The sequence below is a fragment of the Monodon monoceros genome, unplaced genomic scaffold, assembly GCF_005190385.1.
Source record: "Monodon monoceros isolate NGI ecotype Baffin Bay Population unplaced genomic scaffold, NGI_Narwhal_1 Super_Scaffold_18, whole genome shotgun sequence".
NCBI classification, from domain to species: Eukaryota; Metazoa; Chordata; class Mammalia; order Artiodactyla; family Monodontidae; genus Monodon; species Monodon monoceros.
This window is the reverse complement of record NW_021703774.1, coordinates 79,778,347-79,850,435: the sequence shown is the minus strand read 5'-3', so window position 1 is coordinate 79,850,435 and position 72,089 is coordinate 79,778,347. Positions and strand designations below refer to the sequence as shown.

At 42.5% G+C, this 72,089-nt stretch overlaps 1 protein-coding gene across 1 annotated transcript; it reads left to right on the top strand.

The window, feature by feature from the left end:
* Positions 1–29,755: 29,755 nt before the first annotated feature.
* LOC114897905 (40S ribosomal protein SA-like) lies at positions 29,756–71,641 on the top strand. The gene is given in 5 exon segments (XM_029226963.1): positions 29,756–29,923; positions 35,750–35,886; positions 70,878–71,185; positions 71,188–71,265; positions 71,268–71,641. Coding segments are annotated over 5 exon segments (1,065 nt in total).
* The last annotated feature ends 448 nt before the right edge of the window (positions 71,642–72,089 follow it).

The following is a 72,089-nucleotide window of genomic DNA, read 5'->3' as shown; positions in this document are numbered from 1 at the left end:
GACCTGGCTATTGTAAATAGTGCTGCAATGAATATTGGCGTGCATGTGCCTTTTTCAATTATGGTTTTCTCTGGGTATATGCCCAGTAGTGGGATTGCTGGATCATATGGTAATTCTATTTTTAGTTTTTTAAGGAACCTACATACTGTTTTCCATAGTGGCTGTATCACTTTACATTCCCACCAACAGAGCAAGAGGGTTCCCTTTTCTCCACATCCTCTCCAGCATTTGTTGTTTGTATATTTTCTGATGATGCCCATTCTAACTGGTGTGAAGTGATACCTCATTGTAGTTTTGATTTGCATTTCTCTAATAATTAGTGATGTTGAGCAACTTTTCATGTGCCTCTTGGCCATCTGTATATCTTCTTTGGAGAAATGTCTATTTAGGTCTTCTGCCCATTTTGGGATTGGGTTATTTGTTTTCTTAATATTGAGCTGCATGAGCTGTTTATATATTTCAGAGATTAATCCTTTGTCCGTTGATTCATTTGCAAATATTTTCTCCCATTCTGAGGGTTGTCTTTTCGCCTTGCTTACTGTTTCCTTTGCTGTGAAAAAGCTTAGACGTTTCATTAGGTCCTATTTGTTTATTTTTCTTTTTATTTCCATTACTCTAGGAGGTGGGTCCAAAAAGATATTACTGTGATTTATGTCAAAGTGTGTTCTTCCTATGTTTTCCTCTAAGAGTTTTGTACTGTCCAGTCTTACATTTAGGTCTCTAATCCATTTTGAGTTTATTTTTGTGTGTGGTGTTAGGGAGTGTTCTAAGTTCATTCTTTTACATGTAGATGTCCAGTTTTCCCAGAACCACTTATTGAAGAGACAGTCTTTTCTTCATTGTATATCCTTGCCTCCTTTGTCATAGATTAGTCGACCATAGGTGCGTGGGTTTATCTCTGGGCTTTCTATCTTGTTCCATTTATCTATGTTTCCGTTTCTGTGCCAGTACCATATTGTCTTGATTACTGTAGCTTTGTAGTATAGTCTGAAGTCAGGGAGTCTGATTCCTCCAGCTCCATTTTTTTCCCTCAAGACTGCTTTGGCTATTTGGGGTCTTTTGTGTCCCCATACAAATTTTAAGATTTTTTGTTCTAGTTCCATAAAAAATGCCGTTGGTAATTTGATTGGGATTGCATTGAATCTGTAGATTGCTTTGGGTAGTATAGTCATTTTCACAGTATTGATTCTTCCAATCCAGGAACATGGTATACCTCTCCATCTATTGGTATCATCTTTCATTTCTTTCATCAGTGTCATATAGTTTTCTGCAAACAGGTCTTTTGTCTCCCTGGGTAGGTTTATTCCTAGGTATTTTATTCTTTCTTGTTGCAATGGTAAATGGGAGTGTTTCCTTAATTTCTCTTTCAGATTTTTCATCATTAGTGTATAGGAATGCAAGAGATTACTGTGCATTAATTTTGTATCCTGCAACTATACCAAATTAATTGATTAGCTCTAGTAGTTTTCTGGTGGCATCTTTAGGATTCTCTATGTATAGTATCACATCATCTGCAAGCAGTGACAGATTTTCTTCTTCTTTTCCAATTTGTATTCCTTTTATTGCTTTTTCTTCTCTGATCGCCATGGCTAGGATTTCCAAAACTATGTTGAATAATAGTGGTGAGAGTGGACATCCTTGTCTTGTTCCTGATCTTAGAGGAAATGCTTTCAGTTTTTCACCATTGAGAATGATGTTTGCTGTGGGTTTGTCGTACATGGCCTTTATTACGTTGAGGTAGGTTCCCTATATGCCCACTTTCTGGAGAGTTTTTATCATAAATTGGTGTTAAATTTTGGCAAAAGCCTTTTCTGCATCTATTGAGATGATCTTATGGTTTTTCTTCTTCAATTTGTTAATATGGTGTATCACATTGATTGATTTGTGTATATTGAAGAATCCTTGCATCCCTGGGATAAATCCCACTTTATCATGGTGTATGATCCTTTAAATGTGTTGTTTGAGTCTGTTTGCTAGTATTTTGTTGAGTATTTTTGCATCTATATTCATCAGTGATATTGTTCTGTAATTTTATTTTTTTGTGGTGTCTCTGTCTAGTTTTGGTATCAGGGTGATGGTGGCCTTGTAGAATGAGTTTGGGCATGTTCCTTCCTCTGCAATATTTTGAAAGAATTTGAGAAGGATGGGTGTTAGCTCTTCTCTAAATGTTTGATAGAATTCACCTGTGAAGCCATCTGGTCCTGGACTTTTGTTTGTTGGAATGTTTTTAATCACAGTTTCAATTTCATTACTTGTGATTGGTCTCTTCATATTTTCTATTTCTTCCTGGTTCAGTCTTGGAAGGTTAAAACTTTCTAAGAATTTGTCCATTCCTTCCAGGTTGTCCATTTTATTGGCATAGCGTTGCTAGTAGTAGTCTCTTAGGATGCTTTGTATTTCTGCAGTGTCTGTTGTAACTTCTCCTTTTTCATTTCTAATTTTATTGATTTGAGTCCTCTCCCTCTTTTTCTTGATGAGTATTGCTAATGGTTTATCAATTTTGTTTCTCTTCTCAAAGAATCAGGTTTAGTTTTATTGATCTTTGCTATTGTTTTCTTTGTTTCTATTTCATTTATTTCTGCTCTGATCTTTATGACTTCTTTCCTTCTGCTAACTTTGGGTTTTGTTTGTTCTTCTTTCTCTAGTTCCTTTAGGCGTAAGGTTAGATTGTTTATTTGAGATTTTTCTTGTTTATTGAGGTAGGCTTGTGTAGCTATAAACTTCCCTCTTAGAACTGCTTTTGCTGCATCCCATAGGTTTTGGATCATCGTGTTTTCATTGTCATTTGTCTCTAGGTATTTTTTGATTTTCTCTTTGATTTCTTCAATGATCTCTTGGTTATTTAGTAACGTATTGTATAGCCTCCATGTGTTTGTGGTTTTTATGTTTTTTTCCCTGTAGTTGATTTCTAATCTCATAGCATTGTGGTCAGAAAAGATACTTGATATAATTCCAATTTTCTTAAATTTACTGAGGCTTGATTTGTGACCCAAGGCGTGATCTATCCTGGAGAATGTTCCATGCGCACTTGAGAAGAGAGTATAATCTCCTGTTTTTGGATGGAATGTCCTATAAATATCAATTAAATCTATCTGGTCTATTGTGTCATTTAAAGCTTCTCTTTCCTTATTTATTTTCATTTTGGATTATCTGTCCATTGGTGTAAGTGAGATGTTAAAATCCCCCACTATTATTGTGTTACTGTTGATTTCCTCTATTATAGCTGTTAGCTGTTGTCATATGTATTGAGGTGCTCCTATGTTGGGTGCATATATATTTATAATTGTTATATCTTCTTCTTAGATTGATCCCCTGATCATTATGTAGTGTCCTTCCTTGTCTCTAATTGTTATATCTTCTTCTTAGATTGATCCTCTGATCATTATGTAGTGTCCTTCCTTGCCTCTTGTAACATTCTTTTTTTTTTTTTTTTTTTTTGTGGTACGTGGGCCTCTCACTGTTGTGGCCTCTCCCGTTGTGGAGCACAGGCTCCAGACGTGCAGGCTCAGCAGCCATGGCTCACGGGCCTAGCCGCTCCGCGGCATGTGGGATCTTCCCAAACCGGGGCATGAACCCATGTCCCCTGCATCAGCAGGCAGACTCTCAACAACTGCACCACCAGGGAAGCCTATATTCTTTATTTTAAAGTCTATTTTATCTGATATTAGTATTGCTACTCCAGTTTTCTTTTGCTTTCCCTTTGCATGGAATATCTTTTTCCATCCTCTCACTTTCAGTCTGAATGTTTCCCTAGGTCTGAAGTGGGTCTCTTATAGACAGCATATATATGGGTCTTGTTTTTGTATCCATTCAGCAAGTCTGTGTCTTTTTGTTGGGGCATTTAATGCATTCACGTTTAAGGTAATTATCGATATGTGTGTTCCTATGACCATTTTCTTAATTGTTCTGGGGTTTTTTTTGCAGGTCCTTTCCTTCCCTTGTGTTTCCCACTTAGAGAAGTTCCTTTAGCATTTGTTGTAGAGTTGGTTTGGTGGTGCTGTATTCTCTTAGCTTTTGCTTGTCTGTAAAGCTTTTGATTTCTCCATTGAATCTGAATGAGATCCTTGCTGGGTAGAGTAATCTTGGTTGTAGGTTCTTGCCTTTCATCACTTTAAGTATATCATGCCACTCCCTTCTGGCTTGTAGAGTTTCTGCTGAGAAATCAGCTGTTAACCTTATGGGAGTTCCCTTGTATGTTGTCATTTTTCCCATGCTGCTTTCAATAATTTTTCTTTGTCTTTAATTTTTGCCAATTTGATTACTATGTGTCTTGGTGTGTTTCTCCTTGCGTTTATCCTGTATGGGACTCTCTGCAATTCCTGGACTTGGGTGGGTATTTCCTTTCCCATGTTAGGGAAGTTTTCGACTCTGATTTCTTCAAATATTTTCTCTGGTCCTTTCTCTCTCTCTTCTCCTTCTCAGACCCCTATAATGAGAATGTTGTTGCATTTAATGTTTTCCCAGAGGTCTCTTAGGCTGTCTTTATTTATTTTCATTCTCTTCTCTTTATTCTGTTCTGCAGCAGTGAATTCCACCATTCTGTCTTTCAGGTCACTTATCCATTTTTCTGCCTCAGTTATTCTGCTATTGATTCCTTCTAGTGTATTTTTCATTTCAGTTATTGTATTGTTCATCTCTGTTTGTTTGTTCTTTAATTCTTCTAGGTCTTTGTTAAACATTTCTTGCATCTTCTCAATCTTTGCCTCCATTCTTTTTCTGAGGTCCTGGATCATCTTCACTATCATTATTCTGAATTCTTTTTCTGGACGGTTGCCTCTCTCCACTTCTTTTAGTGTTTTTCTGGGGTTTTATCTTGTTCCTTCATCTGGTACCTAGCCCTCTGCCTTTTTATCTCGTCTGTGTTTCTGTGAATGTGTTTTTTGTTCTACGGGCTGCAGGATTGTATTTCTTCTTGCTTCTGCTCTCTGCCCTCTCCCTCATTTATTGTCTGTAGGAAATAGGCTTCTTTCAGCCTCTGTGACCTTCCCTGAGTTCCAAAGGGCAGATTCAAACAGTTGCTAATCAGAAAAGTGAGGGAATGCTGAAACAAAGGAGGAGCAATCAAGAAAGTGTGGTGCAGCAATAAAGCAGGATCCTGGTTCCTCCTCAAAGGATATACATAACAACACCTTTGGTCTTGAGAACTAAGGCCACCACCCAGGTGAAGGATGGTAACTTCAGGCTGAGCACAAGAGTCCTGGAGTACCACCCTGTTACCTCACCACCAGCCAGTCAGAAGAAAGTCTGCACACAGTGGAAGATAATGAAATTTCTGAACCCCTCCCCAAAGGATTAACTGCAATTAACTTCCCCTTTCTCCCTTTAAAAACTTTTATAGTCAAGCAAAACCTTCAGAGTTGGTTCTTGGACGTGAGTCTGCCTTCTCCTCAGGTTTCCAGCCTCCTGAATGAGGCAACCTTTCATTTCCAACCAACACTTGTGTCACGAGTATTGGCTTTCAAGAGGTGAGCAGCCGAACCTGAGTTCAGTAACAGCATTTTATACAATCCAGGCTTCAGGTGTCTCACCAAAGGCATGGAAAAAAATAGCTTGTTTTGTTCACATTACAGAATACTGGATCACATCCTGGGGTATGACACGTAAGTGTAGGTTGCTTTCATGTAGCTTCTATATCATATGTACTGATATATTTCACATAATTAAGTCTATTGTGTCTGCAGCACTACATTTGAAGACTTGAAGCATTCCTGCAGACTGCCTTCTTGTCTGAGGAACCCATTTCCTGGTCTTCATGTTGCAAACATAAGCTTCTTTGCCTGAACCTTGCTTCTTAGGCTGTGCTTTCCTCAGCTCTTGGGTCTAAGCCTATCTGTCTCCCCTTCCATTCTGTCTCATTTTCATCTCTTTGCTTCTGCTCTTTTGTTTGAGTAGACAAATAAACCCAGAAAGCAATGTTTGAGGCAAAATTCTAAAAACAACCAACCAAACAAAAATCCAGCTGCTACAGTTTAAAGCTCATTAATGCTTGGAGGGAAAATTGCTGAGTGTAAAATATATTTCAGTAACATTTTTGGAGGGGAATTTGGCAATATCTATCAACATTTAAAATTTGTACACTCTTTGATGTTTTGATTCCACTTTTTGGAATTTATTCTATAGATAAACTTTCACAAATGTGCAAGTGTGTGTCTGTCTGTGTGTGTGTGCACATAGACACATCATTGTACCAACTTACAATAGATGTTGTAGCAGCATTAGAAGAGCAGGAAGTTGATAACAACATAAATGTCCATCAATAGGCCTGTTTAAATAAAGTAAGACATTCATATACTAGATTACCACATAATCATTAAAATAATGAAATAGAGCTTCCCTGGTGGCACAGTGGTTGAGAGTCCACCTGCCGATGCAGACGACACGGGTTCGTGCCCCGGTCCGGGAAGATCCCACATGCCGCGGAGAGGCTAGGCCCATGAGCCGTGGCCGCTGAGCCTGCGCGTCCGGAGCCTGCGCGTCCAGAGCCTGTGCTCCGCAACGGGAGAGGCCACAACAGTGAGAGGCCCGCGTACCGCAAAATAATAATAATAATAATAATTAATTAATTTAATTTAATTAAATAATGAAATAGATCTATATGTACTGATTTTTAGAAGACATCTAGGAATCTAGAAAAATGGTACAGATGAACCAGTTTGCAAGGCAGAAATAGGGACACAGATGTAGAGAACAAACATATGGACACCAAGGGGGAAAAGTGGGGATGGGGCGGGGTGGGATGAACTGGGAGATTGGGATTGATGTATATACACTAATATGTATAAAATAGATAACTAATAAGAACCTGCTGTATAAAAAATAAATAAATAAAATAGTATTCAAAATTTCAAAAAAAAAGATATCTAGGGATTTCCCTGGTGTTCCAGTGGTTAAGACTCCATGCTCCCAATGCAGGGGTCCCAGGTTCGATCTCTGTTCGGGGAAATAAGATCCTGCATACTGCAACTAAGCCCGCACACCACAACTACTGAGGCTGGGTGCTCTAGAGCCTGCATGCAGCCACCAGAGAAGCCCGCATGCCACAACGAAGAGTCTGCGCACAGCAACGGAGACTCAGAGCAGCTAAAATGAATAAATAAATAAATTAATTAATTTTTAAAAATAAAAAGACATCTAAAATATACTGTCAAGTAAAAAAATAATCAAGCTACAGAAGAGTATATTAAGCTCCTTTTGAGTTTTAAAAATGTAGGGTGTGTGTGTGTGTGTGTGTGTGTGTGTGTATACACCAATATTTTCTGAATGAACCCCAAAATTGCTAGGGGTTATTGACCCTTGGAGTCAGACTGGATGTTGTGAGATGGGTGGGAAGTGTGGTGGAGACTTATTTTTCACTTCATGCCCACCTGAACTTTTAGAAAATTTTCCCCCGTGGACACAATTTATATTTATAATTTAAAATAAATTTAAATAGGAAATATATAATTAATTCAGCAAAGTTGTATAAATCATCTTCCATGTCCCAAGTCATTTGTATCATTCAGGGTGTTAAGTTACTCGTAGTCAATCCACTCCTGTCAGTTTGAATAGCAAGGAGTTTATTACGAGATACTGGATAACTCACAGAATTGTTGGGAGGCCTGGAGCATTGGGTTCTAGGCCAGACTCCTAAGAATGATTCCTACAGCCACAGACTTGTGATGAGGGAGCTTCCACCACCCTCACCATCCAGGCCCAGGCTGGTACCCACGCCCAACCTCATGGAACTCACTCCAAACCCCATCTCACTCGGGCAGCCATGACCTATGGGATCTCAGTCACATGTTTGTCCTCTGGCAAGGAGGTAGGAAATACAGGGATGAAAAAGAAAAATCTTCCTTAGGAAGGCAGAACTCACAATGTGGGAAATACCAAAATGTGGAGAGGTTCAGTTTAAAAGACAAGGGCAATTAAAGGCGATAGATATCCACTACGTGGTTCTACAGGTTACTGCCTCTGGGATCCTACTAACTAAACATATTTTATCAGAGAAAAAAATGTTTTCCAAAATTGTGCTGTGTCACATTGAAAATGAATGATAGCAGTGACTTGGACTATCCTTTAGTTAACCATTTGTCAATTACATGTGGGAAGCTTTTCTGGCAGAAATAAACAGAACTTCAAAGTCTGGTGAAATCCAAATAAATCCTGGATTTAGATGGTTTTCTCTGAGTTCTAGAAGAGTAAATGATAGCTACCATTTAATTAATGCTCATTATATGTTAGGTACCATTCCAGGGTCTTTACACATGAAAAAGGGGAAAATTGTCTTAAAGAATATTACCATGGCCACCAACCCTACAACCTATTGTATCAGTCAGGGTTCAGCCAGAGAAACAACCAGCAGGAAATATATATTAAGAGAGTTATTATAAGGAACTGGCTTATGCAATTGTGGGGTCTGATGAGGCAAGTCTGAAATCAGGATGCATGCCTTCAGGAGGGGCAGGCTGGAACTCTTGGGCATGGGCTGAAGCTGCTGTCACAGGTAGAATTTTACCTTCTTCAAAGAAGCCTCAGCTCTGCTCTTAAACCTTTTAAATTATTGAGTCATGCCCACCCAGAATAGCTAAGCGATAGTCTCCCTTACAAAATCAACTGACTGTGCACCTTAATCACATCTTCAAAATACCTTCACAACAACACCTACACTGGTGTTTGAATCACTGGGGATTGTAGCCAAGATAAACTGATATGTAAAAACTGACTGACCATCACACCTACCTACTGTTAACCATAGCAGACATTTTATTCTGCCAAGATTGTTCATGGATTCTTTAGTTATGCAAAATAGCCCATTTGGTGCTAAACTAGAATGGGACTCATTGGGAGAAAAATGATTTGTACTCACTAATTCACTCAATTCATTGGACAAGTCGTGAATGCCTTACTACAAGTTATTGTTTTTGGTGCTTGGGATACATCAGGAAATAAAACAGCCCCAGTTTCCTGCCTCCATGGAATTTATATTCTTTCTGTAATGGAATGCTGACAATTGTGAGTTTTCTTCTTTTTTTTTTTTGTGAGTTTTCTTTTGGCATTTGCAAGAGATTGAAGTTTAGAGGCCCAGCATCCAAGAAGACAGCTAAGGAAGACAGATTTTAGGAAAGAATGTGTTCCAACATAGTAGTAGGTTGGAATCGAGGAAATGCTGATCAGTGGGAAATCCTTTTGTGCTGACAGCTGACCATTAAGAAAAATGATTTCCAGTAGTCCAGTTGTCTGCTCTGCTGTATTTTCCTCCATTATCCCCAATGTTTCTGTTAAAGTTATTGACACACCCTGCCTCAGTGAAGTTTGTTAGTGTCCATGCATTGAGCAAACCGGTGCAGAGTGAGGACGGCAGCCACAGGGAGCAAGAGGGCTGACGAGGGAAACAGAACTAGTAGCTAAACATATATATATAGAGAGAGAGAAATATAAATACATATATTGAAATACGTTTCAATATACATTGAATTCTCAATATATATTGAAATATATTTCAATATATATTGAGAATTCAATATATATTGAAAATTGAAATATATATATATACACATATATATATAATTTATATAAATAAATTTTCAAGAAATTGGCTTATGTGATTGTGGGAGCTGTCAGGTCCACAATCTATGGACAGACCAACAGACTGGAAACCGAGACAGATTTCCTTCTTCCTTGGGGAAACTTCAGTTGTGTTCTTAAGGCTTTTCATCTGATTGGATCAGACCCACTCACATTACCGACATAAAGTCACAAAGTCAACTGATTGTGGATGTTAACTACATCTGCAAAATACCTGCAGAGCAACCCCTAGTTTCACGTTCAATTGAATAATCGAGTATCATAATCTGGCCAGCTTCACACATAGAGCTACCCACCACAGGCAGGAAATCGAAGTGACCAGAAGAATCTAAGACCCCAGGAATCCTCGGAAAATTGAGAATGGAATTGTTCTTTTGTGGGATAGAGCTTGAGACAGTTTGTCTGTTAAAGTAGTAAGGAGAAAAAGATCAACAATTTGGAAATAGGCAATAGGATGACTGCATGTCCTGTGAGTGTCATCCTGAAGCACCACCAGCTCCATCCAAGGATTATCTCATCCTCTGGAGGCATGTAAGTGTTTTACTCAAGATTTATAATTTTTTTTAATTTATTTATTTTAATTTATTTATTTTTGGCAGCGTTGGGTCTTCGTTGCTGCACGTGGGCTTTCTCTAGTTGGGGCGAGTGGGGGTTACTCTTTGTTGTGGTGCATGGGCTTCTCACTCTGGTGGCTTCTCTTGTTGCAGAGCACGGGCTCTAGGCACGTGGGCTTCAGTAGTTCTGGCACGTGGGCTCAGTAGTTGTGGCTCGTGGGCTCTAGAGCGCAGGCTCAGTAGTTGTGGTGCACAGGCTTAGTTGCTCTGCAGCATGTGGGATCTTCCCGGACCAGGGCTCAAACCCTGCATTGGCAGGCGGATTCTTAACCACTGAACCACCAGGGCCCATGGTTTACTATTGATTAGGGTGCTTTACAAATCTGGAAGGGTGGTGGTTAACTTGCTGAAGATGATTCTTATTTGACTGCAATGCAAACATCTTTTGGCTGATATAAGGAGTACAAAGTCACAAAGTCAATTGATTGTGGATGTTAACCACATTTGCAAAATACCTTCATAGCAACCCCTAGATTCATGTTAGATTGAATAGTCGAGCACCATAATCTGGCCAGGTTCACACACAGAGCTAGATGCTACTTCAAAGTATGTCTAGAGGGACTTCACTGGTGGTGCAGTGGTTAAGAATCCACCTGCCAATGCAGGGGACACAGGTTTGAACCCTGGTCCAGGAAGATCCCACATTCTGCAGAGCAACTAAGCCCGTGCGCCACAACTACTGAGCCTGTGCTCCTAGGGCACATGCTTTGCAACAGGAAAAGCCACCGCAAGGAGAAGCCTGTGTGCCACAACGAAGACCCAACACAGCCAAAAATAAATAAATAATAAATAAATTTATATTTTAAAAATCTATGTAGAAAATGTGTCTCTTTAAAAACACACACACACACACACACAAAACAAAGTATGTCTAGAAGAAGATGCTACTCCAAAGTACGTCTCTTCGACAAACGGATTATTTTGAGCTATAGACCACTGAGAACCAGCAGATGAAAGAAAAATTCTAAAAGCAGGGCACAAGTTTTCCTTTTGTAAAGGAAGTTAACACTTATAAAGGAAATTTTAGTTTGCAAAAAGTATCTCCCTACCAGATCAGGAAGAGGTAGAAAACAACTTTATGAAATGACCCTTACTTACCATGCTTTTCTTGGTCACCTTCCCATTACTTGCTTCCTCCCCTCCCGACCCCCGAACCACCCAGAAGCCCCAAACCCCTTTTCCTTTGTTTTACCCTAACATGATATATAAACCCAAGTTCTAATCACCCCTCTGAATTACTCATCTCTGGGTACTCCCATGTGTAAGCACGATTCACAGGCTAATAAACTTCTGTTTGTTTTTCTCTTGTTAATCTCTCTTTGGCCAGTCTCATTTACAAGGCTTCAGCTGGATAATCTAAGACGGGTGGAGGAAAAGAATTTTTCCTCCCCTACACATAGAAATGAAAATTATTTCCAACCAGAGAAAAGACACTCCGCAAAGGTTACTGTTTTGTTGCCCTGTGGATCATTAACCAGTTTTGTCACAAATCAAGCAATCTTAGTCTTCGGTCTTTCTTTAAGTGACTGTAAATATTTCTGTCTCTACTATACGCCTTTGAAATAGCTTTGCCATTCTGGTGCTTCCTCATCAATGAGTTACATAAGTCTTTGATGATGTGTGTACATTTTATATCTGTATGAGAGACCTGTTTTTAACTTTTGAAAGTTATACCTGGACAAAAGGAAAGGGTGAAGGACCCAGAGGCTGAATGACTTGGGAGTATTTGGGTGATGCTTGCCTTATCCTATTTAATTGTCACAAAAATCACAGTGGTTTAATATTAGTATTGCTATTTTAACATATGAAGAAGTAGATACTCTCCAAGGTTAAAAAACTTACCCAGAACTACGTAAATAACATGCGGCGGAGCTAGGGTCCAAGCCCTGGTCTTTACTTGCCCTTCTCTATGCTGTGCTATCCACAACTGAAGAGCAGGCAGAAGGGATTCTACAAGTCTAAATCATCACACTCTGCCCGAATCCCCTCTGTAAGGTCCTTGATAAGTAGTTACTCTTTTCCATCGGACAGGAGCATAGTATTCACTTTCCTACAGTTTATCTTCTTTTCTGGCACATCCTCTGTGTTCTGACCCATTCCTCAAAATGTCACAGACTTCAGATCTGTAACTTCCTAGATACTGGCCCTTCATCAGCTATCTGTGACTATCACTCCTCAGACATAGCATTCTGAATTGCATATCATAACAGTGTACATGGAGCTGATAAATGAAAAGTAGAAAACCATCAATCATCTTCCTTATTGTATTCTTTCATTATTCTGCCTAAGATTGAGTTAGCTTTCTTGGTAGTCTCAATAACTGATAGCGACATTAATCTTGTAGGCAAACAAAAAAATAATGTCCTTTGCATCTCAGCATTATTTATTTCACTACTTCTTGTTTTCTCCTGTCTTTCACTGAAATGAAACAGAAATGTGTGGCCCAGATCTAAGAAATCCATGAGAGGAGGGGAACAGCTCAAACAGTTTCTGTATGTATTTTAATCAAAAGAAAAAAGAATATCATTTTTTTTAAAAGTAACTAAGCTGAAACAGCCAGCTGCAGAAATTCCTAGAGGACAAAAATATATAAAAAAACAGAAACCAAGATTTGACTGACATAGTCTAGGAAATATTTTAATGCAGACAAGAGTCATTTGAAAGTTTTAAAGTGAATTTCTCAACCATCAAAATAAAATGTTGCAATGACACAAAAAATAAAGCTGTATTTTTCAAAACAAACAAAACTGAATTTTGAAAATAAGTCATTCGTGTTTGGTTTCACAAGGAGTTGAATTACATGGAGAACTACTTGTTTTAGCATCTGCATGCTAACGATTGCATGAGGACAATGATTAACTCATGAAAATGCAAGAAAATCATCTTTTTAGATCACGAACAGCATTAACCTCATCTGAAATTACCGAGTCTGGAGCATCAAGCTGAGTGAATTAGGTCTCTTCGGATGACAGAAACCTATTCAAATTTTCTCAGAGACAGAGGTTTCATGTGCTGCAGGAAGGACCCAAGGAGACACATCAAGCCCTCTCTGATTCTGCTTCTCTTCAAGTTGGTGTCCATCTCTCCTGTTGAGAACATCTCCTTCTGCACCGTGGGCAGTGTGGTCAGTCCACAGGCTCAAATCTCCACTCCCACAGATCTGAGACTCTCCAAGTAACCCCAGCAAAAGGCTCTCATTGACTCATCTTAGACTTGGTTCATGTCTAGATCTGAATAAACAGTTGTGGCCAAGAAAGAGGGGTGATATGATTGGTCTGGCTTAGGTTAGATACTGACTTCTGAAGCAATCACTATGGCCAGTGGGGTGGAATCTAAAAGAAAATGGCAAATCCTGTTCAAATCATATGGTTTATGTCCAGGAGTAGGTAGAAAGCTACTCTTTTGGGCATTCTGAATAACAGATATTCAATAAACAGGGACAATTAATATTTGGAATTTGGTTTTTTACCTGAAAAAAAAAACCAAACTATTTTTACATTAGAGTTAAAGCATTCCACTTCAAATGATTGTTCCATATATTCTGTGTGTAAAATTGAGAGGCGTTAGCATCTTGTCTGTAGGGGCCTGCAGGAATAGAAAGGTCTTGCTGCCACTTATGAATGCAGCTCACCATTTCATACCTCCAAGAGCTACTGCTTCTTGGCAAGCCTCCATTAAGACTTTGATTAAGTTCAAGGCGATGAGACTATTATTTACATTAGTCATACTCTGGTAGACTCATTTCGCCCCCCCTCCATTCCTTTAATCATTGATTTATTCACTTGCTCAACAAATATTTAACGTGACATTTGTCTAGATATAGAAAGATATATAGAGAGAAATAAGTATGGTCCCTGCCCTCAAGTGCTACATCAAAGAGGAGACATCAAACAAGTAAACAGATTATTACAATACAGTATGATAAGTGCTGTGATTGCCCTATTCTGTTTTCCACTAGCCTCTAAGGTCACAGTGAACAACCTGTTTCTTTGCACCTCAAAATACTTATTCATCCTACCTACTGATGTCTGCCTCTTTTCAAGCAGGAATTAACTTTCATTTACAAATACAGAGAAGTATTAAAGTGCAAATGCTCACGAGAACTATTTTAAATTCACACTGGCGATTGGTTCAAGATGGCAGAGTAGACTTGAGGATGTGGGGAGGGGGAAGGGTAGGCTGTGACAAAGTGAGAGAGTGGCATGGACATATATACACTACCAAATGTAGAAAAGACAGCTGGTGGGAAGCAGCCACATAGCACAGGGAGATCAGCTCGGTGCTTTGTGATCACCTGGGGGGGTGGGATGGGGAGGGTGGGAGGGAGGCAGATGCAAGAGGGAGGAGATGTGGGAACATGTGTGTATGTATGACTGATTCACTTTGTTATAAAGCAGAAACTAACACACCATTGTGAAGCAATTATACTCCAATAAAGATGTTTAAAAAATAAATAAATAATAAAATAAAATACTATGTATATATTATGAAAAGTCTGGACTATCAAGTAGAAGGAAGAAAATTTTAAATGACTCATAATTCCAATACTCAAAGAAAATCACTATTAACATATCCTTATTCATTTGGTCATTCATTTATACTTTCAACAAATATCACTAAGGGCTTACTATGTGCTCCATATGCTGGCTTTCCGGAGGTCTTCCTTGCATAAATAAACATTAAAACCCAAATATCTTTCACAAAACCAGGATCATGTTACGCTATTAAATAAGTTTGTATTTTCACTTGTTGATATGTAGTGAATATTTTCAGATATCATTAAACATTTTTGTTACATTTATCAAGAAAAAAAAAAAGATGGCAGAGTAGAAGGATGTGCGCTCACTCCCTCTTACGAGAGCACCAGAATCACAACTAACTGCTGGGCAATCATCGACAGGAAGACACTGGAACTCACCAGGAAAGATACCCCACATCCAAGACAAAGGAAAAGCTTCAATGAGATGGTAGGAGGGGCACAATCAAAATAAATCAAATCCCGTGACCGCTGGGTGGGTGACTCACAAACTGGAGAACACTTATACCACAAGGGTCCACCTACTGGAGTGAAGGTTCTGAGCCCCACATCAGGCTTCCCAACCTGGGGGTCCGGCAACGGGAGGGTGAACCCCAGAGAATCGGACTTTGAAGACTGGAGCGATTTGACTGCAGGACTTCGATGGGACTGGGGGAAATGGAGACTCCACTCTTGGAGGGCACACACAGAGTGGTGTGCATTGGGACCCAGGGGGAAGGAGCAGTGACCCCTTAGGAGGCTGAACCAGACCTATCTGCTAGTGTTGAAGGGTCTTCGTCAGAGGTGGGGGGTGGCTGTGGGTCACCACAAGGACAAGGACACTGGCAACAGAAGTTCTGGGAAGTACTACTTGGCATGAGCCCTCCCAGAGTCTGCCATTAGCTCCACCAAAGAGCCTGTAGCTTCCGTGCTGCATTACCTCAGGTGAAACAACCAGCAGGGAGGGAACCCAGCCCCACCCATCAACAGACAAGCAGATTAAAGTTTTACTGAGCTCTGCCCACCAGAGCAACACCCAGCTCTACCCACCACCAGTCCCTCCCATCAGGAAGCTTGCATAAGCCTCTTAGATAGCCTCATCCACCAGAGGGCAGACAGCAGAAGCAAGAAGAACTACAATCCTGCAGCCTTTGGAACAAAAACCACATTCACAGAAAGACAGACAAAATGAAAAGGCAGAGGACTATGTACCAGATGAAGGAACAAGACAAAACCCCAGAAAAACAACTAAATGAAGTGGAGATAGGCAACCTTCCAGAAAAAAAATTTGGAATAATGATAGTGAAGATGATCCAGGACCTCGGAAAAAGAATGGAGGCAAAGATCAAGAAGATGCAAGAAATGTTTAACAAAGATCTACAAGAGGGACTTCCCTGGTGGCGCAGTTGTTAAGATTACCCCTGCCAATGCAGGGGACACAGGTTTGAGCCCTGGTATGGGAAGATCTCACATCTGCGGAGCAAATAAGACTGTGCATCACAACTACTGAGCCTGCGCTCTACAGCCCGCGAGCCACAACTACTGAGGCCCACGTGCCTAGAGCCTGTGCTCTGCAACAAGACAAGCCACCACAATAAGAAGCCTGTGCACTGCAATGAAGAGTAGCCCCCGCTCGCCACAACTAGAGAAAGCCCACGCACAGCAATGAAGACCCAACAGCCAAAAATAAATAAATAAAAATAAATAAATTTATGATAAAAAAAGATCTAGAGGAATTAAAGAACAAACACCCAGAAGAATTTTTTAAAAAACCAAACAGAGATGAACAATACAATAACTGAAATGAAAAATACACTAGAAGGAATCAATAGCAGAATAACTGAGGCAGAAGAACGGAGACAGAATGGTGGAATTCACTGCCACAGAGCAGAATAAAGAAAAAAGAATGAAAAGAAATGAAGACAGCCTAAGAGACCTCGGGAACAACATTAAATGCACTAACATTATCATTATAGGGGTGTCAGTAGGAGAAGAGAGAGAGAAAGTGCCCAAGAAAATATTTGAAGAGATTATAGTCAAAAACTTCCCCAACATGGGAAAGGAAATAGCCACCCAAGTCTAGGAAGCACAGAGAGTACCATTCTGGATAAACCCAAGGAAAAACATGCCAAGATACATAGTAAACAAATTGACAAAAACAAAGAAAAATTATTAAAAGCAACAAGGAAAAAAATGACAAATAACATACAAGGGAACTCCCATAAGGTTAACAGCTGATTTCTCAGCAGAAACTCTACAAGCCAGGAGAGAGTGGCACAATATACTTAAAGTGATGAAAGGGAAGAACCTACAAACAAGATTACTCTATCCAGCTAGGATCTCACTCAGATTCGATGGAGAAACCAAAAGTTTTACAGACAAGCAAAAGCTAAGAGAATTCAGCACCACCAAACCAGCTCTATAACAAATGCTAAAGGAACTTCTCTAAGTGGGAAATACAAGAGAAGGAAAGCACCTATAAAAACAAACCCAAAACAATTAAGGAAATGGTAATAGGAACATACATATCGATAATTACCTTAAATGTGAATGGATGAAATGCTCCAACCAAAAGACACAGCCTCGTTGAATGGATACAAAAACAAGACCCATATATATATGCTGTCTATAAGAGACCCACTTCAGACCTAGGGACACATACAGACTGAAAGCGAGGGGATGGAAAAAGATATTCCATGTAAATAGAAATCAAAAGAAAGCTGGAGTAGCAATACTCATATCCCATAATATAGACTTTAAAATAAAGACTGTTACAAGAGACACAGAAGGACACTACATATGATCAAGGGATCAATCCAAGAAGAAGATATAACAATTATAAATATATATGCACCCAACATAGGAACACCTCAATACCTAAGGCAAATGCTAACACCTATAAAAGAGGAAATCAACAGTAACATAATAATAGTGAGGTATTTAACACCTCACTTACATCAATGGAGAGATAATCCAGATAGAAAATTAATAAGGAGAAACAAGCTTTAAACAACACAATAGACCAGATAGATTTAATGGATATTTATAGGACATTCCACCTGAAAACAGCAGATTACACTTTTTTCTCAAGTGCACATGGAACATTCTCCAGGATACATCACATCTGGGGTCACAAATCAAGCCTCGGTAAATTTAAGAAAATAGAAATCGTATCAAGTATCTTTTCTGATTACAACGCTATGAGATTAGAAATCAATTACAGGGAAAAAAACATAAAAAACACAGGCACATGGAGGCTAAACAATGTTACTAAATAACCAAGAGATCACTAAAGAAATCAAAGAGGAAATCAAAAAATACCTAGAGACACATGACAACGAAAACACGATGATCCAAAACCTTTGGGATGCAGCAAAAGCAGTTCTAAGAGGGAAGTTTATAGCTACACAAGCCTACCTCAATAAACAAGAAAAATCTCAAATAAACAAACTAACCTTACACCTAAAAGAAGTAGAGAAAGAAGAACAAACAAAACCCAAAGTTAGTAGAAGGAAAGAAATCATAAAGATCAGAGCAGAAATAAATGAAATAGAAACAAAACAATAGCAAAGATCAATAAAACTAAAAGCTGATTCTTTGAGAAGATAAATAAAATTGATAAACCTTTAGCCAGACTCATCAAGAAAAAGAGGGAGAGGACTCAAATCAATAAAATTAGAAATGAAAAAGGAGAAGTTACAATGGACACCACAGAAATACAAAGCATCCTAAGAGACTACTACAAGCCACTCTATGCCAATAAAATGGACAACCTGGAAGAAATGGACAAATTCTTAGAAAGTTTTAACCTTCCAAGACTGAACCAGGAAAAAATAGAAAATATGAAGAGACCAATCACAAGTAATGAAATTGAAACTGTGATTAAAAACATTCCAACAAACAAAAGTCCAGGACCAGATGGCTTCACAGGTGAATTCTATCAAACATTTAGAGAAGAGCTAACACCCATCCTTCTCAAACTCTTCCAAAAAATGGCAGAGGAAGGAACACGCCCAAACTCATTCTACGAGGCCACCATCACCCTGATACCAAGCCAGACAGAGACACCACAAAAAAATAAAATTACAGAACAATATCACTGATGAATATAGATGCAAAAATCCTCAACAAAATACTAGCAAACAGAATCCAACAACACGTTAAAAGAGTTATACACCATGATAAAGTGGGATTTATCCCAGGGATGCAAGGATTCTTCAATATACACAAATCAATCAATGTGATACACCATATTAACAAATTGAAGAAGAAAAACCATAAGATCATCTCAATAGATGCAGAAAAAGCTTTTGATAAAATTCAACACCCAGGGCTTCCCGGTGATGCAGTGTTTAAGAATCTGCCTGTGAATGCAGGGGACATGGGTTCGAGCCCTGATCCAGGAAGATCCCACATGCAGAGGAGCAACTAAGCCCGTGTGCCACAACTGCTGAGCCTGCGCTCTATAGCCCGCGAACCACTACTGAAGCCTGCGTGCCACAACCACTGAAGCCTGTGTGCATAGAACCTGTGCTCTGCAACAAGAGAAGCCAGCACGATGAGAAGTCCATGCACTGCAATGAACAGTAGCCCCCACTTGCTGCAACTAGAGAACGCCCGTGCACAGCAACAAAGACCCAACTCAGCCAAAAATAAATACATTGATTAATTAATTTTAAAAAATTCAACACCCATTTATGATAAAAACTCTCCAGAAAGTGGGCATAGAGGGAACCTACCTCAACATAATAAAGACCATATGCAACAAAACCACAGCAAACATTCTCAATGGTGAAAAACTGAAAGCATTTCCTCTAAGATCACAAACAAGACAAGGATGTCCACTCTTGCCACTATTACTCAACATAGTTTTGTAAGTCCTAGCCCCGGAATTCACATTGGAAAAGAAAAGGTAAAACTGTCACTGTTTGCAGATGACATGATACTATATACAGAGAATCCTAAAGATGCCACCAGAAAACTACTAGAGGTAGTCAATTAATTTGGTAGTCACAGGATACAAAATTAATGCACAAAAACCTCTTGCATTCCTATACACTAACAACAAAAAATCAGAAAGAGAAATTAAGTAAACAATCCCATTACGATTGCAACAAAAAGAATAAAATACCTAGGAATAAACCTACCTAAGGAGGTAAAAGACCTGTACTCAGAAAACTATAAGACACTGATGAAAGAAATCAAAGATGACACAAACAGATATAGAGATATATAGCATGTTCTTGGATAGGAAGGATCAATATTGTGAAAATGACTATACTACCCAAAGCAATCTACAGATTCAATGCAATCCCTATCAAATTACCAATGGCATTTTTTACAGAACTAGAACAAAAATTCTTAAAATTTGTATGGAGACACAAAAGGCCCCAAATAGCCAAAGCAATCTTGAGGGAAGAAAACGGAGCTGGAAGAATCAGACTCCCTGACTTCAGCCTATACTACAAAGCTACAGTAATCAAGACAATATGGTACTGGCACAAAAACAGAAACATAGATCAATAGAACAGGATAGAAAGCCCAGAGATAAACCCACGCACCTATGGTCAACTAATCCATGACAAAGGAGGCAAGGATATACAATGGAGAAAAGACAGTCTCTTCAGAAAGTGGTGCTGGGAAAACTGGACAGCTACATGTAAAAGAATGAAATTAGAACACTCCCTAACACCATACACAAAAATAAACTCAAAATGGATTAAAGTCCTAAATATAAGAGTGGACAGTATAAAACTCTTAGAGGACAACATAGGAAGAACAGTCTTTGACATAAATCACAGTAATATCTTTTTGGACCCACCTCCTAAAGCAATGGAAATAAAAGCAGAAGTAAACAAATGAGACCTAATGAAACTTAAAAGCTTTTGCACAGCAAAACTATAAACAAGACGAAAAGACAACTCTCAGAATGGGAGAAAATATTTGCAAACGAATCAACAGGCAAAGGATTAATCTCCAAAATATATAAACAGCACATACAGCTCAATATTAAAAAAGCAAACAACCCAATCCAAAAATGGGCAGAAGACCTAAATAGACATTTCTCCAAAGAAGACATGCAGATGGCCAAGAAGTACATGAAAAGCTGCTCAACATCACTAATTATTAGAGAAATGCAAATCAAAACTACAATGAGGTATCACCTCACAACAGTTAGAATGGGCATCATCAGAAAATCTACAAACAACAAATGCTGGAGAGGGTGTGGAGAAAAGGGAATTCTCTTGCACTGTTGGTGGGAATGTAAATTGATACAGCCACTATGGAAAACAGTATGGAGGTTCCTTAAAAAACTAAAAATAGAATTACCATATGATCCAGCAATCCCACCACTGGGCATATACCCAGAGAAAAACATAATTCAAAAAGACACATGCACCCCAATGTTCATTGCAGCACTATTTACAATAGCCAGGTCATGGAAGCAACCTAAATGCCCATCAATAGAGAAATGGATAAAGAAGATGTGGTACATATATACAATGGAATATTACTCAGCCATAAAAAGGAATGAAATTGGGTCATTTGTAGAGACGTGGATGCCTCTAGAGACTGTCATACAGAGTGAAGTAAGTCAGAAGGAGAAAAACAAATATCGTATATTAACGCACATATGTGGAACCTAGAAAAATGGTACAGATGAACCAGTTTGCGGGGCAGAAATTGAGATTCAGATGTTGAGAACAAACCAAGGGGGGGCACCAAGGGAGGAAAGCCGTGGGGGGGGAATTGTGATGAATTGGGCGATTGGGATTGACATGTATACACTGATGTGTATAAAATTGATGACTAATAAGAACCTGCTGTATAAAAAAATAAATTTAATTTAATTTAAAAATTAAAAAAAAGAGAGCTTGGAGGAGGGGAGTATGAAGAGAAGAATATGGAAGACAGGGTCCAAAGATCAAATCTCCCTGCTTCACATTGTCTCCAGTAGGCAACAATGGAATCAGGAGGATGTTCCTAGGAAAGGAGAAGTCTGGTTTAACTTGGCCCCATTTTCAAGATCACCTGTTGGTGTGAGTAGTTGAGTTGCTGAGATGAAGATAGACAGCCAGGGCAGTGGGTGATTTAGAAGTCATCCATGTAAGGAGGATTGTAAGCCAGCCTCAGTCACTAACAGCTAGACTCTGTCTTCATGAAATCTGGTGGAGAGCAGTATGGAAGAGGCTGTGAGCTTCTCAGAATGGGCCCAGCCTCACACTCTGGGCAGCCCCCCTGCTAGGGATGGAGGCCAAAAATGGAGGGAGAGATGAGGGCTTCCAGCCCTCGGGAGAGGCAGGGAAGTGGGAGCAAAAGAGGAGCTCTGCAGACGAAGCTCACTTATTTCCCAATTTTGTCCAAAGTGAGAAGTCCAGAGAAGAAACAGTAGGGCCGAGGTGCGGGAGTGGAAGGGGTGATGGAGAATTAATTGGCAGTGCAAAGAACAGGTGAGAGAGTCTTAAGTAGAAACTTTATGCCTTTATGAAACTCCACAATATTCTGCTCCCTAGCAGTTAAGGGATCAGTGCTTTTTTTCTGTCTAGCAAGTGAGAACTTGTAGGTAGCGTCCCCGAAGCTTCTGAATAAAGTGAGTACACTGGTCAGCATGGAAGCTCCTTTGAGATCCTGGGAACTCCTTACAGACGGTCCCTTTGTGGAGCAGTGACGAGTTTTTATTCAGGAAGGTAAATTATGGGAAGCAAGCTCTACTGAATGCAACTGAACTATGTAATGTCACAGGGGTTTATTCCTTACAGACCTTGCCACTGATTGTGACATTCTGTTGAGTCTAGACGTCAGCTCTGTAGCTGGCAGCTGGTATTTGCAAGAGAGTAATTGTTCAAGGAAAACCCTTCTGTCTTTTTCTGAGATCAGTGTGCTCCGGAGCCACTAGCACCCCTTTCTTTCCCCACTCTGCTTGCTGTCTGCGTGAAGTGAAATTCTGGGCTCCCTGTGAAATTACTAGGAACCAGGCACCATTTTAACGCATTGTTAAACATCGTCTGTTTTTCTCTGGGTCATAGTGGCGCCGAGCTCTCTTTCACTGAGGAGATGCAAAGTAGCATATTTCATGCACTTTTATGAGTCCTTTGGCTCTTCTAGGCTTTTCTTTGTTTAGCTCAGCCCACAGACCAAAGTGAGTATCTGTTAATATTTCCCCAGACCGCTATTCAAAAAAAGGAACCGCTTGATATGAATCATGATGGCAGAACTCCCTGACAGTCTTGGGTCCAGAATTCTTGAGGCTACAGTGCCTGTGGCACACTGCTGGTCTAACTCTGCAAACCCACGAAACTCCCTGAGGAGTTTGCTAGCAATGCCGGATCCAGTAAATTCCCCCAAAGATTCTGATCCAGTGGGTCTGGGGTAGGACCCAGACATTTGCACTGTTAACAAACCCGCCAGCTGATGCTCCAATAGGTGTGCTGAGGAGCAAACGTGAAAAACCCTGCAATGCAGGGTTTTTTTCCCCTTATTAGCGAAGTTGTTGGCTCATGGGTTAGATTCATTCATTCATTCATTCATTCATCCATTCCTGTTACCCAGCGCTTGTTATGTGCCTCCTATCTTGATTTCCCATTTCTAAAGACTTTAAATTCCATCATCAAGTTTCACTTTTCTTGGGAAGACTTGCCAAGGGTGAGGCTCACAAGAGACAAAGTGAAATTGGCTGCAAGAGTGGTCACTCCAGCTGCAGGCCTGGAGGTGGGAGGGATGACATCCAGGTGGTTGGAAACCATCTGGTAGGGAAACAAATCCAATGATGACCCTCACCTAAGGAACTTGGCTGTTTGTCTAAGCCTCCAGAGGGAGTGATCCCTGGCCCCATAATGGGCTGAAGCAGCTTCAAGTGTTATGAGGGAATGGAGATTTCAACATGTGTGATCGGGAAGCTGAATACAATCTTTGTTTGGGAAGCTAGTGGGCCTCTTTTCTTTACTATTGTGCTGTGACTAATAATTGAGTGTTTGATTTTTGTTATATCTTGAAAATTGTGGACCAGGTGAAATGATGTCTTGTAAATATTCCACATGGGTATAGCCCTCTCACATACTCAGTTCTCTCAAAATCTTTCTGGAGGATTACAATCCCTCACTACAAACACAGGTTTCGTTTTAGGGCTGACCCCAAATCATATGGACTCCTTCGAAAATGCCACAGTCACCCCTTGGATTGGGGAATGTGAGGCAGGCTGTGTTGAGCTTTTGGTTGGTTTCATTTTGTTAGTTTTCTTTTTGGGAGGTATGGTAGAATTTCACAAAGATTTGGTGGGAGTGAGTGAGGAGAGAGGTATCCCAGGGAGGAGGAGTACTGTATACCCCACATCACCCTCTGACCTCTATTATCCCATTCAGGCTGCTATAGCAAAACACCACACACTGGGTGGCTTATAAACAAGAGATATTTATTTCTCACAGTTCCGGAGGCTCAAGGCCCAAGATCAGGTCCAGGCCTTGGGCTTTCTTCCGGGTTGCAGACTGACATCTTTTCTCCTCACATGGCAGAAAGAGGGCAAGAGAGCTCCCTGGAGTCTCTTATATAAGGGCACTAATCCCGTTCATGAGGGCTCCTCCCTCATGACCTAATCACCTCCCAAAGGCCCCACCTCTAAATACCATCACCACCCCTAATATGAATTTTAGGGGACATAAACATTCAGAGCATAGCATGACCTCACTTTTTAAAATGGACTTGTAACCTGTCTCCAAAAGAGACTTGGGTAAAGGTAAGTCGTGTGTGTGTGTGTATGTGTGTGTGTGTGTGATCTATGTGTTTGCTGGGGAAAGCAGTGTATGGGTGAGTGGGTATACAACATTCCCAGTCCCACGATCAGGTACCCAGTAGCCCATCCATGGTAATAAATATGCCTGTTGTTTGGTTTGCCCCTTAAGTGTGGAATTCTCGGAGCCCTGATCCTATGGAGAAGAGTAATTTCAGCTGGGATAAAGAGAGATCACAGATATCAAAAATCCAAGCAGAAGAGGGAAATCTCATGGGTGTTACAGTCTCACCCAGCCAGCAAGCAGCAGAATTTGTGTTCTCCCCACCCCATCATGATAAATGGGGACGTCCATGAGGACAGGCCACCGACATGAGGAGGTGACATGTATAACAGGCTCAATCCTGGGCAAGCAGGAAAATGGGCATGCAGACACTCAGGCTCTGCCTTCCACAAAGTTTTGCCCATGACTATCCAACCCTCCACCTTCACTCCTCCTTCTGTTGTCATCCCAAGCATAAACATGGGCCCAGGAGACTCTCCTGCTCACTCAGAGTCTCTCTGGCAGCCTCACTTGGCAGCTGTCGTAACATCAAGGACTTGCAAGGCAGAACTGAATTCCTGGGTGTGTGACCTGTATAGTCTTGCAGAACCTTGTGCTCAAAAGCGCCCTGTGCTTGGTTCAAAGCTCTGCTGTCACCATCTTGAAATGTTTAATAATTTTTTAACTAGGAGTCTGCACATTATGTCTCCAGTCATGCTGACAGGGCCAGGAGGATGCTTCTGGCTCAGTGGTGGGCAAGGCAAGGTGGCTCCTGGTTATGTCCTAGCAGCAGAGCACCCCTGTGTCTTCTAGGTCTGCTACTCATCACCTGCCTTCCCCTCATCCCTCCAGGAAATGACCTAGAAAGACACAGGGAAGAGAGAGCTCTGGTGTTATTTATTACTGCTTCTGGTAGGATCCAGGGGAGGGCACAGGGGAAGACTGAACGTTGGGACTGAATGAACTTTGATTAGGGGAGGCGACAAGAATGGCCCTCAAATAGGCCCCCAGCACGAGGGGCAAGTGCTGCTCACGGGGGTAGAGGCCAGGCCCTGGTGGGATGAACTACTGCATGACCACCTTTATCAGTAGACCCTCTCCCTTGGCCCAGCACAGGCCTGGCCTGGATCCCAAGAAACTAGGGCATGGAGACCTCATGGGGCCCATCCTTACCTGACTTGTCTTAGGATTGGGGTGCTGCTAAGTGCAGAGCCTCTGTCTACTGTCCTGTGTGCTGTTGGCAGTACCCCAGCACATCACCCTGGCTTCATCACCCCGGAAAGGAGCAGGCTCATGTGCAAAGCTTGTGGTGGGATTCATCATGACCTAGTCAAGGAATCGAAAGAAGGTCAGTGAGGCCGAAGTGGACAGAAAGAGAGGTGCATGGGTCCAGAAGAGCCTGAAGAAGAAAGAGGTCAGAACCCGCAAGGCCTTTGAGGATTTGAGTCTTTATCCTAAGATCAATGGAAAGCCATTGATGAGTTTTAAGCAAAGTGACAGGACCTAAATTGCAGTTTAAGAAGATCACACTGAGTGCTGTATGGAGAACACGTTGAAGAGCGGCAAGAGTGGAGATGGATGACCATTGTTGGCTATTTTAGAAGTCCAAGAGAAAGACAATGGTGGCTTGGAGGCAATGTTGGAGATGGAAAAAAACTGAGAGAGAGTAAAGAGGTAAAATTATAGGTATTGACTATGATTGAATCGGGGAAGTGAGGAAGAGAAAATTTTCAAGGATTTGAATTCAGGTCTGTTAGTCTCCAAAGACTGTACTTTTAATCACTACTCTTAAGCACTTGGGTTTTCAGGTTTAAGTTCAGCTGTATATAACCAGAAACACCGAATAGCAATAGTTTAAATAAGATAAAACTTTATTTTTAACTCACATTTAAAAAGCCTGAAGATGGTCAATCCATGACTAGTTCAAGGTTCTGCCATGTCAAGCACACAGGCATCTTCTATTTTCTTGCTTTGCCTTCCTTAGCGCAGAGTCACCACCTCCTGGTCCAAAACTGTCACCTTGAGCTCAGCCATTGCATCTGCATTCCAGCTAGCAGAAGAGGGGAAGAGGAAAAGAGACATGTCTCCTCCCTTTGAGGGTATTTCTTGGAAGTCACATACCAAACTTCTGATTACCTCTCATTTACCAGAACTTAGTCAATGGATATACTTATCTGCATAGGAAGCTGAGAATTCTCCCCTTTATGAAGTACCAGCTTAAAACCAAGGGTTCACTTACTTAGAAGGAAGAATAGATGTCAGGGTACAACTAGCAGTCTCAACTATGACCACTAGTCCTGAGTCTGTGCAATGCCCAATGACATGCTAAATGATGAAAAGTCAGAAGCAGAGACTCAAATATAATGAAATAAATTTCTCTATAAAATTGAGACATAAAATGTTTCAATTTTATGCATATTTTGAGCTTCCGTTTTTGTATAGCCGTTAGACTGTTTACTAGGTTAAAAATACCCACTTGAATATAACATGGTGCAGCCACTGTGGAAAACAGTTTGGCAGTCCCTCAAAAACTTAAACATAGAGTTACCATATGATCTTACAATTCCTCTCTTAGGTATATACCCCAAAGAACTAAAAATATATGTTCATGCAAAAATGTGTAAACACACACACATTCATGGCAACATTATGCAGAGTAGCCAGAAAGTGGAAACAGCCTAAATGCCCATCAGCCGATAAATGGGTAAATAAAATGTGGTATATCCATACAATGAAATATTATTCAACAATAAAAAGGAATGAAGTACTGATATATGATAGAACATGATGAACTTTGAAAACATTATGCTTAGTGAAAGAAGCCAAATAAAAAAGGACACACTGTATGATTCCGTTTCTATGAAATGTCCAGAATCGGCAAAGCCATAGAGACAGACAGTAGATTAGTGGTTGTCAGGAAATGGGAAGAACAAATAAGTCGTATTTTTGGAGTGATGAAATTGTTCTAGAGTTAGATAAAGGTGATGGTTGCACAGAATACTGAGTACAATAAAAAAGACAATAAAGATTGTACACTTTAAAGGGATTAAGTTTATCACATGATATTGCTTATATGTGGAATCTGAAAAAATAATACAAATGAAATTATTTACAAAAGCAAAATAGAGTCACATAACAAACTTATGGTTACCGGTGGGGGTCGGGGGGAGGGATAAACTGGGAGGTTGGGACTGACATATACATACTACTATATATAAAATAGATAACTAATAAGGACCTACTGTATAGAACAGGGAACTCTACTCAATACTCCGTAGTGGCCTATATGGGAAAAGAATCTAAAAAAGAGTGGTTATATGTATATGTATAACTGATTCACTTTGCTGTACACCTGAAACTAACACAACATTGTAGATCAACTATACTCCAATAAAAATTTATTTAAAAAAGGATGAATTTTCTGTTATAAGAAATACACCTCAGTTTTTTAAAAAACCTCCATCTTTAGTTCCACGTGTAGTTCTTTTTTTTAAACCTCCTCCCAAATCCCATAAATATATATTTTTTGGTTAAATCTAATTAAATAACACTCTAATTCTGGCTTTGATCCACGTCGTCAGGATAACTTTAGCTATAGGAAGCCAGGCATTTATGTTTTTGCCTGGATTTGGAAGCCTTCCTAAGGATGCCCATCACCCCACATCACTGCAGTGCTTCTGCGTAAAAGTTATCTAGGGCTGAGTAGCAAATCACATCACAACTCAGCCGCTTAAGACAACAGACTTTGGCTGTATCAGAGCTTCTAGGGGTCAGGAATCTGGGAGCAGAGCTGGGGGGTTCTGGCTCATATTTTCTTGTAGGGTTTCTGTCAAGCTGTCTGTCAGCCAGGGCAGCAGTCCCTGGACCCATGACTACGGCTGCAGGACACGCTTTGAAGCGCCCTCCAGTGGCCGTTGGGCAGTGGACTTCAGTTCCTCACCATGAGACTCTTCACGGGGCTACTCTCAACAGAGCTTCCTCCCAGAGTGAGTGATGAGAGAGAAAGAGAAATGCCAGCTGCTGTGTCTTTTTAACCTAATCTGAGACGTGACACCCGTCACTTCTGCCATATTCCACTGGGCCAAAGACCAAGCTAGCAGAGTGTGGGCGGGCACTGCACAAGGGTGTGAACACCAGGACGCAGGATCACTAGGGCCATCTGGGGGGCTGGCTGCTCTGGGGAGGCAGCAGCTTTCAGACTGTACGAACCCCAAACTCAGAAACTCAGTGACACTTCCCAAAGTGCCGTCACTCAGCTAGACAGAGACCCCACTTGAGTGCTGTAAGGTGAAGGCTCCAGTTCAGCAGGAGTGACACCCAGGGGTCCAGTTGTTAGTGCTGCTGCTGTGGGGCTGCCCCGGGGGCAAAGCGTGCCAGACCCGGCATGAGGCGTCCCTGAATCCACTCTGCGAGCTCCTCCCTCCGTGAGCTTGGACAGGCCGCTGTCCCACTCCAGGCCTCTGCCTCCTGATTTGTAAAAGAGACAGTATGATTAGACCAGTGTTTTTCAATCTGTGATCTCTGGGCCCCCAGGAATCCAAGAAGGTACTGCCAGGTGAAGCTCTGGTTTGATCAGGCCCCATGTAAGAGTTCATTTGGTAAAAAAATAAATAAATAAAAGTATAATGAAAGGAACACAGGTAAAAAAAGAACGAAGTGGTCTTGAAAGCCACCGTACTCTATGATGTTTGAGCCCCCTGTGCCTTCACTTTTTTTTTTTAACATCTTTATTAGAGTATAATTGCTTTACAATGGTGTGTTAGTTTCTGCTTTATAACAAAGTGAATCAGTTATACATTTACATATGTTCCCCTATCTCTTCCCTCTTGCGTCTCCCTCCCTCCCACCCTCCCTATCCCACCCCTCTAGGTGGTCACAAACCACCGAGCTGATCTCCCTGTGCTATGCGGCTGCTTCCCACTAGCTATCTATTTGGTAGTGTATATATGTCCATGCCACTCTCTCACTTCGTCCCAGTTTACCCTTCCCCCTCCCCATATCCTCAAGTCCATTCTCTAGTAGGTCTGTGTCTTTTGAATGTCCTGATCTCTCAGCAAATCCTTCACTACAGGATCACCCTCAGTCACGCTAAAGGTATGCAAAGAATGTGCAGTTATGTTCCATCCCGGGGTTGGCTAGCCAGAGGGAAATTGCCCTTGTATCAGATGTCACAGTAATTGTCATTCAGTCGTTTTCTTGTTGTCTGGAGGGGGAGTAATCATAAGGAAAGGGCGGTGTCGGCAGTGTTGAGAAGGGGCCAGCATATCTGCATGGAAAGAGAAAGGTCAGTCATGGAAGTCGGAAGCCCGAGCACCGGAAGGAGCACAGGGGGAGAGCGCCGGGTTGAGAAAGGGCTGCACCTGGAGTCCTCTGAGCTCTGCTCTCCTCACTGTGATCACCTCAAGCGTGGCCAAGATGAGCAAATGAAGTCGTGGCTCACTCGGAAAGTGTATAAACAGGTAGTGCCCCAGCTGAGGGAGGCTGTAATACGATAGGGGTGGTGGTGCCACAGGGGAGAGGGCAGGAGGGTCCCCTGGAATGGTGGCAGCCTCCACCCACTCCCTTTCCACACGGGAATGCAGGCTCAGGGTTGCAGATCTTCACATTTTCCAGGAGAAGCCAGAAATCCAGGTTTTCATGTGAAATTTTCCAATTTTAAAACTTGCCAAACAAAACTTATCACTGCACCAGACCTGATCCATTGGTCCAGTTTGCGACCCCTGAATTCCAAATGAGTGACTCCATTTTAATTAAAAACACCAGGAAAATCGGATTAAATTTTCCATTCTCCTTCTGAGAATTTGGAGGCACATTATTCAACTACCAAGTCCCTACTGTGTGCCAGGCACAGAGAGGATTCTAGAATGTTCTCATTTTCTCATCACCTCTCTGACCACAGAGCCCACTTTCTCCCTTGTTCCATCTGTTGCAGGAAGGGGGACCCCTTCCAGGACCCGAGAGCGGGCTCTCGTCTAACACTCGGAAATGAATTGTCCGAGGAGACACACGTGCTGACAAAGCAGGAGACTTTACTGGGAAGGGGCGCCCGGGCGGAGGGGAGGAGGGAAAGGGAACCCAGGAGGACTGCTCTGCCACGTGGCTCGCCGTCTCGGGTTTTATGGTGATGGGGTTAGTTTCCGGGTTGTCTCTGGCAAATCATTCTGACTCAGGGTCCTTCCTGGTGGCGCGCGCACATCGCTCAGCCAAGATGGATTCTAGCGAGGAGGATTCTGGGAGGTTGGTAGGACACATGGACAGGTGTCTCCTCTCTCCTTTGACCTTTCCTGAATTCTTCTGGTTGGTGGTAGCTTTTTAGTTCCACGTTCCTTACCAGGAACTCCTGTTGTAAGAGAATTCATGCAAGTGGTTAATATCGGGGCTGGCCAGGGAGCGTGGTTTCAGTCAGTGGCTCCCCTAACACATCCATTAAGTTTTCCAAACGTGGGAAAGTGGGAAAAATAGAAATAGAAGGGAAGGAGAATCGAAGCCTGGAAGAAAAATTTGGCCAATGTCTCATTCCACAAGCGGGGGTAAAATTATGCCCCCAAAATCACCATCTTTGTTCCCTCAGAAACTAGCCCAGCGCTCATTACGTATTTATCGAAAGACTCAATAACGATTATAGCATACATCGATGGATCACCCACCGTGTGCCTGCCCAGTGGGGGCATTATCGTATTACCATGCATTTTATTCCTCATAACAGGACCCCTTTGTAAGATGAGGAAACCAAAGCCTTAAAGAGGCTAAGTTACGGCTGGAGTTCACAGAGTTCTCAAGCTGTGGGGCTGGGATTTAAATCCAGATGTGCTGACGCCAGAGCACACATTTTTAACATTATACCGAATGAATGAATGAATGAGTGAGTGAATAAGTGAGTGAGTGAGGCCCTCATCCCTTACCCTCCAGCCCCACCCTGCCTCCCAACTCCTGCCCTGGTTCTGAGACTTAAAGCCCTGAGTGACATATTTTCAGGTCTCCCAGAGGAATCTTGGGGCCATCAGTTCCCTTAGTGGCTCAGGAGGCTCCTACTTGGCACAGCCTCCCAGGAGCGGTCAGTGTTAAACAGGAGCTCAGCCCCCTTCCTGTCACGCTGATACACTTGGCATCATTTGCCTTTTAAACGTGGTGAAAGGGAAAGATTCAAGAAAGCTGCAGGTTTTATGCATCAAGGAGGGGTATTATTTACCAGCGCACTAGTTTCTGTTATTTTTTTCTGTACCTTAGTGTATAATCAGAGCTCATAAATGTGCTACTGTGTGGGAGGTCTACATTTCCTCCCAATTAAGCATCCCCAGATGTTCACAGATCCTGACAATTTGTGCCTCCCTGCCTGCTTCAGCTCACCTTCCATCCTCACTCTTCCGCTTTGCTCCAGCCCAGGAGGAGCTCGGAATGTCCCGCCCTGCGGTTGCCCTAATCAGTCAGCATTCCCCAGTACTGCAATTCGACCTCTGCCTGTGTCTGTTTCTTCCTTGATGTGGTTGAGCATCTACTGTCTGCTTTGACTCAGAAATCTCTCCTTCATTAGAACCTGACTCCCAAAGGCAGCTGGATTTCCTTGCTGCTTTTGGAGAGCACCAATAGGACTCCCTTGGTGCAACCACAGAAGTCCCTATGTGATACATGCTGGCCTGATGGCTAGACAAGGGATCAGCAAACATTTCTCTACACCGCAGTTAGCAAACTTGCAATTTCAGGGGCTGTTGGGATGAAACCAGGAAATACTGTGGTCCTTCAGATAGGCCCAATGGTCTATGTTTGCAAAGTATCATACCCAGAGGATACTAGGGCTAACCCAAATAGGGGCCTCTCTGTTTCCCCCCAAATCCACCCAAGACAAGCTCCACGGGCTTAATGGTTCTGTCCCGAGGGCTTTGGCCTTTATTCCCCAGGAAAAGACAATGAAAGGATCTTAGAATGACATAAGACTTGGAATCTGCAGAACTGGGGTCACATTCTCGCTCTGCCATGTATTGGTTCTGGGATCTAAATAAAATCACTGAATTTGGGGTTTGTTTTCCTCACCTATAAAAATGAAAGTAATAAGGACAAAAATTGGCTCACAAAATTATTGTGAGAATTACATAAATTGGCATCTGTGAATGTACTTGGAACAGAGTAGGTTTTTTACCAAATGTTAGATGAATTTCTTTAATGAAAGAATAAAGGTGGGGCTTCCCTGGCGGCGCATTGGTTGAGAGTCCACCTGCCGATGCAGGGGACACGGGTTCGTGCCCCGGTCCGGGAAGATCCCACATGCCGCGAAGCGGCTGGGCCCGTGAGCCATGGCCACTGAGCCTGTGCATCTGGAGCCTGTGCTCCGCAATGGGAGAGGCCACAACAGTGAGAGGCCTACGTACCACAAAAAAAAAAAAAAAAAAATAGAATAAAGGTATCCCCTTTCATTTTCCCTTCTCACCATTGAGGTGAAAGAAATATCATTACCTCCAGTGAGGAGCTCTGCACCCAGACCTGAGGCCACTTCTCTCTCAGCATGACGGTGCGGTCCGGTCCATCCTAGTCCTGGCTTCTTCTCTCTACCTGGCCAAGAAGTCTGGTGTCACTTTTTACCTCTACTCTTTTACTTAATTTTTTCTATTATGAAAAATTTTACGTCTACAGAAGAGTGAAAAGAACAATATAATGAACAATCTACCACCTAGTTAGCATTTTGCCATATTATATATTATGTTATATATGTGTGTATATGTATGTATGTATGTATGTATGTATATATATATATATATATATTTGCTGAACTACTGCAGAGATAGTGACTCTTCATCCCAAAGTATTTCAACATGCATTTCCAAGAGAAGTCATTCTTTTATAACTAAATTAACATTATACACTAACCAAATTAACAATTTCCTAGTATCATCTAATACCGACCTAATGTCAAATTTTCCCAAATTATTTCCAAAATAGATCTTGTAACTTTTTTTGGAATAGGTATCCAATCAAAGATGCACTTGGTTGTTATGTCTCTTAAGTTTTTAAAAATCTAGAACAGACTACTTCCCACCCACCCCCACTCCCAGCTTGCCTGCCACATACACACACTTTCTGTCTCCTTTGATGCTAATTTTTTTTTAATTACGGTATAGTTGTTTTATAATGTTGTGTTAGTTTCTACTGTACAGTGAAGTGAATCAGCCATGTATATACATATATCCCCTCGTTTTTGGATTTCCTTCCCATTTAGGTCACACAGAGCACTATGTAGAGTTCCCTGTGCTATACAGCAGTTTCTCATTAGTTATCTATTTTATACATATTAGCGTATATATGTCAATCCCAATCATGATGCTAAATTTGATTCCAGGGCTAAGATGGTGATCAGCCAGACCTCCATGTTTTTAAGGTAGAGTGCTCTCCTTTGTGATTAGCGAGGTATGGGGGTGAAGGGGAGGAGGGGCGGGGAGGAGGAGAGTTGGCTATAATCTTTCCATTCCCCAGTTCCATTTGCTCCTCTAGTGCTGAGGAAAAAAGAACATTCCTGGTTCTTCAGGAACAACCGTTGGTTCTGAAAAAAAAAAAAGGACCTCTAGGTGACTTTTACCAAAAGAGAAGTTCAGGGAAGGGAGAAATTGCAACCCTAGGGAGATGATAGGAATATTTATTCATTAGATGGCATCTGAGTCAGCTCTTGAAGATTGGATTGGCAGATGTGGAGAAGTGTGTGAAGGGTGTCTGGCAAAGGGAACAGCATGAGTGAGGACATAGAAGCAGGAAAGTCTGGCGTGGTGTGTACAAGGAACAGTGAGCCATTTACTTTAAATAGAGGGTGGGCTAGCCCTACTGATAATACCCACAGTGGTGGAAAATACATACAAAAGGAGCCAATTGTTGTCAACCGTGGATACCCTCAGGGATCCAGACGTCAGAACAAGCATTGCTTTGCGGTCCCCCTTGAGTCAGAAGTAAGGCTTACTGTACTTTGCAAGGGTGCAGGGGAGCTCTTTCCCCTTGGGTCTTCCCCCTTGCTGTTCTACTCTTTATCCCCGTGGTCTTGGCTCCACATTATTGCCTCATTCTTTACCTCTGCAGCCAAGCCCCACATCTCCTAGATCTATGCTATCTCCGGATAGCTCAAAGGAGGCAATCCAGTCTCTCCTGCTAGATTGATTGCCTCTCATGACTTTAATACTTTATTATGATAAAATACCCTAAATCAAGGATGCTGAGAGTCATAGGGGTGTCAGGAACAAAGAACCCTGTACTGATGAGTGAGTCAGGCAGAATCTCCAAGTGATAGGAAGTAGGGTTGGAAGGGTTGGTTGGGATTTGGTCATCAATGGTTTCTGATCAAGGAAAGGGCCAGATCAGAACTCCTGAAATGTATCAATCTTGCAGCGGTGCATAAGTGCATAAAATGGCTTGGTGAAGAGAAGTGATCTGAGGAGGGGAGATTCGGGTAGAGACACCAGCTGGCAGGTGGCAGGTGACTCTAGAAGCATGGATATCACTGTGCAGAGAGAATGTTGAGATGTAGCAAAACAGCAACAAGGATGACTCCTCAGTGGACACCCAAGGGCTGGGAGGTAAAAAGAAGCACCTGAGGAGAAGATAGAAAAGACTCATCCTGAGAGGGAAGAGGTAAACCGACCCATCCCTGTATAACACAAGCAAGTGAAGACACTGCCTGCAAGGAAGGAGTGGTAATAGTACAGTGCCGAACTATCTATATTTTCACAGAGATAAGAAGTGAGCAAGAGACTTTGAATTGGGTGGACATGTTTCTCCTCCAGCCCTACCACTTGCTCGTCTGCATCCATCTCCCTTTCCTGTGGTCCTCCTCTGCCATCCATAGCTCATCTCTCCTCTGAACTCTGGGACCATCTCTTTCTTCCTTCATGTTCCATCAGTCCCTCCTCTCCCTCTCACCCTGCTCGGCCAAGAAGAGGCTCAAAGACTCTTCTATCTTAAAAACACAAACCAACCAACCTTCCTCAATCTTATATCTACCTCCAAATCTTGCCCTTTTTCTCTATCATTCCACATTTAACTCTGGGAGGAAGTTATCTTAGCTGCATCCGTTTGTCTCCTTTTACTCATTCCTTACTGCTGCCCAACCTCCCTTCACCAAAATGTTCTCATTATGATCACTGATGTCCATACAGTTAAATCCAATGGACAATGTTTGGTCTATAGCTTATCTTGACTTTGTGAGTCATTGATAATATTAATTACTTTCTTTTTCTTGCAGTCTCCTCTTGCCTTACCTCTGAACACCACTTATTCCTGTTTCCTCTCATGCCTCTCTGTCCGTTCCCCCTCAGTCTCCTCTGCTCATGCTGTACACACCCTTGGACACCCTCGGGAAGGCCCATGGTGACCACTACCATTTTCATTCTGATGAGTGCCAGATCTGCGTCTCCAGCCCAGACTTCTTCTTTGAGCTCCAGAACCATATATGGTATCTAACTGTCTACCAGAGAACTCAATTTTTATTCAACAAATCCTTATATACTCTATAGCAGGTACTGCTCTAAACACTTTATGAAATACTAGCTTATCCACTGCCCCAACCCAAATTGAAAACCACCATGACCAGAATTGAACTCATCACCTTTCCACCCAGCCTCCTCCTTCTCCCCCTGTGAGGCCGGCATTGTAGAAGGGCATCCACCATTCACACAGCTGCTCCAACCAGGAATTACTGGCTCTTCCTAGGCATACCTCTCCCTCACCACCCAATCCTTGCCCTTTCTCTCCAAATACAACTAGTCTTCAAGACTGGCTGATCCCACCGCTTTATCACCTCCCACTGCCACTGCTTTAATTCAGGCCTTCATCACTTGTGACCTGGATCATCTAGAGACTCTCCTGCCTCTGGTCTGACCCCTCTCAAATCCACTCTCCATGATGCTTTCCAAATAATTTCTTCTAACATACAGTTTGAGCCTGTCTCCATCTCTGCCTTCATGTTTAAGTCCTTCCATTTTGCTTCAAGATTTAAAGATGAATAAAATTCTCAGACCCAGGAAGTAAGGTTAGGGGGTCCAGGTGGGCTCCGGAATGGCTAGCTGTCTCATGCCTCTGAATATTCTTGCTATGCCCTTCCCCTCTTCTCTCTATAACCATCACATACTCCTCCATACGTGACTTTTGCTCTCAGAAGACTTTCTTATTCCGATTTAAACCCCCTTTCTTGGTGTTCCCATAGCATACTTTGTATATATCTGCTGTCGTATATATCATTCTGTCTTTTTTTTGTGGTCTCATCACTGACTGTAAACTTCTTAAGAGGAGAGATTAAACATTATTAAACTGTGACTCCCCAGTATTCAAAAAGCTTCTCTTGGATGAATGAACAAATAAATGAATGAATAGCAATAACTGAGTAGCATTATAATTAAATATTTAAGGATGTGGGGTTTTAGAACAATCTAGTTCAGTTCAATCCCAGTTCAACTATCATTTACAAGATCTATGACTTTGGGCAAATTTCCTAATACCCGGCACCTTGATTTCCTCTTCTATACAGTTAAGATTAATGAGAGAACTCCATCAGTTCAACGTGATAATTAAATGAGATTATCTATATAAATCAAGTAGCAAAATACCTAGCTCACAGTAATGCTTAATAAATGTTTGCTATTATTACCATCTTTAAATTAGGAAATCAATTACTTTTGAGGCGCTTGGAAGTAATTTTTTAAATGTAGATGGAATATTCTCCCTGAAATGTTTTAAATTAATTTTCATACTTTTTACTATTTATTGTTACTGTTGTTAATTTGCAGAGTTAAAACTTAGTTTATAGCTAGGAAAAGTTCAGCCCAGCCCCTGGCATATCATCAAAACTTCCCCCAAAATGGAGCTGAATTCATAAGATGATCCTACCCTGTTGAAGGTCCCAGAGTCAGATGGCTAGGGAATATAATCTTTCATTCCAGGAACTAGGGAATGTTGCCACTCACTTATGCTTTAAGCAGTTTCCTGACTCAGAAGCCAGATGATCAAGATATACATTTACCAGCACCCCAGATACCCACTAACTGTTTGTCCCCAGCACATTTCAGAGACAGTCCTTTCTTTCACTGGTTGGAAAGGGCATGGGGATGCAAAGGTATTTTCATATTTGTAAAAGCAATACTATGGATCCTTCAGAACACTTAAATAGAGCAGAGTTAACTCTAAGACTAAACACAATTAGTTTCTGACCTAGCCACGGATTTGGAATATCCACGTAAGGAATACCCATCTTGAGCAAAAAGGAGAACCGACTATAGAATTTTGAAAGCCTGTCTTGGTTACTGAGCGCTCATTTCAACAACTGATTAAACAATATCACAAACTTAATTGACAAACCGCTCATCAGCTCAATTTCTTCTATTAATACCCATTTACCTGAATGTACATTTACAGTTGGAGCCAGTCCAGCTGCTGCCACCAGATGGTTTATAGATGCATGCTGAGACGCATCTGAAAAGTAACATCTGGAAATCTTTGAATCACATTCTTCTTGCTAAAATATCCCTGGGGGAACAGGGGCCTCAAAGAGAGAAAAATCCAAACTTTTAATGTATATTGTGAAGGATGTGAGATGTTAAAGTTTTTCTGTCTTAATTAAAAGTCCCAGAGAACAAAACAGAAATTAATCTAAAATTCTAATTGAAAAAGCATTAACGCTATCGATAAAGGAGCATCACCTTTCAAATTGTATTATGATATCATTTATGAGAGCTCATCTTTAATACAAGTTTATGAAAATGCCCAACCACTCATAAGGTCTACACTCAAAACCATCTGTCCAACCGTGGTGACAGATTTGCACTGACCCTCTACATGCACATTTGCTCCAAGGGGCCTGGAACAAAAAACTTCCCTGGGTTGTTCCCAGGTTTAATGAGATAATGAATGTGAAAGTGCTTTGTAGAATGAAGAACACTTTGTAAACTGTAAAGGGCTACATTAACACAAGATTAGTCACTGTTAAAGACAAACTGTTTGACAGAACTCATAGTACAGCAAATAATCGTGGGTAGAGCAAAGAAAAATGATTAGCTCAGGCAGATACAAAACCACAACTAAGTCTTTATTTTCAGACCAGTGATCAAACCACCACAATTAAAGGGTCAGCTCGCATTACAGACCTGGGGTGGGGATGGGGAGGCTGTTCTTGTTTTTTTTCCTAACTTTGAAAATACTCTATATAGAATATTATCCTAATTTGGGACTTCCTTCCCTGCCTGTGATTTCAGACTTCCTGGGGCCACAGGGTTATTATCAAGTATCCATGGATCCTTATGCTGAGCCAGCCCTGAGAGTAGCCTGGAAAATGTGTACTTACTAGGCTCTGGTAAATATTTATTAAATGAATGAATGAACCACCTCATTCATTTACATACTAGTGTATTTCAAATTATGTAAATACCATTGTATTTAGATTATCTATGGCTGCATAACAAACTACTCCAAAACTTACTGGCTTAAAACAACAATGATCTTGTCATTTCTCATGATTCTGTTGGTTGCCTGGGTTGTCCTGCTGGTTCTACCTGGGATCATTCATGTGGCTGCATTCAGCTAGCAATCAGCTGGTGACTGGACTGATAGCTCAGCTGGGACAGGTGGGCCTCTCTCTCCCCTTGTGAGGCTAGACCAGCTTCCTCACATGATGGCAGCTAGGTTCCAAGAAGGCAAACCCCAGAGAGCAAGCACTTACCAAGCTATTGCTGTGTCAAGTTTATTGATGTCCCCTTGGCCGAGCAGGTCACTCCATCCAGAGTCAATGTGACAGGAAACTAAACCAGGGGGTTGTTTTTTTTGGACCAATAGTGTGACAATCTATAACAGTGTGATTAATTAATTGCAAATTCAGAGTTACTGAATTCATAAGAGCTTTTGGTCATAATGTTCTCTCAAGCATCAGGATGTTCATTAAAGTTCAGACATTCTTGTGAGGCTCCACTAAATTGTTTGGCAGTTTAAAGGGATCCTTGTAATCAAAAGAGATGGAAGGAATTTAAAGTATTTGATCTTATTGATATATTTGGGATGAGATTTGAGGTATTTGGAAAATGTTGCTTTAATATTTATTATGTTCTCCACCATAGTAGGACAATGAGTGCTAACTGAAGAATGTTTAAAAAGTTAATACAGCGGCTTCCCTGGTGGCGCAGTGGTTGAGAGTCCGCCTGCCGATGCAGGGGACACGGGTTCATGCCCCAGTCCGGGAGGATCCCACATGCGCGCGGAGCGGCTGGGCCCATGAGCCATGGCCGCTGAGCCTGCGCGTCCGGAGCCTGTGCTTCACAATGGGAGAGGCCACAACAGTGAGAGGCCCGCGTACCGCAAAAAAAAAAAAAAAGTTAATACATTACTGCACTTTTGCTAGAGGGATAAGATGGAATGTTGGTTCTTTCTCATCCAGGGCAGAGCACATCACCCTTAACGCCTGAGGCCCACCCCTGGCTCCTATGACTTTAATGTGGCAGAAATCAAGGATGAAGTACCAAAAGTCAACTTTTGCAAAAAAAAGCGACATTGTAAAAAGCTGGCAACTGACAAATATAAAACTTTTACTTTTACATACTAGTTCTATAGTGCCAGCCAATAACTATAGAGTGAGAAAGGCATCAAACAGTAACAGGAGAGCAGGCAGGGGAAATGGCAGGTGAGTGAATGTGCCCGCTGACAGAGAATCTAGTGGTCATCCTGTTCAGAGGGGTGAAATCAGAAGTGGGAACTTAAGTGTCTTGGTGAGTTGGATATTTTCCTTGGTGATAATGAGTCTGTGCTTTCTTTGGGCAATCAATCAACTAGCGATGTCGAGAGATCCAAAAGGAGACCAGTTCCCTTCCAGGGGAGCCTCCCTACAAGGATGCTCGCTGCACGTGTGGTCAGAAGGCAACGCGTTGGCTTGTGGCCCAACTGCAGGCAGCACCGCTCTGGCTGACCGCAAGGGGCTGCATTTGGGCACGTGGCCACCAGAGTGGCGTAAGTTGTTCACCCCATCTTTATTGGCACCTTCCAGGCCCCACCCACACAGTTTTCTATGTGATCCTGACGTTTCTCTTAAGACCTTTCTAGCAGACCATTTTCCCAGTTTCTCCTCTGTGGCTCAACACTCCTCTCCAGTTTCCTCTTTGTTTACTTGTTCTTTCCATTAATTTACTCAACATGTCTTGAATGGCAGCTGTGTTCAAGGTTCTCGGTGATGTCCTGGAGCTACACGGGGCAAATACAGTTGGTTAAGGAAGACATATCCCCAAATAGCCTCCAAAACGCAGGAAGTGCTAGTAAATGTCACACGTGGTAGAATAAAGGGTCAGAGGAAGGAACTGATCATTTACGACCACTGCTTCTCAGCTTGCTTCACGGCCCCTTTTCCTCTTTGCCAGGATTCACTTTCCAGCTGCTTCTGTCTCCCTCACCAGCCACCCAGCCACTCTGGCTTTGATACCTCGTCCCAGCCCTGATCATTCTCCTTAAATCCCAACCACCCTTTCCTCTCTCTATTAGATGTTGTCATTGAAGGATTCTGGGTCTTCAGTCAGGCAGCATGGTGGCTAAGGCTGAACTTATTCTTCTGGGACCTACTGTCACTCCTGTATTCCCAGACTCAACAATGGCTACAAGTAACCTACAAGAAACCTTAAGTAGTCTTGGACATATCCTATCTGTGGGCTTCTGAATTTACCTTGCGAAATACTTGTGGATTTTACCTTCGTTTTACCTGGGAAATGCCTCATCTCATCCTATTCTTATTAATCCCCAGGACCATCACACCAACCTACTAACTGGACTCACACCTCCATCTCTTTCTTCTCTAAACTATACTCCAGGGACTTCCCTGGTGGCATAGTGGTTAAGAATCTGCCTGCCAATGCAGGGGACACAGGTTCGATCCCTGGTCCAGGAAGATCCCACATGCTGCAAAGCAACAAGCCTGTACACCACAACTACTGAGTCTGCGCTCTAGAGCCCTCGAGCAACAACTACTGAGCCTGCGTGCCACAACTACTGAAGCCCGTGCGCCTATAGCTTGGGCTCCGCAACAAGAGAAGCCACAGCAATGAGAAGCCTGCGCACCACAACGAAGAGTAGCCCCCGCTCGCTGCAGCTAGAGAAAGCCCGTGCACAGCGATGAAGACCCAATGCAGTCAAAAAATAAAATAAAAAATAAAAAGCATAGGCTCAAGGGCCAGCCTGATAAACTATCCTCCACTGAGACCAGGGTGATTTTTTTTTAATATATAAAGTGATCATGTCACTTCTGTGCTTCAGAACTTTATCATTGTACACAGAGTAAATTTTTTGGCATGGCATAGAAGACTGTCCGAATGTGATCTCAGTTCCAATATGTTAATACTTCCCCTCCACCGCTCCACCCTGCCCGCACTACACACACACACACACACACACACACAGATACTTTTAACTCCTTCAAATAGCTCCTAGGGAAAAAAAAGCATGAAAGTCTCAAAAGTGAAGAAAATCGATTAGTAGAGTACCTTCTGTGAAATGCTGGCCTTGCCTAGTGTGATTGTCAGGGACGGTCTAACTCTACACGGACTGTGCACCTCTAATTGCCTTTGGTGGGCGAGGCTGTTTCAGAACTCTAGAATTAGAGGTTAAGTTGTGGAAAATGGATGGTAATGCAGATGTCTTCTTCCACAACAGGGCAAATGATTCCTTTTCCTAACTATGCAAATACATTTTGTCTCACAGAGACTACAAACTGCTGTAAGCCAAATCTTGATTCAAACTGATTTTAACATCTTACTGGTTCCCTCATTAATTAAAGAATTACATAACATCCTTGGTACATGTTCATTTTAAATTTCTGTGAGAGTCATCAATTTACCACTTGACAATATTTTGAGGATTTCATCAGTCATCACCAAGATGCTCCAGTGTACTTTCCTGGGGGAGCCAGGGAAACTGCTTTGCAAGAGAAGTCTCCCTCCTGGGTTGCTTATGCCTAAGCCCATCTTTTCTTTGCCCCCAGAGTGCTCCTTAATTGACAACAGAAACTTAACTTTTTTCCTCAGTTTTTTATATCAACAAAAATTATGTGTTGTCTGCATCAGCTTACACATAATTTTCAGTATTTTAGGAAACTTAAAACCTTGAACTAATATCTTTTTACATAAATTTATTTTTTTTATATTTATTTTGGGCTACATTGGTTCTTCATTGCTGCACATGGGCCTTTCTCTAGTTGAGGCGAGCGGGGGCTACTCTGTTTCGGTGCGTGGGCTTCTCATTTCAGTGGCTTCTCTTGTTGCGGAGCACAGGCTCTAAGCACGCGGGCTTCAGTAGTTGTGGCAGGCAGGCTCAATAGTTGTGGCTCACGGGCTCTAGAACGCAGGCTCAGTAGTTATGGTGCACGGGCTTAGTTGCTCCGCGGCATGTGGGATCTTCCCAGACCAGGGACCCAACCCGTGTTTCCTGCATTGGCAGGCGGATTCTTAACCACTGCACCACCAGGGAAATCCCTTGAACTAATATTAATTGATCCAATAAAAGGAAAATACTGGACACAAGTATTGATATTTATTTACTTTTGTTTTCATTTTCATATGCTATAGAGTGGTTATGTTGGGGGTCATTTAATAAACATGGTCATTTTTGCCACTTTAAGAAGGTGTACAAGGATTGGGTGACAGTAGAAAGTTGTGCTTTGTGTATTTGAGATCTTTTTCTGGCCTGCTAAAATGCTTGTATACGACTAAGGCCAATCATCTATTGTGCAGTTTTCTTTATAAAACAGAAATTAATTACTTTGATTAAAAGTAATGGTCATATAAGTGGTTACAACTATATAAGAACAATAGTGATGAAGAAAAACAACTTTATGCATTTTTTTATTTTCAAGGGAGAAAGAATAGTTTCATCCTAAAATAAGAGTTTGTTACAGTCAGAATAAGAATGAAAGACAAAACTCGAGAAAAGTACATTTTATTTGCCATGGTTTTGGGGCTTTTTTAATTTATTTATTTGATTTATTAATTTTTGGCTGCATTGGGTCTTCGTTGATGCGCGCGGGCTTTCTCTAGTTGCGGTGAGCAGAGGCTACTCTTCACTGCAGTGCGTGGGCTTCTCATTGCAGTGGCTTCTCTTGTTGTGGAGCATGGCCTCTAGACGCATGGACTCCAGTAGTTGTGGCACGTGGGCTCAGTAGCTGTGGCTCTCAGGCTCTAGAGTGCAGGCTCAGTAGTTGTGGTGCACAGCCTTAGCTGCTCCGCTGCATGTGGGATCTTCCCAGATCAGGGCTCGAACCCGTGCCCCCTGCATTGGCAGGTGGATTCTTAACCACTGCACCACCAGGGAAGCCCCTTGCCTTGGTTTAAAGCATCTCAGTCTGAAAATAAATTTATGAACTCTTAAAATTGTGATGGGCTTTCTTCCCTGGTTTATTAATGCCCTCGTTTACAACGTGAAAGATTATTTACCATCTCTGTCATCTACCTAGAAATCAAAGATTCCATGTCTTTGCAGAATAATTTTCTGTGACGATGTTGACTTTATGATGTTTTTGATTATTTTTTTTAAGTTTCTTTACTTGTGAAAGGGCTGAGTTTCTACAGAATTGTATTATTTTCTTCTGTTTATTTTAAAATATTTTATTCTAATTAGATTAAGTTGGTTTCTCAATATTGTTTCTCAATCACCCATGATTCCATTTTAATCAAGTGATTAAGATAGGATTAAAACTCCTCTGACAAGCTTTTAAATTTTGTCCTCCTAAGATTGAGCCCTAAGTTTAGAAAGAATAAAGTAAAGTTTCCGGAATATTATTTGCACCTAAACCTATCATTGAGGTAACCTAAAAGGCCCATGGAAAATGGCAACAATTTGTTATTTTGCCTCATAAAAGGAGCAATGTTAGAAATAATTAGGTTTGTTGACATGCCCATATTTCTTAACAAGCTCAACATTATTGTAAAAGCTGCATAAGAATTACCAAATCATGGGGCTTCCCTGGTGGCGCAGTGGTTGAGAGTCCGCCTGCCGATGCAGGGGACACGGGTTCGTGCCCCGGTCCGGGAAGATTCCACATGCCGCGGAGCGGCTGGGCCCATGAGCCATGGCCACTGAGCCTGTGCGTCCGGAGCCTGTGCTCCACAACAGGAGAGGCCGCAGTGGTGAGAGGCCCGCGTACCACAAAAAAAAAAAAAAGAATCACCAAATCATGAAAAAATCTTCCATGAATTAAGTTAGAATAGGTAAACTATTATTAATATAATTTTTTTAATTGTATGCTTTATGTGAAACTCCTGGAAACTTTTCAGTATACTCACTGTCCTTAATATGTTTTTACTTTCAGGGGAAATCACTGCTCAAACTCATATGAAATGTCCCCCAGTAGAGGATTTTATTTTTCTATATACTGATATGATCAGTTAATGTGATAAATTAACCTCAGCCTTTCTGTCTTTGTCATTTACAAATAATTTTTGCTTTACTTTTATGCTTGCCTGATGGCTCTCTCATCAGCTATAAACTAGAGTTTCTCTGGTCAACTAAGAAAGAGTCTCAGAGCTTCATGGGAAGGATTGCATCAGGGACTTTGAACTATTGATACTCCAAAGAATAGATTCTCAGGGACAAGCTTCTGAGCTGACACTGCTTGGACAACTTCAGACCACACCAGTGGACCGGGTGGGATTTCCAGGACTCATTTTAGTCTGGAAGCAAATGGCTTTCTGAAAACAAACTGCTGACAGAAAACTCAGCAGCAGAAGAATTAATTATATTATTAATTGTGAATTATAGTATATTAAGAATTAATTACTTACATTAGATTGAGTGAACTTGATGAGCTAAGTTTAATTGGAGCTACTTGTTTGGAGTATTGTTCATGTTGCTTTTGTGTGTCTGTGTTTGTAGGTTTTTATTCTTCATTGGATACATCAGGAAACCCTTTCTCTTTCTTCTTAAGCTATCTCTAACCTTCACTGTAGTAGACTCTGCTTTGCTACCTGAAGTTAAGCAAATGGTACCCAATTCTCCCTGACACTCCTCTCCCCTCATCCTTCAATTCAGAAACTCTTATAGTCTCCTAACTTTCCTTGAACAATATAGTTATTGCATGGGTTTAATTAAAATGTCTTCTTTTTGCCAGAATATAATTTAAAACACTGACTTGACAACCAAAGCCATCCACTCTATTTAGAGAAAGACGGAGCACCATATTTGAGAAAGATTCCCATTTAATTAGATATGAAAAAAGCAACATATGTGGAGCCAGTGCTCACAAAGCTCTCTATCAGGGAGATTGTGAAAGCTTTGGAAAGGGGCAAAGAAGAGGACCTAGTGTCCTATCTAGACCACCCTCTAGGTTATCTCTCTGCTATTCATTGTCTTTGTGCTGTGACACAACTCTGTATGTTGTAGAAATTAATAATACATTTTATTCTCATCCATGGAAAAGCAAATTGTGTCTGGTGAAGATGCACTTGATTACTGCCCTGTGGATGCTAAGTGGTTTCACATAATTAAGCAAATTTATTTCTATATTCCTGATGGCCTATATAAGCATCTCCTCTTTGATTTCTCCTTTGAACTAGTTATAATGCCCTGCTGTTTCCCATATTAATAAATGGGTTAAATAAAGCCTTTGGCATGAGTTTATTATCATGATTTTACTTTTGTTAAAAATTTTTATTTTTTTAAACAGTTTCAGAGGTTAGCCTAGCTACCCAATGGATTTACCTGACAGAAACAGGTAAATTGCATTGTCAGGAGTGCGCTCCATGGGGAGGTTAACCCAGATATATCTCTTCTTGACACCCACAGGTGAGTTCCAGGTGACAACAGAATTTAACTTTGCTAACTCTCCCCTTCTCTGATTTATTTTTATTCTTCCCTACTGGATTTTTGTTTTTGTTTTCTTATGGCCAATGAGTTAGTCCCCATTGTTGGTAGGAATGATTAGGAATTTGGTTTTATAATCTCACAATTCGGGTGATTTCTCTAGGAGGACAGACATCTATTCTCTCTTGGGAGAGATGACAGATAATTCAGTTCAGTAGGGTTTTTTGTTTGTTTGTTTATCTGTTTGTCCTTTTATCTAAAATCAATTAATCATTTAGTGCACAGTGGGAGAAGAACAGCTCTTTGGTATATTTATAACTGAAATTTTTTTTTGTTTCTGTATTTTTCTGTGGCTGAAGTTGCAGCTTTAAAGCTATAAGCGCTCTGCGTGTCTGTCTGTCTGTCTCTAATTCAGAAAGGCCTTTATCGCTCATTGTAAGACTATGGAAAGATTTCCTATTTTCTGAAGGCTCAAGGTTTGTCATGAGTTTGCAGTCCAGCTGTTGGCCAGGGCTGCAGTTTCGTGTGAAATCTCGACTGGGCAAGAATCTGCTTCCAAGTTCACTCATGTGGTTGTCAGGACTCAGTTCCTCATGGGCTGGTGGGCAGAGGTCTTCAGTTTCGCACTGGCTGTTGGGCAAAAGCCTTCCTCAGTGTCTTGCTACATGGGCTTCTCTAGAGAGCAGATCACAGTGTGGCAGCTGACTTTCCTCAGGGTGAGCCAGAGAGCAGGAGAAAGCACCCAAGAAGGAAGTCATGGTCTTCTTGCAACCTTGGTATCAGAAGTAACATCTCATCACTCTGTCATATTTTATTCATTGGAAGCAAGTCAGTAAGTCCAGCCTACGCTTAAGGAGAAGCAATTACAGAAGGTATGAATACCAGGATGTAGACTCAGTGATCGTCTAGAGGCTGCCTACCACAAATCTCAAAGAGCTTTTATATATGTGGGTTATAGAACTGTCAATATTTCCCATATTAGAAATTGATATTCAGAAATTTTACAAATATTTATTAATTGGCTCATTTAAAGATAGCAATGATAAATGCATTTCATGTTAACATAAATAACATCTTAGCATTATTATTAAAATAATTTCAACCTCATGGACCCCTGAGAGAGAACTGCTATCTTAGAGTGTCAGTTTGCTCCAGAATGTGAAAGAGCATAATGAAGAAAAAAGCTTGGAAAGTTATGTTTCTTTTCCTTGGTTTAACATACCTGCATCTGAATAAAAAGTAATGAAATATGTTAAAATTATAGCAAAGTCCATTCAATGCCAATGGGCTTACTTGGTTTACCAACGAATGCATTTGACTATAACGTGAAAGGTTATTCTCTGCCTTCTTCATAACCTTCCTGTGTAGTAGAAACTCTGGGTCTTAACAGCATAATTTTCAAAACTTTATATTGACTGTATTAAGGCCTTTATTATTTAAGAAAAAACAAAACAAAGAGTCCTCTCTTACAAAAGAACTAAGGTTCTTTTCCATCCCATGTTATCTTCTGTGTTTGTCCTTCAATGTGTGATTGTCATTTTGATTGAGTAGGTAACCAAGTTCTGTTTCTCTTCACCCATGACCCTACCTTAGTCAAGTGTCCAAATTTCCTCTTACAACATTTTTTTAAAAAAGTTTGCCTACTCAAAATTAGATCCTAGATATAGGAAAGAATAAAACTTTAGGATCTCTCTTACATCTAAAACTATCTTTCCAGTTCCCTGGAAAATCACAAAATTTGTTCTTTTACCTTATAAAAAGAGAGGTATTAGAAAGAATTTGATTTATTTGATGTGCTTTTACTATAAGAGTTACATGGGAAGAGTTGTCACATCAGAAAAGATACTCATTCTACCCTAGGTTAAATTTGGAGAGATAAAATGTTATTAATATAAATATTCCAGGAATTGTATGCTTTGTGGGAAGTCCCTGGGTAATGGTCAATACCCTTGCTGTTATAATGTTTTTTCCCTCTAGGATAACTGATCAAAACTCTGATGAAGTAGTTTTGCAGCATTTTCCTACACTTGTCAGAGTCCTGGAGGTGCTTTGCCTGATATTAGAAAACAACAGTATCTTGTTAGCCATAATAATTTTGCATATTATTAAAATGTTTAATTGGCCACAATCTTCTTTTATTTGCATAAAGCATCTTCTAGGCCGGTGGATGTCAAGCCGCATGCACATCAGACTTATTCTTGGAGTTTTATAAAAATTCAAATATCTAGGCCCTACTCTACACCTACTGAATATTTTTTTTATATACAGCAGGTTCTTATTAGTTATCTATTGAATCTTTTTACTTAATATTCTAAGAAAAAAATATGCCTTTAGACTATTATATGTTAACCTTAAGATTTTTCTATCTTATTTTATGTGCCATTGAAACAACCAAATTTATTCAACCAGTGTATTTTTCATGTTACGAAACTTCATCATACCTTTCACATTTGAAAATGGTCAATTATAAAATAACCATAGCCATTATTATTTCTGTGTTGTGGAAATTTTTTTAAAAAACCACCCAAATGAAAATAAGCAAAGCCTATTTTTTCTGAGCTTACTATAACAAGGGAGTCAGCCACCATTGCTTGCATCTTGGCAGAAACTCAAAGGCGGGTAGAGGAGTGGGAAAGCTCTGTAGTGGGAAAAAAGGGAAGGCTTCAAGTATGCCCTGATTGGAGGCTGTTGACCTGGAGAAACTGGAGGTGGCAAATTAGAAATGGCACATCCTGTGTGATTGGTTAGGGGGGGCACATTTAGCTTTGCTGGTTGGCTCTAAGTTGGAAGCTAGGGCAAAAATTCAGGAAGCTGTCAGTTTTTAATCAAGTGTTGGCCATTTGGGGCTGATTGCTACAGGAATTATCATTTGGCTTCTTGGACAGGTTGGCTTCTTGGGCTGGTTGCTGCAGGTTGTGGGTCAGAGTTCTACTTTTATATATAGTCTGGCCCTAGTCCATTGGTATATTCAGTCTCCCATCATCATTTACAGATAGCTTTTGTCTCACTGTCTTCAAGCAAGTTGCTTGCTTGAAGTCTCTTCTATAAGCTACAGGCCAGCATTCGTGTCTTCAGCAAAGGACAGTCTTAGAGCCCACCTTGTGGAGATGGACAGTACCACATCCTACGAACTATTGATGCTTCAAAGAGTAATCTCTCAGGTCCAGGATTCTGTGCTGGCTCTGCTTAGACAACTTTCAGAAAACAGCAAGATTTCCAGGACTGCTTTTAGTTCAGAAACAGACAGCTTCAGCTTCATGAAAACAGACTACTAACCCAAGATCCTGCAGAACAAGAATTAATGACATAAGACTGAATGAACTAATGAAAAACATTTTTGTGACTATTCATTTTGAATACTGTTGATATCATTTTCATGTATTTAAGAACGTCATTTTACTTTCTTCCTAAACTTTCCATAAACCAAATCAATTTAGTAAACTCTACTTTTGTAAACCGAAGTAAAACATTTAAAAATGGTATCTGGGGACTTCCCTGGTGGCGCAGTGCTTAAGAATCAACCTGCCAATGCAGGGGACACGGTTCAAGCCCTGGTTCAGGAAGATCCCACATGCCGCCGATCAACTAAGCCCGTGCACCACAACTACTGATCCTGTGCTCTAGAGCCCATGAGCCACAACTACTGAGTCTGCGTGCCACGACTACTGAAGCCCCCGCACCTAGAGCCCCTGCTCTGCAACAAGAGAAGCCACCACAGTGAGAAGCCCACGCACCACAATGAAGAGTTGACCCCGCTCGCCGCAACTAGAGAAAGCCTGCATGCAGCAACAAAGATCCAATGCAACCAAAAAATAAATAAATGAACTAATTAATTTTTTTAATGATATCTGATTATCCCTGGACCCCAAATCAGAAGTTCTGAATTCTGACTTTCCTTACTTTCCGTGGCGATGCAGTTACTTGCACAAGTTCTTACCAGGATATAATTGGGCAAATGGATTGTGCGACCAAGACCTTAGCTGGAGTGTCACACTTGAGAATGATTCTCATTGAATTAGGTATGAGCAGCCTCTTTTAAGGAGCAAGGGCTGACTTTACTCATCAAACTGATGCCCACAAAGCCCTACTGGAAGTATAAGTTGGGTTCCTGATTTCTAGGGTCCCATTCTCACAGATGGTAAAGAAGATCATTTCCTGGAAAGCCAGAAACCTTTGTCAATTTGGGGGACCTGGAGAAGAGTGGATTTTCCTTTAGTTTATAGATACTGCAGGTAGAGTCTAGTGGAGAGAGTTTCTTGGGTTCGGCTTTCTAACATGCTCTTCCCTCCGCCTAAAGTCCCTACCTCTACTTCTCTATCAGAAGGATTTCCACACCGAAGCCAAACAATCCTTCTAGACTGAACTAAAATTCCTCCTCCTCTGGGAAAGGCTTCCCGGCTCCTCCTCTAGATAGAACTCTCCCTCCAGGATTCTCAAAGCACTTGCACATTTTCATTATCCAAGAGGCCTAGAGCAGAGCACAGTACATGGCATCACATGGCAGATGAACAAAAAAGGAGGGAAGGAAGGAAGGCAGTAGGAAGGAAGAAGGGAGAGAGAGAAGGCTTGCAGCTAAGAAGAAATAGTGTGTGGTTTAAATTTCAAGAGAGATTGGATTTTAAAATTGGGGAGGGAGCTCAGACTTAGGCTCTCAGTAATGCTACCTCTTAGCCACTTTGGCCTACTTTGGGGTCTGCTGCTAGACTCTCCTTTCCCTCCCTCCCTCTCTCCTTCCCTTCCAGGAATGGGGACATGAAACATCTAGTCTGTAATCCTCCATCACTTACTCCTGCGTGAGCCAGCAAGTTACCTAACCTCTGTCAGCCCTCCGTTTCCTTATCTCTGGAGTGGGAAAAGCGATATCCACAGTCTGGGGTGGCTGGTAATGTCTGTAAAACCTTTTAGCCTGGTTCCTGGCCAGAAGTAAATGCTGGCTATTGTACTGTTATCATCGCCACTCCCCCCTCCAGGGATCCCAGTGCCTGTCCCATTAGCAAGTTAATAAGCAGCCTGACCTCACTGTGCTTCCTTGACACATCTGTAGTCCTCAGTGGCCCTTCTGCCTGCCAAGTCTTCTCCCTCTGGAGGTCAGGGTCCGGAGTTAGTGATTTTTGCTAGCCGGGTGTGTGTTTCTGAGACTCCTGAGGCTCTGATGCCCACTCTGCTCCCAGTCTGCAGAACTGGTGTCCAGGGAATTCTCTGCAGCATCCCCTGGGCATAGTGTGTGTGTGTGTGTGTGTGTGCGTGTGCGTGTGTGTGTGTGTGCGCGTGTGTGTGTGTGTGTTTTGGCAGTGGAGACGCTGGGCTGCGAGGCACAGCCTCTTGGGTGGACCTCCGCCAAGACACTGTGTTGGGGAAGAGCCAGCCGCCGCCCACCGGGAGGAAGCAGGGAAGGCTGGGCAGCACCCTCACCCTCCCACCCCCGCCCTCCCCCCACCCCCTCACCCGCCCCCACCCCCTCACCCGCCCCCACCCCCGCCCTCCCACCCCCGCCCCCCTCACCTGCCCCCTTCCGCCACCAGGCACGGGCCTCCCCACCTCTGCTTCACAGGTGGACCAGGGCTCCCTCAGAGGGGAGGGAGGAGACGCACGCTAGAACTCACCGGTACTATGAAGTACCTGCTCCGTTTCAGATCCTCTGTGACCCTCTGGGGCAAGGCCTTCATAACCTGAGAAAGACCCCATCTACTTCCATTTCTTGAAGCTTCTATTTTTAAGAAATGCATAAATGCCAAAATGGGGTCATAAAAAGGGCAATTTATACATTATTCTTTGATGCTTTTTAACAAAAAAGCACCAACTGAATGACCACATTTGGAGACAATATGGGGGTCACATTTCAGGCTTACTGTGCAGGGGAGACCCAGGCCGCCCGGCCCTGCCTCCGCAGCCCTTGCTGTCCGGTGTGGTCCTCTCCCGCTGGCGGTGGACGTGGCGGGACGTGCGGTGTGTGTCAGAGGGAGCGGACTGTGCACGTGACAGGAAGTGGGGGGGCTGTAAAAACAAGGCTGGTGCTGGGCCTTGCGGGGGACACAGCTTCCTCCCAATCTGGGTGTGCGGGGAACCAAAGGACCCCAGTCCTCCCTTCAAAGCCCTACCCAGCCTCGGAGCCAATCCAGTCCAAACTCCGGTCATGGTAAATGGTCATTTCTTTGACCCTGAGGTCACAACCACGTCGCCTTATCGCTGGAGCAGATCCCCACGCTCAGCCCTGGGCTCCAGGAGCACTGCCCGGCACGCCTGGAGTTGTGAATGTTCCCCGGGGCCCTGAGAATGAGAATGAGAAGGGCAGGACTGAGGAGTGGGAGGGCACTGGGGCGAGGGGAGGATTGACGAACAACCACACAGATGATCGTGGAGACGTCAAGGCTCCCGGTCTCAGAAAATTAGAATTCAGGCCCCCGGACTGTGTGTTGAAAGGATGGGTTGGGGGCCACTGGATGGGCCCAGCCCAGTCTGACCAGGCCTGCAGCTGGCCTGCTGCCTCTCGGTCCCTGTGCTGTCCTTGGTCCAGAGAATGCAGCAGGAGAGCCCTTGCACTTGCCCTGGGACCTAATGGCCAAGCTGGGGGCTAGTCTGATTCAGTTCTAAGCCACTAGGCACAGCCATGGGAATAGAAGTCTCTGGCCAACCCTCTGGATTCCTAGGCATACAGGGAGGACATGGCAAGAGGAGAGACCCTTGCCCTGGGTCCCCCCATCTCCCCCACGCTGTCCCCAGCCAGGCTCGTGTGATAGGCACACGTTATCTCTTTGAATATGCACAAAACATGGAAGATGCACATGGTCGTTTCCCGCTGTTCCACGTTAGGCATTAAGAAACCTGCCCCAAGTGTCTACTGTGGAGTAAGTTTTAGGGCCAAGCACAGGCACCTGTGGCTCCCAAAATTCAGCACCTGCTCCCAACATCATGTTGAAATTGCGAAGGGCTGAACACCAAAGGGCGTCTTTCCTGGTCCCGGTCTCTTATGCTGGTAGCCTCGTCTTGTTCTTCCACGATCCCTGTTCTGCCTTCTCCTCTCTGCCCTCTGCCTTGGCTGAACTTCACACCAGCATCAAAGGCTCCCCTGCCCTCTAGCTTCCCACTGGGCTTGGCAAAGGGAGGCCCCCACGGAGACCCAAGGAAGAGAGATGGGAGGAAGCAGGCAGAGGAGACGCGAGGAAGGCAAGGTAGGGGCATTTCCCCAGCCCTGGCACTCCAAGTCCTGCTTCTCCCGCTAGATTCCAGTCACTGCCCTTGCACTGGACCCTTGGCCCAGGGATGGTAATGGCTCTCTCCCCGCTGTTGCTAGCATTGCTGGAAACATCATCTCTCGTTGGTTTTCCGTAATCCTGTCCCTTCCCTCGTACCCTGCTCCCTCATGAAACCCTCCTCGGTCACCCTGTTCAGGTGTATCTTCTCTCTCGCAGGGGTTCCTGACTGAGCTTTCCTGTTTGCTCCCTCTTCTCAGCTTGTGGTACTCTTGTCTTCCCTCTTTGCATACCCCGTGGTCCCCCGGGTCTACTCTTCCCTTCCCAGCCCCCCTCCACTAATCCTCCTCTGACACAAGATGGAGCTATTGCTTCTGAGGAAAAGGATACAGGATGCCCCTGGTTCTGCGGGGCAACCCAGGCCCTTGTGTCTGACCATGAAACGTAAAGCTTGGCCTGTGCTGGGGACACATGGACACCCGGTTGGGAGGGGGCAGACCCCTGGCTCTCCACAGCTGTGCCTCTCACTGGGTCTGAGGAGACTCTCACCAATACCTCCTAGACCTGTGTGATGGAACAAGTGTGGTCCAAGGAAGTCAGTCAGTAGAGGATTCTACCTGCTCCCTACCAATCACTCTAGGTTCTTCGGGGCCGACCTTCCTCGGGATGACTGACAGTGTCAGTGTAGGTATTTTAGTCTTTGTCATTCCTTCACTGTGGGAAAGGGTTGGCAGAAATCCTCTTACAGAATTTCTTTTAAAGAATCCGGAGGAGCCTTTTACAAGTCCTTTTTACATTCCGGCTGAGCGATTGAGCGCAAAACTGGAGATTTCATGTGGTTTGGCGCCATCTAGTGAGTCAGGAGCCACCTGTCTACCTGTTGGTCACGCAGCTCTCCTGGAAGGCAGTTTGCGTTCTCGCTGGGCAGGCGTTCTCTGACTTAGGTGTGCAGGAAAGTCATCCGGATGCTTGTTAAAAATGAGGATTCCTGGGCTCTACCTGAGGTTTTAACTCAGTCAGGAGGGAATCTAGGAATGTGCTTCTCTAACTAGCATCTCAGACGTTTGTGAGGCAAGGCTCTGGCCCACACATTGAGAACAACTCTCGTGAAGAACTGTATCTTCTAAGTGTCCTGCTTTGCGTGGATAATTATGTACACTGACATTGTTCTAAGAACTGTGCTGACCACTCCTAAGTCTGTATCTTCAGCAAAAGCTCCTGAGTTTCAGGCTTGTGTTTTTGACTGGTGGCTTCATAACTATGACTAGAAATAGACACACAGATTCACCGTGGTCATCTCTGAATCTCTGTACCTCATCCTCAACTCCCTCTTATTCAGGGGAGGGTCAGTCTTTTTTTGTGCTATTCAGGCCTTCAACTGATTGAAAGAGGCCCACCCACGGTATGGAGGGCAATCCGCTTTACTCCATCTATCAGTTTAAATGTTAAGCTCCTTCAAAAACATCTTCACAGAAACACCAGGATAACGTTTGGCCAAATATCTGGGCACCCCATGGCCCTGTCAAGTTGACACGTAAAATTAAGTAAGCATCACAAAGCCACCCTTGTCAACCTGGCACCTATCACGTCATCTTAAACCATATGTAATTTCCAAATAAAGACAATAAGAAGGTCATAATTCCACCTCACACGAGACAACTGTCCTATGTACAACTGAAAAATGCACTAGCTCCTCCCCCAAAAGAGGAAGTAAAGTCCTTGAGTGACATTTACTCTTCTTCTTGATATCTTGTAGCTTAAATACTATGATGTTAAATTAACAATACTTAAATATTATCATATAAAGTCAATACATGTTATGCTTCATGATAAAGGAATAAGACAGGGAAGAAAACAAAAATATTTAATATATGTATTATGTATCTTATATATAGATATTGTATATAATAATACAAATTATAATATATATAATATATATCTTCTTCCACTACTCATTCACTCATCCCATCTTCCTTTTGCTTCATGGTAGGGTGACCCAAACTTCCATTCCTGAAGGGTCTGAGCCGTTCATTGTCCTGCCTGGATTGGGTAGCTGTCGTTTTTCCATTGATCTTAATCACAGGGCATGGTAATATTTTAAAACACCCTAAGGAATCTCCCATAGTCCCGACATATTCCTCTTTACCGCCATTGTGGAGTCGCAGTCCAATTTCTCTTTGATAGTCGGGCTCAGTCACATAAGTCAGCACAGTAACTCCCTTCTCTGCCTGCTGATTCAGAGGCATGAGGAGCTCAAAGTGACCGAGCGGAAGTCTTAACTCTCAGTTTAATGGAATCATTGTTGTGTCTTCTGGGGCAAGCATTCCTCCCTCTGGAACGAAGACCTCTATGCCAGCAGAGCATAAGGTCATGGGAACAGGAAGCAAAAATTTTGCTAGTGGGTCACTAGGAGTCATCGTGAGGGGTGACACTCCCATTCCCACCCCTTGATGCCTGGACCTGTGAATCTGGGCAATGCAAGGAAGGGCATCATATATTGGGTGCTGATTCGGAGCCTATGTAGCTTTCTGGAGAACCATGCCCCAGTCCTGCAACATATCGCCACCTAGCTGGCACGAAAATTGAGTCTTCAAGAGGCCATTCCACTGTTGAATCGAGCCATCTGCTTCAGGGTGCTGGTGAACACGGCAAGACCGGTGAATTCCACAAGCACGTGCCCATCGCTGCACTTCCTCCTGCCTCACTGCCTTCAAACTGGGACATCAGTGTTTTCCTGCCTTCAGACTCAAACTGAAACAGCAGCTCTTCCTGGGTTTTAAGACTGCCGGCCTTCACACAGGAGCTACACCATTAGCTCTCCTGGGGCTCCAGCTTGACAACTGCAGATCCGGGCCTTCTCAGCCTCCATAATCACGTGAGCTTATCCCTTACAATTAAAAAAAAAAAAAGTGTGTGTGGGACGGGGATAGATAGATGGATAAATAGTAAATAGATATAAATATCTCCTATTGCTTCTGTTTCTCTGGAGAACTAATACAGATTTTGGTTTTCGGAGTAATGTTTGACCAAATAGCTGAGCACCCTATGACCCAGTAGAGTTGATATATAAAATTAATCATCAGGGCTTCCCTGGTGGCGCAGTGATTGAGAGTCCACCTGCCGATGCAGGGGACACGGGTTCGTGCCCCGGTCCGGGAAGATCCCACGTGCCGCAGAGCGGCTGGGCCCGTGAGCCATGGCCGCTGAGCCTGCGCATCCGGAGCCAGTGCTCCGCAACGGGAGAGGCCACAACGGTGAGAGGCCTGCGTACCGCAAAAAACAAAAATTAATCATCACAACACTTTTTCCTTCTTTTAGATCTTTTAGGCACCACCATATTCCCAAACCATACCAGAAAACTTGAATTCTCCTTTAGACTGTCTTCTTCCTCACCCCTCAGGCTACATTGGTTGAAATCATGGCTCTACCATTTACTAGCTGTGTAAACTTAGGGAAGTTACCTAACCTCTCCGGGCCTCAATCTACTCATATGAAAAGACATTTAATAATACCTACCTCATAAGGTTGTTTTGAGACTTAAAGGATATTCCTTGATATCCTTGATATTCAAGGAGCTTAGAAATGTCTAACGCCTAGTAAAGGGCTAAATGTTTATTAAATAAAATAAATTTTATAAATAAATCCAGGGACTTCCCTGGTGGTCCAGTGGTTAAGACTCAGTGCCTCCACTGCAGGGAGTGCGGGTTCGACCCCTGGTTGGGGAACTAAGATCCCACATGCTGTGCGGCATGGCCAATAAATAAATAAGTAAATCCATGTAAAGACTACAGGACAGCAGATAAAAAAATCTTTGAAGCGGAGAAAAGAGAAATTGGCTCTAAAATTGACAATTAAACAGATAAGTGTCTGCTCAAAGACAATAATGAACAACAGAATATAGTGGAATTATATCTTTAATTTGCTGCGAGAAAAAATAACTAGAATTATACAACAATAAAAAATATTTTTCAAATACAAAGGTTAACTAAATTAATTTTGAGGCAAACAAAAACTGAAGGAGTTGACCACCAAAGACCATCACTAAAAACAAATCCAGAAGATTCTTTAGAAAGAAGAAAAATTATTCCAGAAGAAATATCTGATATGTGGGAAAGAATAATGAGAAAATAAAATAGTAAAGATGTGAGTAAATCTAAGTAATATTGACTATCTAGTACAGTAATAATGGTAATGCCTTATGAAATAGAAAAGGAGAGCAGTAATAGCATGACAATAGCAGAGAAAGTATGTGAGCCTTAAGCACTTAAGGGGACGGGGTGGGGGGGGGTAATTTGGAAGGAGGAGGTATCCCTTAGAGGCTTGATAGTGAAAGGAAGGGAGGAAGAAACATTTGAATTTAAGTGTCCTTAGAAACAGAGAGTATCACAGAATCAGGAGCATGCCACTAATGATGGCACACACACCACCCTTCATCAAAGAACCTGAACTCCATTGTACCAACAGAAGAGGGCACTGTTGAACTAAGAGACGCAGTAAGCCAGCTTCTCAGCCTGGGCTCCCACCACAGCAGAGTTTGAGACCAGGGCTTGTACGCAGATCACCTGAGAAGTGATCGCGGGGAACAGATGTGAGGGACTAGGGAAAGAGTCAAAGGAAGGAGGGTAAATCAAGCCAAGGGTGCGCCATCAAGCTGGTTACTGCTGTAGGCAACTAGGGCTCAATCTTGCTGGAGGCCCTCTGTGGAGCCCTGTAGAATACAGCATTGTCTGCCCTAGGGATAGAAGGAGGGGGTATTTCATCACTAGTTAAATGTAATTTAATCCCACTGGTTGACGTGGCAACCATGGAGGTGTGCTGTTTGGATCTCCCCTCAAAAAAAGAATTTGCCATTTAGTTGAAAGGAGGGCAGCCTCCCGCTGCAGTGCCCACAGGATTGGCCTTGGCTTTGGAATGAGCTGTGTCCTTCTGGGGCAGCATCCAATTAGTGAGTGAGCACAGTGGTGGGTCCTAGGACTTTGCCATACATAGTTAGAGAATGTTTTTCTTGTGATGAGAACTTTTAAGATTTACTCTTAGCAACTGTCAAATATGCAATACAGTATTATTAACTATAGTAGCCATGCTGTACATTACCTCCCCATCACTTATCTACTTTATAACTGCAAGTTTGTACCTTTTGACTTTCTTCACTCTTTTTGCCAAGCCCACCGATCTGTTCTGTATTTATGAGCTTTGGGTTTTTTTTGGGGGGGTGGGGGGCGGGGATTCCACATATAAGTGAGATCATGTAGTATTTGTCTTTGTCTGACTTATTTCACTTAGCATAATGCCTTCAAGTTCCACCCATGGTGTCGCAAATGGCAATATTTCATTCTTTTTTATGGCTAAATAATACATATTAATATACATAAATATATATTAATTTATATAATATATATTTTATATATCCATTCATCCAGTGATGGACACTTAGGTTGTTTCCATAACTTGGATGTTGTAAATAATGATGCAATGAACTTGGGGGCACATATATCATTTCCAGTTAGTGTTTTCATTTTCTTTGAATACATTTCCCAAAGTAGAATTGCTGGATCATATGGTATTTCTATTTTTAATTTTTTGAAGACCCTCCATACTGTTTTCCACAGTGACTGTACCAGTTTACATTCCCACACACGGTATCACGTACTGTTTTTAGCTTTCAGGCTTCAGCAGAAATTCTGACACCACCATAAATGTCCAATTCAAGATGAAAAGATGTTCAGCCTCTCTGTAGTCATAGAAATGTAAATTAAAGCAATAATGAAATATCATTTTTGACTCGTAAGGTTGGCAGAAATTAATAAGAGGAATAACAACCAATTTGGAGCAAGACCTGGAGCAATCCTGCAGGGAGCTGATGAGAATGTGGCTATAATTTTTTTCTTTTCTTTTCTTCATATGGAGAAAGGAGACTTCTGTACCTTGAAAACACTAATTACAGTTCATTGTGGTTTTTTTTTCAAAATCTAATATGCAATATATCAAAGTTTTAATTCTTAAAGCCTAGTTTATCTTAAACCTTCGAGCTCAATCTACAAATCAGTTTTGTCTGTACAAATCCAGCAATGAAAAAGAAGTATAAAAATTGTTTCTACTGGCTCTTTGATTGATGTCAATTAACTTAAGTTTAACAGATTAAATCCTTCTTAAACATTTACTTCATTTATTTTTTAATTAATCACACTTCCTCAGACATTTGAAAGTACAATCACAAATTCAATATATTGGATTCTTCCAGGTAATTGAAACTCCTGTCGTGGCAGACTTAACAAGAGAAAAATTATTCTCAGCAATTATGAGAACTGCAAATTAATAAATCAGTCTTGCAAATGTGGTGTGTCAGATTCTCTTACCCATTTCCAACATCATAAAAACAGAAAAGCAGACAAAGCATATATAAAGCAGTAGAATGATTTCAAGACTTGTTACAAATCCCATACAATATAACCCACTGGAAAGAATTCTGCATCCAGTGTTTCATTATCTCTATAGTTATTTTATACCTGTCTAGGGTTATAAATTGCTACCTCAGGAAACAAAATTATGATCTCAGCTGAATGATTCTATTCCAGCTGCAGGTTGAAAAGTTGACTAATTTTACTGCCTGGTTTGAGATGCGTCTGCACCCTCTTTCTCTATTACTTGCTTACCTGTCTCATCGCCCAGGTACTCTAGTACTTTAGTACTTTTTCTAGAGTACTGTGTTGGCATAGGTGGAGGTGATGAGCCTACATGGGGTGGTCACTCCAGCTAATGGGGCCTCATCCATAACCACAGACTGGCGAGTTTACACATCCTCATGGGAGAACCTACCCTCTCCTCCACACCAGGAGGCAGGGAAATGCCATGCAAGCCCACCCCTTGAGAATGCATTCTCCCATTTTAGATCAACAAGGAAGCTTCTGTGACGGGCTTTCTTCTCTGTAAAATTTAACTGTGTACAAGTCCTCCTATACTCAGCCAGGGAGTACCAGTGGTAACTCTCCTGTTTATGAATCTTTGGGGAACAAAGTCCTTTCCTATCAAAGTCAGCCATGGTTGAAACACAAATAGATATACACGCCCCTCATAAAGTTTGTTGGCATATCATAGAGTTTGCCAATGGTCCTCTTCTCCCTTCCCTATTCATCCCAGGTGGAGTCACAGACATCTTCCACCGGCCTTCCTAGTTTCTCCACTCCCCTGCCTGTCATCTGGGGGCTAAGAGTAGGTCTTGTCTACATGGACCCAATACTTGGCCACCAGGGATGAGCCCAAACAGGTTCAATTAGCAATTGATCCTACTGCTGCCTTGCTGGTATGTCCAGGGCCAGGCTTCCATCTCCACTGCCAGCAAAACTCACTGCTAAAACACTGAAACCCTCCCCTAGTCCCCAGCCTCCTTGGGTGGGACCTTCCCCTCCTATACCAGTGCTTCTTCAAGGGTGGCACAGGATCACTTGAAGCAGACTCATTTGAGGTGTTTGTTAAGATACAGAATCCCAGGCCACATCCCAGACATACTGAATCTCTGGGGATGGACATATCTCCCCTTCAGCTTGAAAGGTGAGTCTTCCACACCAGAGTTTGAGCGCCCTCTATCATCCTTGTCTCTGCCTTCCTTGGACCAATGGAGGTGGCATCCGATTCCCCGCTGTGAATGGCGTGCACCTAGGACTCTGTCGACCCTCTGACCATGGGCATCACCTCTGACCAACACGACCCTGGCAAGGAGCCACTTTTTGGTTGTAATTCTCAACCATTTTTACTTAAATCCCAGCATGCTCTGTACTCATGGCTTAACTTATATTCTTGCTTAATTTGACTTGACTGCTTTTGTTTTTTTGTTTGTTTGTTTTTTGCGGTACACGGGCCTCTCACTGTTGGGGCCTCTCCCGTTGCGGAGCACAGGCTCCGGACGCGCAGGCTCAGCCACTCCGCGGCATGTGGGATCTTGCTGGACCAGGGCACGAACCCGCGTCCCCTGCATCGGCAGGCAGACTCTCAACCACTGCGCCACCAGGGAAGCCCTGCTTTTGTTTTGTATTGCATGATAATTTATTCCATAAGTGCCCCCCTTTTGATAACTTGAAATACTAACGGCACGGTTTAATTTATCTCTTATCAAGTGAAGTTTCTGCCTCATTAGGACACTCTCTGAGGGGTCACCAATCACAGACTGGCGGGTTTCAGGCCAAAGAACTGTTTCCTTCAGTTAGTTGTAGAACTGGAAGCCTGTACCGAATTGTGCAGCTGCAGTGTGATCAGTGCTTTCAGGCAGGGAAACGGCCTCCTTTAGGAAAGGCAGTCAATTCTCTTAGGAAAATGGAGCTTTCAGGTTTGAGCTGCAAAATGAACAGGCCACTCAGCAGCTGGGATGGCCAGGCTCCTGGAGAGCAGGGGTGGGCAGTCCACTCTTTCTTGCTCTGGGCAGCAATGCAAAACCCATCTTTTGCCCCTACTACTCTGAAGAGTAGCACCCACATCCTTCCAGATGGGCTCTCACCCCCGCCCTTAGCACCTGCTTCTGTGGGTTCTAACCCTCAGGATCTTTCCTCTGCTTCCGAGGTAGATAACTGATAGATGGACCCACACAGGTTATGGATGGTTTGCTGTGTTACCTCTTCTAAGTGAGTCTGAATCTCCATGAGACACTCACAGGGCCATGATGTGTCAGACCTTAAGATGATCTGGTCCAGCTCCTCCTCCACGGACAAACAAATGAGCTCAAAGCAGACAATCATCTGAAAAAACACATACTAGGAAGGGGTGGGGCCTAGGTGTGAACTGTCAGAGCCCTGCCCTCCTTCCAGTGCCTTCTTTGTGCCCCCCTACAGACATACCTACATGGAGAGAAAGAAGAGACGGTCCCCAGACACTGCCCTACCTCTCTCTGTCCACTGCTCCCTCCAGCCTTAACCTCTTCTCTGCATGACAGACTCATGCATCCATCTGTCTGCTGACAGCTCCTCTTGGGTGTCCAACAAACACGTCCAAAACCAACTTGTAGCCCACTGCCTTCAATTTCCTCATTTCAGTAACTGGCACGTCTGTCCTTCCAGTCGCTCAAGTCAAACACCTTGTAGTCCCCCTTGCTGTCCCTCTTATACCACATTCCATTCACCAGCACATCCTGTGGCCTCCACTTTCTATACAGGATCTGATCTCTTCTCACCAGCCACACAGTTGGACCAAGGTCCTAGACAACATTTCCTTACATCACCATGGCTCCCTGAACGGTCTCCCAGTGTCTACACCTTTCCCCTTCCTGCAATCTACACTCCACACAGCACCCCGGGTGAACATGGGCCACCCCTCTCTTATGACCCTCCCACGGCTCCATCTCAGGGTAAAAGCTGTGGTTCTCATGGGCCCACAAGTCCTACAGGACATATAACACCCTTGGCCCCTCTTCCTCTCCCATGGCTCCTGTCCACACTCTGCTCAGGCCACCCTGGCCTCCTTGCCCTCCCTCATCCCTCACACTTGCTCAGCCTGCCACAGGATCCAGACCTTTGTTCACTCTTTGCTCCTCTACCAACTCTCTCCCCATATCTTTGGCACTCACACCCTCACTTCCTTCAGGCCCTGCTCAAATATCACTTCAAGGAAGAGGCATTTGAACACCCCATATAAAACTGGAATGATGCCCCTTCCCCATACTCCCTACCCCCTTGCTCTGTTGTTCCCTGGAGCACTTACTATCTGACATACTTTATATTTACCCGTTTATTTACTTTTTTATCACCTTGTTCTACAATACGAGCTCCATGATGGTGGGGAATTTGCCCTGTTCACTGTTGAATGCCCGGCATGTAGAGGGGGTGACTGGCACTTAGTCGGTGCTCAATAAATATTTGGTGAACGAATGGGTGAATGGGTGACTCTTGTGGGATACGCTGTGTGAGGCATTTTATGTTCACCATCTCACTTCATCCTCACATACCTGTAAGTGGGTATCATTGTCCTCATTTTACAGACGAGGGAATGAATGCTCAGAAGGCTTAAAGACTAAAAACAAAAGGTTCGTAGCGCTCATCGCTGGTAATTGGTAGGGTGAGGATTTGAACTCAGTTCTAATGGATTCAAAACCCATGCTGTTCACATAAAACCAAACCAAAGGAATTAAACATATCACCCTTCTTAGATTTGCATTTTAAAAGACATGGTATGGAGGGCATGGTAAAGTATTGAATCCCTAATCGTGGGATTTCATCCACTCTAGCATTAGACCTTCCGCGACCCCTCAAGCCATTCACCTAGGTGTGCCTACCCTGTCTGCGCCTCTGTCTGTAGCAGGGGCAACCTCACTGGGTCCCTTTTCATGCAGCTGGCTTGGAAGAGCATCCCCAGCAAGAGCTGTCATCGTTACCCTGCTGCGCTAACTCTGTCTCATTTGTAGCTAGACACTTACGTCTTACCAAAACATTAGCACTGATGGATGAGATGCATCTCTCCAGGGCTGCTCTAGAATTGTGATAAAATGAGCAAGCCCATGTTTGCCTGTCTCTGCTCCCCTCTGAGTGCCCTCTGAACCATCCCTCACCTTTGCTGGGGTGCCCTCCTCCTGCCAGTCACACCCAGAGCCTTACTTTCATTTCACATACACAATGCACACTGTTGCCCTCATCACTCTCTTGGATGGACACACACACACATATACATACAGAGTTGTTCCCCCCTATCTTCAGCTTTGGAAGGCAGACCTGAGGGCATTTTGTGAGAGTCAGACAGGGCATTACAGGTTCAGGCAACACCTTGAAGAAGTCAATAATGTCAGGAAAGGGAGGAGTGTGTTTGAAAAACAGCAAGTAGGCTAGTGTGTCTGCATCGTGGAGGAGTATGGAGTAGGCTGGGAGTGGCGGAGAGCACAGCTGTGAAGGTCAGGGGGTCAGGCAGTGGAGGGGGTGTGAGGCATCGTCCTGGATCCTGAGTGTAAAGCAGAGGTGTGGTGGATACATCATCACCGTCCTCCACAATCCTCCTCCCCTACCCTGGGTGGGTCAATTCCTGGCCAGTGATGTTTCAGAAAGCCACCCAGTCAGGCTTTTTGGTTTGGTTGATAGCTAGATTCTTGCCTCTGACAGATGTGTGAATATTTGGACCCTCACCCTCTGGATAGCCTCTATTCCCCATGCTCTCTCACCTCCCAGGGTGCCCAAGCTTTCTGCTGTCTCATCCTGTCCCTCCATCCCAATGAAGACCTCACAGATTTCTGGTAGCTGAGGAGTCCCACCATCATCACCTACCAGTCGAGGAGGATAACCTCTCCAAGATCTCAGTTTCCTCTGTGTGAAATGGGAGACTAATCTCTTCTGGCCATTAAGAAAAAGAGTGAATTTGGGGACTTCCCTGGCGGCGCAGTGGTTAAGAATCCACCTGCCAATGCAGGGGACACAGGTTCGATCCCTGGTCCGGGAAGATCCCACATGCCATGGAGCAGCTAAGCCCGTGCACCACAACTACTGAGCCTGCGCTCTAGAGCCCGTGAGCCACAACTACTGAAGCCCGCGTGCCTAGAGCCCAGGCTCTGCAACAAGAGAAGCCACCGCAATGAGAAGCCCACGTACCACAATGAAAAGTAGCCCTCGTTCGCTGCAACTAGAGAAATCCCGCGTGCAGCAAGGAAGACCCAACACAGCCAAAAAAAAAAAAAATAATAATAATAATAATTTTAAAAGATTAAACAAATTTTTTTTAAAAAAGAGCGAATTTGATGCTAAGAGAATGAGGCTTTCTCTCAGGATGAAGAGAGCTGGAAAGAATGTTATTCCCATCCTAACAATGAGTAAAAGCTAGATAAGCTATAAAATTATAACTTTTATAGAGCCCATGAGTGATCTGAGTTCACAAGGCAACTAAGTTAACCAGATTCCAAGGAGGAACAAGACCCTCAAAGGCAAGGTGGGACACACACAGTATCTCTCTTTTGGCAGAGCCTGGGAGAAAGATGAGGCTGCTAAACAAACAAGTAAAAAGTAAACTAAAAGCTTAACAAGGGCTTCGCTGGTGGCGCAGTGGTTGGGAGTCCGCCTGCCGATGCAGGGGACACGGGTTCGTGCCGCGGTCCGGGAAGATCCCACATGCCGCGGAGCAGCTGGGCCCGTGAGCCATGGCCACTGAGCCTGCACGTCCGGAGCCTGTGCTCCGCAACGGGAGAGGCCACAACAGTGAGAGCCCCGCGTACCGCAAAAAAAAAAAAAAAAAAAGCTTAACAAATTCTTGGAGGCCAAGAGTGCGTCAGCATGTCAGTTTGGAATAGTGGGGGCACTAGGCACCAGGAGAGCTTGCTTCACTTGTAAGCTCTTCTTCATGAACCTCTACTGGGTGCTCACAAGAAAGACTGGGCGCAGGGGAGCAGATTGACGAGAGCCTCCTCTGACACAGGAGGGAAGAAGGTAATGATGGCTGAGTGGGACAGGCACAAAGCCCTGTTGCTTCCCTGGACCCTTTTCTCCTATGAAGCAAAAGCCCTAAGCTGTTGAGGGAGAGAGAGTGCACCTTATAGATACACGGCTTCTGAGAGAAGAGGAGGAGTAAAATCCACCTTTTTTGGGACAAGGTAGGAAACTCTCCCCCAGGAAATAGGCAAAGAACCATCACTGCTAGAGGAAGAGTAGAAGTAAAAATCCTCTACCCCCAGGGACAGCAAGAAAGATCTTGGGTCCAGAATTCTACACTGATGTCAAGAAAACAGCATGACTGGGAAAATATAGATCAACAGAACAGAATAGGGAGCCCTGAAGTAGACCTGTATGAATAGAGTCAACTGATCTTTAACAAAGGATCAAAGGCAATATATTGGAGCAAAAACAGTCTCTTCAACAAATGGTGCTGAAACAACTGGACATCCACATGCAAAAAAGATGAATCTAGACACAGACCACCCTTCACAAAAATTAACTCAAATGGATTAAAGACCTAAATGTAAAACATAAAACTATAAACTCCTAGAAGGTAACATAGGTGAAAACCTAGATGATCTTGGGTATGGTGATGACTTAGACACAACAACAAAGGCACAATTCAAGAAAGAAATCATTGAAAATCTGGACTTCATTAAAATTTAAAACTTCTGCTCTGAAAAAGAAAAAAAACTTCTGCTCTGTGAAAGATAATGTCAAGAGAATGAAAAGACAAGCCACAGACTGGAGGGAAATATTTGCAAAAGACATATCTGATAAAGCACTGTTAAAATATACAAAGAACTAGTAAAAGTCAACAATAAGAAAACAAAAACCTGGTTAGAAAATTGGCCAAAGACCTTAAAAGACATTTCAGCACTGCCATACAGATGGCAAATAGTGTATGAGAAGATGCTCTACCTCATATATCATCAAGGAAATGCAAATTGAAACGAGATACCACCATGCACCTATAAGAATGGCCAAAATCCAGAACACTGACAACACCAAATGCTGGTGAGGTTGTGCAGCAACAGGAACTCTCCTACATTGCTCATGGGAATGGAAAATGATACAGCCACTTTGGAAGACAGTTTGGCGGTTCCTTACAAAACTAAACATACTCTTACCATATGATCCAGTAATTGTGCTCCTAGATATTTACCCAAAGGAGTTAAAAACTTACATCCACACGAAAACCTGAACACAGATGTTTATAGCAGCGTTATTCATAATTGCCAAAACTTGGAAGCAACCAAGATGTTCTCCAGTAGGTGAATGGATAAATAAACTGTGGTACATCCAAACAATGGAAAATTATTCCACACTAATAAGAAATGAGCTATCAAGCATGAAAAGACCTGTAGGAACCTTAAATGCATATTACTAAGTGAAATAGGCCAATCTGAAAAGGTTATATCTGTATGATTCCAACTACAGGACATTCTGGAAAAGGCAAAAATATAGACAGAAAAATGAGCAGTGGATGTCAAGGTTGGGGAGGGGGAAGGATGAATACACAGTGCACCAAGCATTGTTAAGGCAGTGAAAATACTCTATGATATTGTTACATGTCATTATACACTTGTCTAAACCCATGAAATTTACAACACCAAGTGAACCCTAAGGTAAACTATGGACTTTGGGTAATTATGATGTGTCATTGTAGATTCATCAACTGTAACAAATGGACCACTCTGGTGGGGGATGTTGATAACAGGGAAAGCTGTGCATGTATGGTGTACATACATGGAGTACATGGGACATCTCTGTACCTTCCTCTTTATTCTCCTGTGAACCTAAAACTGCTCTAAAAAAAGTCTTTTTAAAAAGTAACGAATGAATTAATAATGTATAAAATGAAATCACGAATAAATCATTAATACCAATGAGAGCAAGAAAAGAAAAATAATGGAAAAGAACAAATCGAACAAACAGAAAACCCTGAGCAACATAGTAGATATAAAGCCAACCAAGTCAATAATTAAATTACATGTAAATCATCCAGGGGTTCTACTCTTAACTAAGATGGAATAACAGTGACCAGATTTACCCTCCTGCCTAAAACTATTAAACTGGACAAAATTCACAAAACAGTGGTTTTGAGACATTTCACATTAGGCAACAGAGGACAGTGATCCCTGATAGATGGGGAACAAACAAAGTGAGACCTATGATTGCCCAGGCTTACTCTCTTGGGAGAAATCCTACTGTGGTTAGGAAAGGCAAACCTGGAAAAGCCCAGAAGACTGCATGAGATAAGGAGACATTTCTCTGAATGTCCAGAGAAACTAAGGTAGCTAGAGTTTCCAGTAGAGAGTACCAGAGAGGAGAGAGCTGCACAGAGAGAGAACCTCAGAGATTCTCAGAGAGTCCCTTTAATGACTTCTACAGAATACTGATGAGTGTATTAACGTGAGGAGAGTATTGAGACTGAGGAAAGAACCACTCAAAAGGATTAGAGGGACAAGTGCCTGGTGCTCACACTAACTAGGAATAGTGCCTGTTCCCACCTCATAATCCATGGGGTGTTGGGTAGAGTACTCAGAAATGTCTTCCTCAGTATTGGGAAGCAATTAGCCCTACAGTAAACATGACTCTGGTCCCACATAACAGGTCTTAAAAGGAGGACCTAAAAGGATCAAACGACTTCCAAATAACTTAGCTGCATCCCAGAGCAAAGCTCAGGAATATTTATAGGAATACAAAACTATCTAACAGTCAACAAAAAAAATTCACAATGTCTAGTATCCAATAAAAAATTATTAGACATCCAAAGAAGCATAAAAATATGACCATAGTGAGGGGGAAGAAATCAATCAGCCATTTGAAGATGACAAAGAATTGATACAGATGTTAAATTTAGCTGACAAGGACATTAAAATAGTTATTTCATTTCAAATTTAAGTAGAAACATGGACAATTATAAAAGAGACACAAATCAAACTTTTAGGATGAAAACTACAAAATGAAGAAGTACACTGGATGGGATTAACAACGGATTGCACATTGCATAAGAAGAGGTTAACAAACTTGGATAGTTTCTTTTGCTATATTTTCAAATTCACTGATCTTTGTTCCTACTATGTCTAATCTTTTGCTAATCTTACCTGGTATATTTTTTATTTCAGACATTATAGTTTTCATCTCTAGAAGCTCAACTTGGACTTCATCTTCCATTTCTCTGGTTATCATGTTTAATTTTCCTCCAGCTTTGTTTAAAATTAATTTTTATTGGAGTATTAGTTGATTTACAAAACTGTGTTAGTTTCTGTTGTAGAGCAAAGTGAATCAGTTATACAAACATTCACTCGTTTTTAGATTCTTTTCCCATATAGGCCATTATAGAGTATTGAGAAGACGTCCCTGGGCTATACAGTAGGTCCTTATTAGTTATCTATTTTATATATAGTAACGTGTATATGTCAATCTTAATCTCCCACTTTATCCCTCCCCCCCTCCCCCCTTGGTAACAGTACGTGTTTTTCTTCATCTGTGACTCCATTTCTGTTTTATAAATAGGTTCATTTGTACCATTTTTTTAAATTCTACATATAAACAATGTCATATGGTATTTGTCTCTGTCTGACTTACTTCACTCAGTATGATAATCTCTAGGTCCATCCATGTCGCTGAAAATGGCATTATTTCATTCTTTTTTATGGCTGAGTAATATTCCATGTACACGTATACCACATCTTCTTTATCCATTCCTCTGTCGATGGACATTTAGGTTGCTTCCATGTCCTGGCTATTGTAAATAGTGCTGCAATGAACACTGGGGTGCATGTGTCTTTTCAAAATATGGTTTTCTCTGGATATATGCCCAGGAGCAGGATTGCTGCATCATATGGCAGCTCTATTTTTGGTTTTTTTTTTAAGGAACCTCCATACTGTTCTCCACAGTGGCTGTACCACGCCTAGCTTTCTGAATTACCGTTTTAAAGGGGCTTTTGTTTGTTTGTTTTACTCATTCTATCATCTGTGTCAATTCTGGTGTTTCAATTGATAGATTTTCCTCCTCCTTTTAAGCCACATTCTTCTACTTCCTTATACGTTTGGTCATTTTTACAGGATCCCTGTTACTGTACTTTGCTGGATGCTGCGTATTTGTGTACTTCATAAATGTTCTTGGCCTTTGTTTGGAACATAAAGTACTTGGAAACAGTTTGATGCTTTCAGGTTTTGCTTTTAAGCTTCGTTTGGCCCAACCAGAGCAGCATTTAGTCTAGGGTGTTTTTGCCCCACTACTGAGGCAGGACCAGTCTGATTACACTACCCAGTGCTTCATGGACTGGGAGGTTTGCCAGCCTGGCTGGTCATAACAGATACTATTTACTGTGTGACTCTAGGTATTGCCCCCTTTTATCCTTTCAGGGTGTTCTTTCCTCACACACATACACTGAACAGCACTCAACTGAGTACTTCAGGGGAGCCTCTGTGTTTTTCTAGAGTTCTCCTTACCTGCAGCTCTCTCATCTCTGTTACTTTGCCTCCTTAAACCCTATTAGCTCTACCTGTTCAGTGCAGGGGGCCCACTAGGCTCTGCTTGGTTCCCCCTCCTTATACCACAGCCTAAAAACTCTTTAGGCAGAAAGTTAGGGCCACCATGGGGATGACCTAGTTGGTGTCCTGCATCTCAGGGATCACTGTCTTCTGTTACCTGATCCAATTTCTTGAATCCTGTTGTTTCATATATTTTGTCTGAATTTATAGTTATTTCACATGGGAGGATAAATCCAGAGCTTTTCCTCTATCTTGGCCCTGGCGTTTTAAAAAAAGCATTTAAAACAAAGTACATATTTGAAATTGGATTATTGCACTTAAAATGTAAAAATAATTATAAGTTCAGAACTGAAAGTTTTTGTAGTTAAAAGAAGAAATTTTATTATATCCTGGAATTTATGATTTGTCTTTCAGATTTTCACCTAGTTAAGAAACACACACACAAATAACATTGCCAAGAAATTTTTTTGTTTAAGGGGAAGGGTAGGGCCTTTCTGAACTACCCAGACACGGTTCCATATTGTGCTGTTCTGCGTTCCCATAACAACTTAAAGGGAAACTTTCACAATATCTGAAGCCCTTGATGTCCTGCAAATAAAGGAGGAGGATGTCCTCAAATTCCTTGCAGCAGGAACCCACCTAGGTGTCACCAACCTCGACTTCCAAATGGAACAGCACACCTACAAAAGGAATCTACATGGCATCTATATCATAAATCTGGAGAGAACTTGGGAGAAGGTTCTGTTGGCAGCTTGCACGATTGTTGCCATTGAAAACCTGGCTGATGTCAGTGTCATATCGTCTGGCCAGCGAGTTGTGCTGAAGCTTGCTGCTGCCATCAGAGCCACTCCTATAGTGGGTGCTCCATTCCTGGAACCTTCACTAACCAGATCCAGGCAGCCTTTGGGGAGCCAAGACTTCCGGTGGTTACTGATCCCGGGGCCGACACCAGCCTCTCACAGAGGAGTCTTACGTTAACCTGTCTACCATCGCTCCCTGTAACACAGACTCTCCTCTGTGCTATGTGGACATTGCCATCCTGTGTAGCAATAAGAGAGCCCACTCAGTGGGTCTGATGTGCTGGGTGCTGGCCTGGGAAGTTCTGCACATGTGTGGCACCACCTCCCGTGAACACCCGTCGGAGATCATGCCTGATCTCTGCTTCTACAGGGATCCTGAAGAGATTGAAAAGGAAGAGCAGGCCTCAGCTGAAAAGGCTGTGACCAAGAAGGGATTTCAGAGTGAATGGACTGCTCCAGCTCCCATGTTCACTGCTACTCGACCTGAGGTCACAGACTGGTCTGAAGGAATAGGTTGATGGAAAATAAACAGTTGCTAATAAATAAATAAATAAATAAATAAATAAATGGAAAAGTAAAAGGAAAGAAAAGTGGTAGAGGATGGGGTAAGCAGTGATCATTAAACAGAGAAGGGAAGAAGGAATAAAGTAACAGCAAGAAGAAATCTGTCTTAATTATCTACAACCAGTGCAATGGGAAAGTCTGGCTGAAACCCAGAAAGCCTGGGTTTAGCTTCTGTGACCTTGGAAATGGCACTTAAACTATTTGAGTTTTTGTAAAAAAAAAAATCTACACTACAGTGTTACCAGGAAAATACTATTAAACAATAGATTAAAAATGACTATTACAATGCCTGCCACATAATAAAAAACAGAATAAATATTAATTCCTTCTCTCTGCCTAATCATTTATATGGTTCACAAATGAGCAGCTTCAATAGAAACCCTGTTTTAAAATGTAGGTTTT